Raw genomic sequence first — 72,089 nt, forward strand, 5'->3', positions numbered from 1 at the left:
TAAACACATGTATAGCAGAAGCTAATTTCCTGGAGCTTTACTTCAGGCGCTTTCACAGAATAACCAAATACCATCTCTTCCAGAATTCTCATAACTGTGACTGAATCATATCCTGGAGATACCTACTCAAGTGACTCATGTGATGTGCTTCTAATTCCTTCTTATCTGTGTTCCCTAGTTTCACATTTTTCCCATCACACACAACCTCTGGCCACTTTTAAAATAAATACAGACTACTAATATGCTACTTCTGCTTCTCTTGTCTCTTAAAAATTTAAAATAGTTTAATTTAGGGTGATGAAGTGGTGGTATACTGGTTAATCTGCCTGTTGCCCATTTATGGGGTCATGAATCCCTGTAAATCCCCAGGACCCACACATCTGTAACCTGAGTACTGGTACACTGAGAGTGAGGAGAAAAGAAGATCTCATGGGCTTGGTGTGTCAGTTTCAATAATTTGGGGAATTTTAGGTTTAGTGACACACTGTCTCATAAAATAAATGGAGAGTAATTAAGGAAGACACCTGATGCTATCTCCTTCTATGTATGTGATTGTACATATGTGTGCACTTGTATACATATGCAAATACTTAACACACACACACACACACACACATCTACAAATAGAGTATTAGACCAAAAATAAAATCTTAGATTTAGAACATGAAACACTAATCATGAAAGGTGCTAAATATGCACAGGACATTAAGGCGTCATCTCTCCATGCCTGTGATTTGGGAATACTACACCGGGGCAAATCCCTTGAACTAAGAACTATCCTTTAGAATCAAATACATCACTTTTATTTAAATTAGTATGGGTTGACACTTGCCAGGCAGGTTGCCTGCAGACCTCTTCATTCTTTGCTCCCCGAGACCAAATCTCTCAGTCTATTCCCTAGCACTGCAACAAATATCAGCAGCAGTCTTCCCTCACCTGTGGCCACATCTCCTACATATCCATCTACTCCTAACTTCCCTCTTCCAACTTGTTGCCTTGTCCAAGACCCCAACTTCATCAGGAACATTCTGCTAACACAAAGGCAGTTCTTCCTATGCAAAAGTAGGCTGACCCACACATTTCCTAATTCACTTGAGATCCAATACCCCCATTCTCATCTCCATCTTTGCATCTGCAAGCTTGATCTGATGTCCTTTTTTACTCTCACTCCCATCCCCGACAGATCACTAAAACCTTTGCCTCCAACATTTCTTTTCCTATCTCATTCCAGTTACCCATATTCCAATAACAGATGGAACTCCCTGTGAACACACCAGCTTAACAGGTCAGACAAAGAGGCAATACACAGTTATCTCTGGAATTCTAGAGAGAAAACAGAAACCAAGAAACAAAACAAGCACATAACAAAGACAAATCTCCAAATCAGCACTTAGACCTTTTATCATCCCATACACAGATGTACAGACATCAGTGTAAAGACACAGCCAACAACAGCCAGACATTATGTTTCCACTAGAAACAGGATATCCTACCACAGCAGGACAAGAATTTTCCAAAATAGCTGACATACAAGAAAAAGACCTTATAATAGCTTTTGTGAATATGATAGTTGTGCTTAAAGAGGAAATGAATACAATTCTTAAAGAAGTCCATGAAAAAATAACCAGTGTAAATAAATAAATAAGACTGTTCATGACTTAAAATTGGAAATAGAATTAAAAAAGGAAACAAAAATGAAGGGATTCTGGAAATGAAAACTTAGAAATTCAAACAGAAATGATAGAGGCCATCTTCATCAACAGAATACAATAGATGAAAAAAATCTTGGGTGTTAAAGATATAAAAGAAGAAATGGATACACTGGTCAAAGGAAATGTTAAATTTAAAAAATTATTGGCATAAAACATTCAAGAAATTTGGGACACTATGAAAAGGGCAAACCTAAGAATAATAGGCATAAAAGAATGAAAAGAAACCAAGGTAAGGGGCACAGAAGATATTTTCAACAAAACCATAGAAGTTTACATGACCTAAAGCCAGAGATAACTATAAAGTTAGAAGTATATATATTGCTTAATCATTGTGAATGATGTTTTTGATGTGTTCTTTGTCTCGGTTTGTAGAATTTTTATTGGGTATTTTTCTGTCAATATTGATAAGCGAAACTTGCTTGAAGTTCTCTTTTATGGTTTGGTCTTCATGTAGTTTAGGTTTCAGAGTAACTGTGGCTTCATAGAATGAATTAGGTAGTGTTCCTTCTGTTTCTGTTTTGTGAAATAGTGTTAGCTCTTCTTTGAAGGTCTGGTAGAATCCTGCACTAAGACCATCTGTCTCTGGGCTTTTGTTGTTGTTGTTCATTTGTTTGTTTGCTTGTTTTCAGTTGTGAGGTTTTAAATGACTGCTTCTATTTCTTAGGGTACTGCTTTAATAGTTTACCTGGTTTTGGGTTTGGATTTTTAACTTTGTTTCATGGTGTCTGTCTAGAAAATAATCCATTTCATCCAGATTTTCCAATCTTGTCAACTATTGCTTTTTGTAGTAAGATGTGATTTTTTTTTTAATTTTCTCAGGTTGTCGTTATGTCTCCATTTTCATTTCTGAGTTTGTTAATTTGGATACTGTCTCTGTGCCATGTGAGGCTCCCAGGACTGAACTGTGGTGGTCGTACCTGAAATGAACAGTGGGGAGATGGAACCTTAAAAAACCACCTCAAGTATCTAGACAGGACCCCCAGAGGAGGGATAGGAACATCAATTCACCTTCAAAACTTTTGACTCAGAATTGTTCTTGCCTAAAAGAGATGCAGAGACAAAAATGGAGCAGAGATTGAAGGAGTGACCACCCAGTGACCAGCCCAACTTGGGATCCATCCCATGGGCATGAACCAAATTCTGTCATTATTATTGTTGCTATGCTGTGCTGGCAGACAGGAGCCTGGCATTGCTGTCCTCAGAGAGGTCCTACCATCCGCTGACTGAAACATGCAAATATTTAGAGCCAACCATTGGACTGAGGTCAGGCACCCCTATGGAAGAGTTAGGGGAAGGATTGAAGGAGCAGAAGAGGATGGCAATCCATAGTAATTCCAACAGTCTCAGCTAACCTGGACCCATGGGAGCACCCAGAATCTAAGCTACCAACCTGAGCATATGCAGGCTGGTCTGAGCCTCTGGCATATATGTAGCAGAGGCCTGACTCTGTTGCCTCAGTGGGAGAGAATGTGCCTAATCCTGTAGAGACTTGATGCCCAAGGGAATGCGAATGCCAGGGTACAGGTACCCTCTCAGTGTGCAAGGGAGGGAGCATCAGAAGGAAGGCAAAGAATAAAGCATGCAATTATCAATATATAATTGATATATACAAAGGCTATGGACACCCATATAAACACAATAAATAAATAATCTCATGTCAGCAAAAACAAAGAAGGGAAGCACATGCTCTCTCTCTCTCTCTCTCTCTCTCTCTCTCACACACACACACACACACACACACACACACACACACACACACATCCATCACCACTACCAATAAAATAACAGATATCAACATCACTGGGCACTCTCAATATCAACATTAACAGTTTCAATTCCCAAATAAAAGGGCACAGACTAAGATATTGGATGAAAAAATACAATTCACCTTTCTGCTCCATCCAAAAACTTACCCAAACCTCAAAGGTACATATTACCTCAGAGTAAAGGGTTGGAAAAGATAATTTAGGAAACTGGACCTAAAAAGAAAGGTGGTACAGCCATTTTATTATTTAAAAAAATAGACTTCAAATTATGACCAATCAAAAGATAAAGAGAACATGATACATATGCATCTAAAGAAAACATTGCAACAAGTTGCCATTTTAATTCTTAATATCTGTGCCCAAACACAAGACGACCCATGTTTGTAAATAAAACACTACTATAACTTAAACCACATATTTTCTTTCAACCTTTAGGAGTGGGAGAACTCAGTACCCACCTTTCATCAATGAACAGGTTATCCAGAGAAAAACAAAGCAACTGAATATTGGAGTTTGCATATATAATAAACTAACAGATATTTACAGAACACTTCACCAAAACACAAGATAATATTTCTTTTCCCTTATGGAACTTTCTCTAAAATTGACCACATATTCATATATACCATAAACCTCAACAGGTACAAGGATATTGAATTAAATTCTTGCATCCTATCAGACTATCACAGATTATGTCTGGATATCACCAACAAGAGACAACTTAAGAATTTATTAAAGCTGATTGAAAATTATATACTGAATGTAAAATGGGTCAGGCAAAAAATAAATAAATTAAAGACTTTCCAAAATCCATTGCAAATGAATAGATAACATAACAAAACTTATGGGACACAATGAAAGCAGTGCTTTGGAAAGTTCAATACATTAAGAACCTACATTAAAAAGAAAAGGAGAGATTTCTTATTAGCAATTTAACAACACACCTGAAAACCTCTGGAACAACAACAACAACAACAACAACAACAACAACAAAAAAGTAATCACACCCAATAGAAGTAAATAGCAAAAAAAAAAAAAATCAAACTGAGGACTGAAGTTAATATAATATAAAAAAATAGAGCAATACAGAGTATCATTAAACTTAAACCTTTGTTTGTTTGTTTGTTTGTTTGTTTGAGGAAAGCAACAGGATAGCCAAAGCCTAAATTATCCTGATGAAAAGGCAGAGAGAGAATGTCCACATTAACAATATCAGATAGAGATGAGCTGCTTAACCAAAACAATGAGGAAATTCTGAGAGTCACAGGGACATGTATTCTACTAAATTAGAAAATCTTAAAGAAATGGATGACTTTTGATAGATGCCACTTAAATAACAATTAAAATAGATCTATAACTCCTATTGAAATAGAAGTAGTTATTAAACTTTTCCCATCCATTCCCCATTGTCAGATGGTTTAACAGATAATTCTTCTAGACTTTTAAAGAAGAACTAACAGTAATACTATTCAAATTATTCCAAAAATAAAAACTTTAGGAACATTGCTGAATTCATTTTGAGGCCACAGTTACGCTAATAACAAAACTGCATAAGCCTCAAAAATAAAAATTACAGAGCAATTATCCTTATGACATACATGCACTAATACTCAAAAAATACTTGCAAACCAAATCCAAGGACAAAGATCATCTACTATTATCAAGTAGATCTTGTCCCAAAGATGTAGGGATGGAGAAAAACTAAAAAAGAGTTGCACTAAATCTTCAATAAATGGTGCTGGTAAAATTGTATAACTGCATATAGAAGAATTCTAGTACATCCATATTTATTACTCTGCACAAAAGTTTACTTCCAAGTGAATTAGTGATGTCAGCATAAAACCAGATATACTGAAAAGAAGAGTAAGTAGGAAATAGCTTTGGATGCATTGTTACAGGGGATGACTTTCTGAAAAGAATTTCTGATAGGTACAAAAGTGGCAGCAGATGGGGAGGGGTTTGAAGCTTAGGGAGATAATGCAGGAAGAGATGGCTGGAAAGGAGGGAAGCCTTTGGGAGGAGATTTGAAAGCATAATGGCAGTAGAAACTTCTTGGAACTTATAAAGGTAATATTATTGAGGATTTCTAATAATGACTCACAATTGGAGTGGCAATTTTCCATCTCTTATAGCCAGGAAAGGTTTGCAGTGGCCAGACCAGGCTGCATTCAGTTGAGTTGTTGGCCAAGGAGTTGGGAGAGGTGCCATGGAAATTCCCAAAACCAAGATGTTGCTAAGACAAAAAATTCTCATCTGACAGTACAGCCCCGTGGTGGAGGGCAAAACTCATACAACTCATTGGAGATGGAAAAGTTGAGCTGGCTATGTGTAGTCCCAACTGCTATATTCTAGTCTCTTTGGTGTTTGAAGATTCTCTGCAGACTACCAAAAAAGAAACATGAGCACCAACCCAGTCATAAGACCTTTGATGTGTAGTTTGTCCTGTCTGCATAATCTGCTAGGCCAATAGCATCACAGAACTTATGGGAGTAGCCAACAAATGTCTGAACTGCTGTAAGACCCACTCTAAAATTGCAACCCACTCGATACTGCATGGGAAACTAAGAACCAGAAACTAAATAACCCAGAGTTCTGGGATAAAAAACATGACTGGTTTAAAAAGATAAAAAGTCATAAAATGATTCCTATCACATTACTGCTGTACTCATAAATCACTGCCTTATCCAGTCATCATCAGAGAGGGTTCATCTGGCAACAGATGGGAACAAATGCAGAGATCCACAGACAGACGTTATGTGGAGAGTGCCTAAATGGGACTTCTCCATCAAGTCCCTTGCCTCTCTGACCCCAGAGCAGAAAAGGATGCTGCAGAAAAGATCCTGAGAGTCAGAAGAGATGGAGCACACCAGGAGAAAAAGGCCCTCTGAATAACTAAGCAAGGCACGTATGAGTTCACAGAGACTGAAGCAGTGGGGCCTACATGGGTCTGTAACAGTTTCTGCACATATTGTATATTTTATATATATATATATATATATATATTATATATATATATAAATAGATATAGATATAGATGTAGATGTAGATGTAGATGTAGATGTAGATGTAGCTATAGATATAGATATAGATATAGATATATTATGTATATATAATATCTATTATATATTTTATAGGACATCTGACTGTGAAAACGAGTGGATCTCTGATTCCTGTGCCTGCCCTTGAAATTTGTTTCCTTCTGTTGGGATGCTGTGTCCAACTTTGATATGATAGATATGATACTTTTGTTTCAACTTACAATATTTTATTTTGTAATATTTGTTTGTTATCACTTATAAGCCTATTTTCTCTTTGTTTTTTTTTTATTTTGGTTTTGATTCTGTACTTTTTTTAATGAGAGAAAAGAAGTGGATACTGAGACGGGAGGAAATGAATTCAGAGGAGAAACTACAATTAGGATATATTGTATAAGAAAAGAATCTATTTTGAATGAAAGAAAAAAGTAAAGAATAAGTAAATATGGCTTATTTGTGATTTCTTCAAGTTTTGAAAGGTTCTTAATATCTTCAGGAAACAGTGTGACTTCTTCTTCTTTGGGACAAATCAGTACCTAATATGTTCTTTACATTCCAACTGCAATTGCATGCAGTATTTCTGAGATGAATATCTTACTGAAAATTCTGCAAATGAAAGGCAGAGAGTGATTTCACCTTTGCTGTATCATAAAATATCACAGACTGAATGGAGAAATAAATGAACCAGATTTGAAAAATTGGGTGAGTATTAGGGTTTTGTTGGCTTCTTTTCCCTTTAGGTTTTTTCCTTGTGAGAAATGTATTCCTGGATGCTAATTCTACAGGTAGCCCTCACCAAGATCTATATTTATAATCTCAGCATTACTATAAAAAGGTCAAAAGTTTTAAAGACCAGAGCGTAACACAGAGATGCCCCTGCCTCTCACATCCTGTCTCCGTCTGTTTGTACTTAGGCTAGTACAATTTGCTATCAAGTGTTCCTTCTAAGTGTTTTGTTGTTGCTGGTTTTTTGTTTATTTGGTTGCTTGGTTGGTTGGTTTCCTGTATAAATCTTCAAGATGAAAAACAACTTCACAGTTCTTTGTCAATCACTAGATCTCATCTCAACCATGCTCTTGACAAGTTTTAGTATAACACATTCAAAGTGTCCTCACTAGGCTGTCAACTAATACTAATAAAAAGAACATTTAAATCCTATCTGACCTCTACCAAATATTACATTTAATTTATTTTAAGGCCAATTGTATACATTAAAAACAGTGCCTCCTAAAATTCCTTTTCACCAGTGATGGTGATACAAGAGATTAGTGATTTATTATCTTAAGGTGTCTTATGATAAACCTCGGAGAGAGTATACAGCCTTAATGTACAAGCATAATCAACTATAATGAGACGCTTTTTTCTTTCCCTTTTCTTTTCTCTGTTTATTCATCGACCTTCTTTCCTCCCTTCTTCCATCTTTTTTTTCTTAGATGTTTTGAGTTAAATCACCTGTTGCTAAGATTCAAGCACTGGTTTGGGCTGGGTGTTTCTAATATGGGAATAACTGGTGGCAAGGCCTGGCCTTTTAAATGCAATATTTCCAAGAGTCTTTCAACTCAGAATCTCACCACAATAAAGTATGCAAATGAGAAGACAAACCACCTTAATGGGCATGTGCACACATACAGCTTGGAAAGGAAATGCAATATTGTTTTTCACAAACCTTTGATGAAATAAATGCTTAATTACTGATAGATTGGGATTAGAGAAATATTATTGAAATAAACCATTGGATGTTAATGTTTAAATTTTTTATTAACTATTTAATAGAGTCTAGAAAGGAAGAATAGATAATTTGTTGTATAATTACCCAATAACACTGAAGATTCAGTGTAATGAAACATGTTAGTATATCTCAAGGGGCTTATACTTGTGTGGAGAAAATGGTTTTATTATCTATGCTATGATTTCTTTTTCATTTAAAAATCACCATTATTTCCTGTAATCTTTCAATCAATGTGTATTGTGTCAAAATATGCAAATGAAAATAATATAGAAGCATAAGCACTTTCATTGAAATAATTATCATAGCTTAACACAATCTCAATCCATAGGGCTTACTTGTTTTACATTATAAACTATAAATATATAAAGTTATTTACACTTTTCAGTCCATTCATTGTCTCTAATTATTGCTTAGTGCAATAGTAAGAATGATTATATTTAATGTGGCTGTTTATTAAATTTGTATTATCTCCTTTTTTTAACTATAAGAATGTGTTCTTTTAGACCCGCTGGGAAAATTTCACCCAGATAATAGTTGCAGTAATACATAGAGTATTAACATACTTAGCTATAATCCACTTGTGCCTACCTAGGAGAAGTGTCCCTTGAGGGTAAAAGTCACAGCGTGGAGGGAGGATCTTTATTCACTTCTCTTGTAGGGGTACTGGTTCTGAAAGTGTAACCAACCATATGCAGTTGCAATCTTCACATGGCATTCTAAGCGTCCAAGAACAGGTAATTGGTGGCAGGCTCTTCCACCTTTTTCCCTGACACATTTTGCCTTTACAGAACAAATAATTGTCCTAGGCATGCCTTTGCTTTTCTGTGAGCTTTCTTCTGGAGCTTTCCTATAGATCATTATATTAGAGTGAGTCTTACCCAGTCTGTAGGTTTCTTTGCAGTGAAAGATGCTAAACAGCAACCAAATGCCTAGGAGATTAACATATTTTGCCTCATGTATCAGGACCCAGAAGCAGCTGGTCTTTTAGACTGGTATAACTGTTCATTAAACACACAGATATGACACCAGCTGCTAGACACACATATGTATATGGTACAATATGTAAACATACCACCAACATGATTTGCTATTTTCCTGATACTTTGTATATTTTTTTCAGGAGCAATGACACAGAATGAGGGAGAGTCTTTCATAGATACACCTCCAATAGCAATTTTGTATTGTTGTTGAGAGTTTGGAACCTAGTAGTGATCATCAGTTAACAAATTGAGGATTCTGGCACAGCAGTGTGGAAGGCAGAGGGAGAGTACCATGTGAGTTATATAGACTCCCTCTCTCTCTCTCTCTCTCTCTCTCTCTCTCTATATATATATATATATATATATATATATATATATGCTTAGAAAGGAAATGCAATCTATATCTATATCTATATCTATATCTAATCTATATCTATACCTATATCTATACCTATATCTATACCTATATCTATATCATCTACATCTATCTATATCTTTCCCTATCTCTACCTATCTATTTATCTATCTCTGTCTGTCTGTCTATCTATAATGCAGGAACAAACTGCTTATAATCATATTGCAATAACAAATAGCCATGAGACCTCTGATGTTACTGGGAATAAAACTCAGGCTGCTTTATTAAGAAATGAGCCAGGCTATCTCACATACTAGCAGCCAAAGGCTGTTAGGCAAGTAATTAAAATGGTGAGTCCTAGATGCTACCAGCTGCTTGAGATCTTCTTACTGACCTGAGCTTCTATGTCTAAGACATGCTCTGAACCAACATGGGGCAAGGAGCAGTAACATGTCATAGGATGCGGAGGTCTAGATCCAGGCTGCCTGGATCCCTAACTGTTCAGTTAGCTTTTCTGTGCATCAGTTTTGTTAAAGCCCTTTAAAACAGGGATAACAATGTATCTTACCTTGAAAAATTGTACTCATTTCACATGAGTTGAAGTAGAAAGGACATAGAATTAAATTATTATGAAATATTCTTTTAGTTTATAACGGCTCCCTCCAAGTGTGTATTATTACAATCCCTCATGTTTATATTTTCATATATTTATGTAATTCCATAAGCTGACTTTTCTCTTTACCCAAAAGAGGGTTTGGTGGTGTCATATAACTTAGGCAAGATTGTTGACTATAGTTGGTTCTGAGCAAAGTTACCGATTATTCCAGGTTTGAAGTCATACTTAGACAAAGATAATGAGAGCTCTCCTCCCTGTAGGGAAGTGGATCAGCAGTAATAACATTCATGGCCAAATGTTAGAACTGTTTATTTTGTGTAATGAAACAATTTTGGAGTCATAATTTTAAATCAAGTGTGTCTATTGATTTTAAGTGATCAAATATTGTATTTTTGTGGAAAGTTTACCTTTTTATTTTAACCATGATATTCCATTCTAGTTCTGTTTTGGTGAATAGAATGGATATTTCCATTCTGAGGGTCTTGGTCAGCGCAAGGAAGCCAGTTTATACTGAGAGTCTTTTCCCTCGTCCTCAGAGAGAGTAGCATCCTGACCTGGTTTTGGATACTTGGTTATCCTTACTCAGAACAGTAGCTCATTTGGATCTAATATATCCAAACCATTTATAAGCTTTCCTTCAGAGCAGCTAGCTTTTTCTCACTACTCTTCCTAGTCACTATCATATAGGGACAGGAATAATTAATAAAACTCATCAGCATCTCAAGACTAGGCATACTCAAACTCTCCATGGATGTGTGTGTGAGTTAAAATAGTGCAAGAAGTAGTAAGTCCCTGATAAGTGAGTAAGAAATGCTATTGCAGAAGTTACAGAAAAGAGACCTGTATTTTCTCTCAATAAAAGCAATCAAACAACAAACAAACCTGCAAGACATGGTAGCACTATTTCTTTTACTCTAGCACTCAGGAGGTAGAGGCAGGCCAATTTCTGTGAGTTCAAGGCAAGCCTGGTCTATAAATCAAGTTCTTGGCATGCCAACAAGGACTATGCAGTGAGATCCAGCCTCATACAATAAAACACCAGTGAATCCTGTTGTTTCTTCACCAAATAACAGATCTAAGGAAATAAGTTAAGGAAACAATGAAAGTTTTGAAAGAACATTTAAACCATTGTTACAACCACTGGTAACAATGGAAGCCGAGTAAGGAAATTCTGGAGGGAAGACATGAGAGGTTCTAGATCAAGACATACCACATCTTTCTAAGGAGACATGAGAGATGGGTCCATTATGGATTTGGATGTAGGTTCAAAACTGCTCTTCTACAGAGGCCTTCTCTCTGAGTTAAGTAGGTACTTCCTGAGAAAGTAGACATCAGAAGAAAACATAAGTACAAAAAGAGATCAGGCAGATTGTTTTTAATTGAATGCAAATAATGTTTTTTTTTTTTTGGTGAATGGATAATCAGTTTGGCTGTGAGAAACTGCATATTTGATCTAATGAGAAATGACTTAGGTGTGCATAAATTGAGACTGACTCATGGTCCTTTGTCCTAAACATTGCATTTTCTAATGTACTGAGAAAACAGAAAAGCAGTCTTTTTCAACATCACAGGAGCAAGTCTCATATTAAGTGAAATTAATGAATTGTTGTATGTGGCAGACAAGTAATTCTGTTTATAAAGATAGACCATAGAATTTCCCAAATCCAAATCCACCAAAGTGTTTGACAATACCTGCACTGGTTGTTCCACAGCCTGAGTGACACATGTTTCAGAGAGACACTGTGACAATCAATCATCTCAGAAGGAAAAGGACAGCCATATTCCAATGTGGTCCAAAGCCTCCCTCATTTGTATGTGTTTGGGAAAATTCTTAACCCTAGCCTTTGTAGCCATTCTGTTGCCTAGCTTCCTCCATAGACTGGCAATGGAATATGAAGGGAAGGCGCTCCATGCCAGTCATTGTCAGTCTAGATCAGAATTCTACATGTCTCCGTTGTGCCTCAAACCCACAGTGCACTGTGAGGTTTGACCAGTCTGTCTTATTTACTTTATTATTGTTGTGAAAAAACACAATGGCCAAGGCAACTTATAAAATAAAAGCATTTGATTTGGCTTATAGTTTCAGAGGCTTAGAGTATGTGATGGCGGAGCAAAGAAATAGCTGAGAGGTCCTATCTTCATATCTGGAAGTCTAGGTTTTCGGTGGTGAAGACAGGGTATGAGCCCCAATAACCATTTAGAAACATTTAGCATGATACATGTACATATACATACACACATACATATACTGACATATATATGTATGTATGTATATATCTATGTATTTATATATAATATATGTGTCAGTATATCAGTCTTAGTTGCTAATAATTTATATATATTCTTAGATGTTTCTGATAGTCTGTACCTGTTACAAAGCACAAAGCACAGGTTCTCTCTCTCTCTCTCTCTCTCTCTCTCTCTCTCTCTCTCTCTGACTGAAAATACTCGTTAAGCCACTCTATAACCCTTCTCTATTATCCTTATCTGATATTGAGTCAGGTGGTAATTTACCTCCTAGACCCTACATTTATTCTTTATAATCTGAGCTTTGGAAAATAGCTATTAGTTTTTTTTTCAAGAAAATGTGTTTATATTCATAATGCAGTATATAAATCTTATATGTTATTTTCTTACATTTTTCATCTGAAAGAAAATCTCAGGAAATTTCTGTTGGGATAAAAGGTTCATTTTTGATGAATACTCTATTTTTCCTAAATTGACTTTCATAAAGCTAATTTATTGATATTTAGTGTCCACAGTATTAGTTTGAGTGGGAATTTTAGTAAAGGTGGGCCAATCCCTGGATAATAAATGATAAGTAAATGAATTTGAACAACTTATTTACTGTCTTTAGGTTTTGATTTATTTTCCTGTGATGGGCAAATTTGATAGTCTCTTAAGGATATTATGGATATTAAATCTGTTGATCCATTTTAGGTCTTCCTTTCAACTTTTTTAAATAAACAAGACTAAATAAATATTAGTTATATTTATTATCTAGCAGTCACATAGAGAGCTTGAAAGGTATTTATACACAAATAAATGCTTAAGGAAAAATGTATATACCTGGGAAAAGTGTGTGTATGTTTTCAATATGTATATATATATATATATATGTGTGTGTGTGTGTGTGTGTGTGTGTATGTTTATGTATGCTTGCTTATAATTTGAATAAGTTATACATTTAATATTTCTGTGAAACAAACAAACAAGCAAATACCGTAATAAAGCTATACCATTTCTGGCTGTAAGATTAATATTGCTGTTCTTGTATAAATACAAGTTTATATAGAATTTAACCTATTTTTCATTATTTTAAAAGAACCCAGAGAACCAAATCACCCCATTAAAAAGTGGGGTATGGAAGTACACAAAGAATTTTCACATGAAGAGCTTCAGAGGGCTGAGAAACACCTTAAGAAATGTTCAACATCATTAATCATTAGGGAAATACAAATCAAAACAACCCTGAGATTTCACCTCACTCCAGTCAGAATGGCTAAGGTCAAAAACTCAGGAGACAGCAGGTGTTAGCGAGGATGTGGAAAAAGAGGAACACTCCTCCACTGCTGGTGGGATTGCAAGATGGTGCAACCACTTTGGAAATCAGTCTGGCGGTTCCTCAGAAAACTGGGCATGACACTTCCTAAGGACCCTGCTATACAACTCCTGGGCGTGTACTCAGAGGATTCTTCAGCATGCAATAAGGACACATGCTTCACTATGTTCATAGCAGACCTATTTGTAGTAGCAGAAGCTGGAAAGAACCCAGGTGTCCTTCAACGGAGGAATGGATACAAAAAATGTGGTATATTTACACAATGGAGTACTATTCAGCCATTAGAAACAATGAATTCATGAAATTCTTAGACAAATGGATGGAGCTGGAGAATATCATACTAAGTGAGGTAACCCAGTCTCAAAAGATCAATCATGGTATGCACTCACTGATAAGTGAATATAAGCCTAGAAACTTTGAATGCCCAAGACATAATCCACATATTAAATGATATCCAAAAAGAATGGAGGAGTGGCCCCTAGTTCTAGAAAGACTCAGTGCAAGAGTATAGGGTAATTCCAGAACAGGGAAGTGGGAAGGGGTAGATGGAGGAACAGGGGGAGGGAAGAGGGCTTATGGCACTTGCGGGGAGTGGGGACCCAGAAAAGGGGAAATCATTTGAAATTTAAATAAAAAAATATATCAATTATAAAGAAGAAAAAAAGAAAAGAAAAGATTCCATTTGCATGTTAAAATAGTTTTAGTGTTTGAGGAGTAAGTATACTTTCTTTGTTGCAGAAAGATAATTTAAGAGGCTCAACCAGTTCATTTCTAAGTAACTTACTATAACTTTCATATTTTCCACTTATTTCCTTTTTCATATCTCCCATGAACAGTTAATCATATAAAAATATTTGAAGAAAAATATGTGGAAATAGAGAGAATTTTTAAAGAAATCTATTGAAAGAGAATATGTCTTGATTGAACAAAGGATTTTCAATTTGTTAACTAATGCCTATTACACGCACATTCTCTGTTTTGTGTAATTAGAAAAGAGATATCCTGGAATCATGAATCCATTGAGCTTGTGTTTCATGGAAACCTGGGCTTAATCTTGGATTTTCTTTCTTTCTTTCTTTCTTTCTTTCTTTCTTTCTTTCTTTCTTTCTTTCTTTCTTTCTTTCTTTCTTTCTTCTTTCTTTCTTTCTGTTTGTCTTTCTTTTTGTCTTTCTTTCTTTTCTTTCCTTTCTTTCTTTCTTTCTTTCTTTTTTTTTTTTTTTTTTGATTTGTTTTTTTTTGAGACAGGGTTTCTCTGTGTAGCCCTGGCTGTCCTGGAACTCACTCTCTAGACCAGGCTGGCCTCGAACTCAGAAATCCACCGGCCTCTACCTCCCAGAGTGCTGGGATTACAGGCATGTGCCACCACCGCCCGGCCATCTTGGATTTTCTTCAAGTATTTCTTAACATAAGCACGTGCTTATCTCAAGCTATACATTGACCTGGAGGATAATTTTATTGCCTAACATTTATTGAGCATTCCCTCTTTCACAAGACAGTGTTCCTTGAGTTCTTTGAATTTAAAGTGCGTTTCCTTATTTAGCAATCCAAATATCCTTGAAAGAAGAGAAGTCAAAGTTTAAAGATTAATGTACAATTTTCTCAGGCCCACCTCAGCAGCCGTCATGCCACTGGATCCTGCTCTATGTTCACTATTAAGGATTGCTGGTTAAGGTTGTGAACAAATACTGGAGGGTTCTCCCCTGCTCTGTTTCCTTTGCCTTGAAGTGTAGACTCTAATATGCAGTTCTGTTTCAAGAAAGCACACACACACACACACACACACACACACACACACACACACACACACACAGAGAGAGAGAGAGAGAGAGAGAGAGAGAGAGAGAGAGAGAGAGAGAGAGAGAGAGAATAGACTTTGGCAGAACATTGTGTCATAACTCAGTGACCTGTTTTTATGTTCCATCACGCAGGTGAATCCTTCTGTGGCTGTTATATAAAGTGGGATATTACTATAACCCATGTTTGCATCAGAGGTGCCAGCTGTAGGCAATATTTTACTAATTGGATGTCTCTATCATCAGAACACTTGCTGAGCGCCTTCCTGATGTTGATACAGCGTGCCAAATTCATATGTAATTTTAAAGGGCTAGTCTCCCTACAGTTCCTAAAACCTAAAAATTTTGATTCATATTTTGAAAAACTTTTATGTGACACCAAATTAACTATGAAAAGTTGTAGGTGTTAGGTTCTGGTCCTTCGTCCCAGCCCCCATGCTCTAAGAAACAACACTCAGACTTAAAATATATTTACAAAGACATTGCCTATATAGCTAGGCTCTACTCTAATGATATTATACCTTAGGTATATTATTTTAGCCTACATTATGCCACTTGGCTAATTACATGCGCTCAGGTCCCATGCATCTGTCTCCTCACATATTCCTGGGTAGATCACTTATCTGGCTCTATCCCAGAATACTCTCTGCCTCCAAGGCTTTCTGTTTCATTTCCTACCTAAGCCATAGGCCATAGGCTTTTTAATTGGCAGGAAATACATCTATGCAATATACAAGATACTCTTCTACAGTTCCTTTTGTTAGTCCAATAAAAGGCTCCTTTTACTTTCAACTATAAATTACAATAACAATTATGAAAGAATTATGAAAACTGTAAGATACGATACACATTCACAATGTCTAATTAATAGTATTTGGCAACTGTAGTATTTGTCTGTCTATAGGAGTTAGCTTGATCTTATAACCAAACTGTAATATAAATTCACATTTATGCCATATGTAAGTATGGCATGCAATAATAAGTTATGAGAACTCACTCTATAGCCAACAAATTATTAGCCATGCAAGCTGAAGTCCTAACGAGACATTTTCCTAAGTCAGTTTTAGAGCTGTCACCAAGTAGAGATATCAGCAAAAACATCAACTGTTTTTTTGTTCTTGGTTTTTTGTTGTTTGCAGGCAAGATCTTCAGGGGACCACCCTTTATCAAATATGATTTTCATTATTTGGGGAGGAATCCAAAGTCTTTCCTTTGTTTCTGATAACACAAGCTAGAGCCTCTTGCTCAACATAACATGTCCTTTATCCAGCAGTCTTAAGTCACTAAAAGTATAAACTGATTTAATCCAGAAGCCCCTTTCCTATCTATGGCTGCTCTATTTTGACCTCTCTCTCAAAGATGATGTAGCAGACCAGTGTGACCATTGAACATATAATCATCTTCATTTTGATCATTTAAAAAAAATAGTAGTAGTATTTACTGAGACAGGGTTCCTGTGTACCCTGGGCTGACTTGGATTTGCTCTGTAGATTAGGCTGGTCTTGAACTCATGAAGAAGCTATTTGGCCCTGCCTTTGTCTCCCAAGTATTAGGATGCAAGACATGGTTTTATATAAATATTTATTTCTTTCTCCTTTCTTTGGATGTTATTATGCATATGAATTTATTTCTTACATATATTCCCTTTCTATATATAAATTTAAGATTGACGTGTATTTCTTTTTTAAATTACTAAAGACATTCCTAATTATTATTATTATTTTTTTTTTGAGGTCTTCTTTTTTTTTTTTTTATTTGATATAATTTATTTACATTTCAAATGATTTCCCCTTTTCTAGCCCCCCCCCCCACTCCCCGAAAGTCCCGTAAGCCCCCTTCTCTTCCCCTGTCCTCCCTCCCACCCCTTCCCAGTTCCCCGTTCTGGTTTTGCCAAATACTGTTTCACTGAGTCTTTCCAGAACCAGGGACCACTCCTGCTTTCTTCTTGTATCTCATTTGATGTGTGGATTATGTTTTGGGTATTCCAGTTTTCTAGGTTAATAACCACTTATTAGTGAGTGCATACCATGATTCACCTTTTGAGTCTGGGTTACCTCACTTAGTATGATGTTCTCTAGCTCCATCCATTTGCCTAAGAATTTCATGAATTCATTGTTTCTAATGGCTGAATAGTACTCCATTGTGTAGATATACCACATTTTTTGTATCCACTCTTCTGTTGAGGGATACCTGGGTTCTTTCCAGCATCTGGCAATTATAAATAGGGCTGCTATGAACATAGTAGAGCATGTATCCTTATTACATGGTGGGGAATCCTCTGGGTATATGCCCAGGAGTGGTATAGCAGGATCTTCTGGAAGTGAGGTGCCCAGTTTTCGGAGGAACCGCCAGACTGCTTTCCAGAGTGGTTGTACCAATTTGCAACCCCACCAGCAGTGGAGGAGTGTTCCTCTTTCTCCGCACCCTCTCCAACACCTGCTGTCTCCTGAATTTTTAATCTTAGCCATTCTGACTGGTGTAAGATGAAATCTTAGGGTTGTTTTGATTTGCATTTCCCTAATGACTAATGAAGTGGAGCATTTTTTAAGATGCTTCTCCGCCATCCGAAGTTCTTCAGGTGAGAATTCTTTGTTTAACTCTGTACCCCATTTTTTAATAGGGTTGTTCGGTTTTCTGGAGTCTAACTTCTTGAGTTCTTTATATATATTGGATATTAGCCCTCTATCTGATGTAGGATTGGTGAAGATCTTTTCCCAATTTGTTGGTTGCCGATCTGTCCTCTTGATGGTGTCCTTTGCCTTACAGAAACTCTGTAACCTTATGAGGTCCCATTTGTCAATTCTTGCTCTTAGAGCATACGCTATTGGTGTTCTGTTCAGAAACTTTCTCCCTGTACCGATGTCCTCAAGGGTCTTCCCCAGTTTCTTTTCTATTAGCTTCAGAGTGTCTGGCTTTATGTGGAGGTCCTTGATCCATTTGGATTTGAGCTTAGTACAAGGAGACAAGGATGGATCAATTCGCATTCTTCTGCATGCTGACCTCCAGTTGAACCAGCACCATTTGTTGAAAAGGCTATCTTTTTTCCATTGGATGTTTTCAGCCTCTTTGTCGAGGATCAAGTGGCCATAGGTGTGTGGGTTCATTTCTGGATCTTCAATCCTGTTCCATTGATCCTCCTGCCTGTCACTGTACCAATACCATGCAGTTTTTAACACTATTGCTCTGTAGTATTGCTTGAGGTCAGGGATACTGATTCCCCCAGATTTTCTTTTGTTGCTGAGAATAGTTTTAGCTATCCTGGGTTTTTTGTTGTTCCAGATGAATTTGATAATTGCTCTTTCTAACTCTGTGAAGAATTGAGTTGGGATTTTGATGGGTATTGCATTGAATCTGTATATTGCTTTAGGCAAAATGGCCATTTTAACTATATTGATTCTACCGATCCATGAGCATGGGAGGTTTTCCCATTTTTTGAGGTCTTCTTCCATTTCCTTCTTCAGAGTCTTGAAGTTCTTGTCATACAGATCTTTCGCATGTTTGGTAAGAGTCACCCCAAGATACTTTATACTGTTTGTGGCTATTGTGAAGGGGGTCATTTCCCTAATTTCTTTCTCAGCCTGCTTATCCTTTGAGTATAGGAAGGCCACTGATTTGCTTGAGTTGATTTTTTTTATTGATATATTTTTTATTTACATTGCAAATGATTTCCCCTTTTCTGGGCCCCCACTCCCCGCAGGTCCCATAAGCCCTCTTCCGTCACCCTATTCTTCTATCCACCCCATCCCACTTCCCTGTTCTGGAATTCCCCTATACTCTTGCACCGAGTCTTTCCAGGACCAGGGGCCACTCCTCCATTCTTTTTGGACATCATTTAATTTTTGGGTTATGTCCTGTGTATTCAAAGTTTCTAGGCTAATATCCACTTATCAGTGAGTGCATACCATGATTGATCTTTTGAGACTGGGTTACCTCACTTAGTATGATGTTCTCCAGCTCCATCCATTTGTCTAAAAATTTCATGAATTCATTGTTTCTAATGGCTGAATAGTACTCCATTGTGTAAATATACCACATTTTTTGTATCCATTCCTCCATTGAAAGACACCTAGGTTCTTTCCAGCTTCTGGCTACTACAAATAGGGCTGCTATGAACATAGTGGAGCATGTGTCCTTATTGCATGCTGAAGTATCCTCTGGATATATGCCCAGTAGTGGTATAACAGGGTCCTCAGGAAGTGACATTCCCAGTTTTCTGAGGAACCGCCAGACTGATTTCCAAAGTGGTTGCACCATCTTGCAATCCTCACCAACACCTGCTGTCTCCTGAGTTTTTGACCTTAGCCATTCTGACTGGTGTGAGGTGAAATCTCAGGATTGTTTTGATTTGCATTTCCCTAATGATTAATGATGTTGAACATTTATTTCTTAAGGTGTTTCTCAGCTCTCCAAAGTTCTTCATCTAAAATTTCTTGTTTAGCTCCGTACCCCACTTTTTAATGGGGTTATTTGGTTCTCTGGGTTCTACTTTCTTGAGTTTTTTGTATATATTAGATATTAGCCCTCTGTTGGATTTAGGGTTGGTGAAGATCCTTTCCCAGTCTGTTGTTTGACGTTTTGTTCTTTTGACAGTGTCCTTGGTCTTACAGGAACTTTGTAGTTTTATGAGGTCCCATTTGTCAATTCTTGATCTTAGAGCATAAGCTATTGGTATTCTATTCAGGAATTTTTCCCCTGTGCCCATGTCCTCCAGGGTCTTCCCCAGTTTCTTTTCGATTAGTTTCAGTGTGTCAGGTTTTATGTGGAGGTCCTTGATCAATTTGGAGTTGAGCTTGGTACAAGGAGATAAGAATGGATCGATGTGCATTCTTCTGCATGCTGACCTCCAATTGCACCAGCACCATTTGTTGAAAGACTATCTTTTTTCCACTGCATGCTTTCAGCTCCTTTGTCGAAGACCAAGTGACCATAGGTGTGTTGGTTCATTTCTGGGTCTTCAATCCTATTCCATTGATCTGCTTGCCTGATATTGTACCAGTACCATGTAGTTTTTATCACTATTGCTCTGTAGTAGAGTTTAAAGTCTGGGATATTGAATCCCCCTGAAGTTCTTTTACTGTTGAGAATAGTTTTAGCTATCCTGTGTTTTTTGTTATTCCAGATGAATTTGAGAATTGTTCTTTCTAGCTCTATGAAGAACTGGGTTGGGATTTTTATGGGAAAAGCATTGAATCTGTAGATTGCCTTTGGCAAGATGGCCATTTAACTATATTAATCCTGCCAATCTACGAGCATGGAAGATTTTTCCATTTTCTGAGATCTTCTTCGATTTCCTTCTTCAGAGATCTGAAGTTCTTGTCATATAGGTCTTTCACTTGTTTGGTTAGAGTCACCCCAAGATACTTTATGCTGTTTGTAGCTATTTTGAAGGAGGTCATTTCCCTAATTTCTTTCTCAGTCTGCTTATCCTTTGAATATATAAAGGCTACTGATTTGCTTGCGTTGATTTTGTAGCCAGCCACTTTGCTGAAGTTGTTTATCAGCTGTAGAAGTTCTCTAGTAGAGTTTTTAGGGTTGTTTAAGTATACGATCATATCATCTGCAAATAGTGATAGTTTGACTTCTTCCTTTCCAATTTGTATCCCTTTGACTTCCTTGTGTTGTCTAATTGCTCTCGCTAGGACTTCAAGATCTATATTTAAAAGATATGGAAATAGGGGGCAGCCTTGTCTAGCCCCTGATTTTAGTGGGATTGCTTCAAGTTTCTCTCCATTTAGTTTGATGTTGGCTACCAGTTTGCTGTATATTGCTTTTACTATGTTTAGATATGGGCCTTGAATTCCTGTCCTTTCCAAGATTTTCAGCATGAAAGGATGATGAATTTTGTCAAATGCCTTTTCAGCATCTAATGAAATGATCATGTGTTTTTTTTTCTTTGAGTTTGTTTATGTAGTGGATAGCATTTATGGATTTCCTTATATTGAACCATCCCTGCATCCCTGGGATGAAGCCTACTTGGTCATGCTGGATGATCATTTTGATGAATTTATTTAGTATTTTTGCATCGATATTCATAAGGGAAATTGGCCTGAAATTCTCTTTCTTAGTTGGATCTTTGTGTGGTTTTGGTATCAGCGTAATGGTGGCTTTGAAGAAGGAGTTGGGTAGTGTTTCTTCTGTTTCTATTTGGTGGAAAAGTTTGAAGAGTATTGGTGTTAAGTCTTCTTTGAAGGTCTGATAGAATTCTGCACTGAAACCATCTGGTCCTGCGCTTTTTTTGGTTGGAAGCCTATCTATGACCCCTTCTATTTCTTTAGGGGTTATGGGTCTGTTTAGATGGTCTATTTGATCCTGGTTTAATTTTGGTAATTGGTATCTGTCTAAGAAAATGTCCATTTCCTCCAGATTCTCTTGTTGTGTTGAGTACAGGTTTTTGTAGTAGCATCTGATGATTTTTTGAATTTCCTCAGTTTCTGTTGTAATATCTCTGTTTTATCTAATTTTGTTAATTTGGATACATTATCTCTGCCCTTTTGTTAGTCTGGCTACGGGTTTATCTATATTGTTGATTTTTTCAAAGAACCAGCTTTTGGTCTTGTTGATTCTTTGTATGGTTCTCTTGGTTTCTACTTGATTGATTTCAGCCATGAGTTTGATGATTTCCTGTCTTCTTCTCCTCCTGGGTGAATTAGCTTCTTCTTGTTCCAGGGTTTTCAGTTCCGTTAATCTTCTAGTGTAAGCTCTCTCAAATTTCTTTTTGGAGGCACTCAAAGCTATGAGTTTTCCTCTTAACACTGCTTTCATTGTGTCCCATAGATTTGTGTATGTTGTGCCTTCATTTTCATTACATTCTAAGAAATCTTTGATTTCTTTCTTTATTTCTTCCTTGACCAAGGTATCATTGAGTATTGTTCAGTTTCCATGTGTATGTGGGCTTTCTGTTGTTTTTACTGTTACTAAAGACCACTTTTACTCCATAGTGATCTGATAGGAGGCATGCGATTATTTCAATCTTCTTATATTTGTTGAGGTCTGTCTTGTGACCAACTATATGATCTATTTTGGAGAAGGTACTATGAGGTGCTGAGAAAAAGGTATATTCTTTTGCCTAAAAGTTCTATATATCTCTGTTAACTCCAATTGGTTCAAAGCTTCAATTAGTTTCATTGTCTCCCTGTTATTTTCTGTTTTCCTAATCGGTCCATTGGTGAAAGTGGAGTGTTGAAGTCACCCACAATTATTGTGTTAGGTGCAATGTGTACTTTGAGCTTTAGTAAAGTTTCTTTTATGAATGAGGGCGCCCTTGTATTTGGGGCATAGATGTTCAGGACTGAGAGTTCTTCTTGTTGGATTTTTCCTTTGACCAGCAAGTTGTGACCTTCCATGTCTCTTTTGATGAAAGTCAATTTTATCTGAAATTAGAATGGCAACTCCAGCTGGTTTCCTGGGACCATTTGCTTGTAGAATTGTCTTCCAGCCTTTTACTCTAAGGTAGTTTTTGTCTTTGACATTGAGGTATGTTTCCTGTATGCAGCAAAATGTAGGGTCCTGTTTACGTAACCAGTCTGTTAGTCTATGTCTTTTTATTGGGGAATTGAGTCCATTGATGTTAAGAGATATCAAGGAGTAGTGGTTATTGCTTCCTATCATTTTTGATTATAATTTTATACGTGTATGGTTTTCTTCTTGGGTTTGATGAAAGAAGCTTAATATCCTGCTCTTTCCAGGGTATAGTTTCCCTCGTTGTAATGATGCTTTCCCCCTATTATCCTTTGTAGGGCTGGGTTTGTAGAGAGATATTGTGTAAATTTGGTTTTGTCATGGAATATCTTGGTTTCTCCAAATATAGTAATTGAGAGTTTTGCTGGGTATAGTAGTCTCGGCTGGCATGTGTGTTCTCTTAGAGTCTGCATGAGCTCCGCCCAGGATCTTCTAGCTTTCATGGTCTCTGGTGAGAAATCTGGTGTAATTCTGATAGGTCTTCCTTTATATGTTACTTGCCCGTTTTCTCTAACTGCCCTAAGTATTCTTTCTTTGTTTAGAACATTTGGGGTTTTGATTATTATATGATAGGAGGTATTTCTGTTCTGGTCCAGTCTGTTTGGAGTTCTCTAGGCTTCTTGTATATTCATGGGCATCTCTCTCTTTAGGTTAGGGAAGTTTTCTTCCATAATTTTGTTGAAGATATTTGCTGGCCCTTTAAGTTGTAAATCTTCACTCTCATCAATGCCTATAATCCTTAGATTTGGCTTTCTCATTGTGTCCTGGTTTTCCTGGATATTTTGGGTTACAAGCTTTTTGCATTTTGCATTTTCTTTAACTGTTGTGTTCATGGTTTCTATGGTATCTTCAGCATCTGAGATTCTTTCTTCTATCTCTTGTATTATGTTGTTGATACTTGTGTCTATGGTCCCTGATTTCTTCCGAAGGTTTTCTATCTCCAAAGTTGTCTCCCTTTGTGCTTTCTTAGTTGTTTCTACTTCTGTTTTTAGATCCTGGAAATTTTTGCTCAGTTCTGTCATTTGCTTGTTTGTGTTTTCCTCTAATTCTTTAAGTGATTTTTATGTTTCCTCTTTCATGACTTCTGCCTGTTGATCAAGGTTCTCCGTATTTCTTTAAGTGATTTTTGCGTTTCCTCCTTATTGGCTTTTGTATTCTGATTTTCTTTCAATGATTTCTGTGTTTCCCTTGTAAGGGCTTCTAATTTTTGGTCCATTTTCTCCTTAATTTCTTTAAGTATGTCCTTCACGTGTTCCTGTACTAGCATCATGACCAGTGATTTTAAATCCAAATCTTGTTTTTCTGGTGTGTTAGGGTATCCAGGACTTCCTAATGTTGGAGAATTGGGTTCAGATGCTGCCATAATGCCTTGGTTTCTGTTAGTAACGTTCCTATGTTTGCTTTTAGCCATCTGGTTCTCCCAGGAGTTAGATGGTCTTATTGTCACTGGCTGGTGCTTCAACCTACTGTGGATCTTTAAGGTTATCTCTGCAACACTGGATGACTGCGTTTCTTGTGGCACAGATTACTGATATGCTGGCTTCCTCTTTTGTGCCTTTGGAGCCCTTCTCAGTCTTGCCTCAAGCAATGTTATACTTAGGTTGTCAAGGTCAACCAGGTGTTCTCTGTCTGCTCTATTATGGGGGGAAGAAGTTGTGGTGGGGTTCACTCCCTCTGTTGATTCTCACATAGGACACAGGTCCTGCGATAGACTGGCTTGCAGATGAACCACCTATGTGCTCAGTTCCTGAGTGCAGGCAAACCCCTGGTGGTTTGCACCACCAGAAATCTAAAGCTCAGGGTGATACAGTACCTAGTGATCCTTTTGTGTCCCGGCAGGCAGCAAGTATGGCTGCGCGGCTTCTCTCCTTCCACAGCTTCCTGGGCAGGACCTCCTAATTATTATTAAGCAAAAACCTATATAGTACTTTTAAGGGAAAAACTGTGTCATTTTGAATTTTAGACTGTTTGTAAGCAGCTTTATCTATTTGAAGAAGGTACTGCCCTGATTTTATTGTGTAGACCAGGCTGGTCTAGAATTCACAGAGATCTTCCTGTCTCTGTCTCCTGTGTCTGCTCTGTATTAGCTCAGAAGCTGTGTTGTGTGTGGCCATGTCATAGTCTTTTTATTTTATAGAGAGAGGACTTTAGTCTTTCTGCTTGACTTTGGCCAGAGCAGCCAACCTATGGTAACATTTCTGCACACCATGAACACTAAGCATTAATTCTCATTGAACAGGATTGGGACGACAAGCCATGACACACCTGAGAAAACTCGAAGTGGCTTATCCAACAGCTGTGATCTTCAAGAAATCTCCACGGGTTTTGCTGTTGGCTGGTGTAGCAGCCTGTGTATAACCCACAGCCTGGTTCTACCGTTAGGCCTTTGCTGTGCTCTGCCCTCTGAAGAAGCCCCAAGTTCTGCCTTCTGTATTTAAATTCAGTAGGGGCTTCATTAAAAAGCCACCTTCTGTACTATCTCTCTGTAGTTCCCGCTCCTTAGCTAGAAAATCTCTCAGCCGCTCATCTTGTACTGTTCTGGGATGTAGGGTTTATAATATTGTTCACTGTTTACAAGTAATGCTCTTTGACAGAGGCTCAGAACTCACAGGGATGGGGAAGGACTGCCTGCCTGGCAGACTTTGAATGATTCAGCAAAGTTCCAATCTTGCCCCTTTCCTTCATGACTATGTGAGAGTATTACAGGACTTTTCTGTGAATTCATCATACTCTCATAGAAATAGAACATATATAATAAAAGGTTGCCCATTGTACTACTTTGGAGAGTTATTTTAGTAGTCAAGAATGGATAGACATGAGTAGTGCTTACCACCAGAAGCATGAATATGAGGCAGCGGCTGCCTCTTTTGCAGTCAGGCAATCATAGTAATGAGAATGACCTCTTGGAAGACAATACTAGGGAGCAACAATAGAACTAGAGGGGCTGCCCTGCCCTACCACAACCCTCCTGGAACAAGTGCTTTCTCTCGCCATTGCATCTGATGATCAGGTGTACCCAAGTTGGTAAAAGATCACACACACAGATCCCACTCTACCTTTCAACAGTTTCAGCAGCCTAGCAGACGGCTACCTCAGAATAAGTCAAGAGAAGCTTACATAGAAAAAGGCTGTGTTATGACATTGGAGTAGACCTGAATCAAGCTTGGATTCCATGCCTGAATCAGTGGGCAGAAAATAGTGTCTGTGGGTCATAAAAAACAAACAGCAAACAAACAAAGAAACAAAGAAACAAACAATAAAGCTGGCAGCACTTTCTCTAGAATGTCTTCACTTCCTAAAGTTATTCTTATTTTCTCAGTTGTTATCCAGATTTATTTACTTTTATTTTCATTTCTCTCTCTCTCTCTCTCTCTCTCTCTCTCTCTCTCTCTCTCTCTCTCTCTCTCTCTGTGTGTGTGTGTGTTTGTATACATTTAACCTATCATGTGGGAATATTAAATCCTTTTGAACATAGTCATTCTGATGATATACTTTTGTTTCTTTTGATGATGGCAAAGAACAGATAGTTGCAAGAGCCTTTTTCTCACAGAATATTTCAAGACTAGAAATGAAAAGTGTGATTTTTGCTTTTGTTTTGCATTGTTTTTAAGAAACACATTTGAGAACTTTAGCTTTAGTCTTAGTATTTCAAATCACTTCTTTACATTTGATCCTGGAAGCTTAAGGATTTGAAAACTGGACAAACACTCCCAGTATCTAAACTGTGGATAAGTCATTTTGAATAATGCCAGCCAAATGAATGCACAAAGGACAGCTTATAAACATAATCTGGTCTGCAGAGGATGCTCTGTCCACTTGTTGAGCATGCTGAGAAAGCCCAAGGCTAGGTTTTCCATGCAACAGTGATTTGCACATTTTCCCACTGAGAACATGCCCGGTTCAACCTTTATCAATCTGTTTTGGAGAAACTCTTATTTGTGGGCTGTGTTTTGAAAAGAAAGCAGATATGCTCTGGGAATAAACACTTCAATATTCTGAACAAAGAATAATAGGCAGAAGTATTCTCCTATTAAGCCAGGCAGTACCTCCATCTGGCATTTATACAAGCATTTTTGGTCTAACTGACAGATTTGCCATTAGCTACTTTGGGAAAAGATGATTCATCATTTTGGAGACTTATTTCTCAATCATCAGTGAAAGACAGTGATCACTCTAAGTCATCACTTCTGTTCCTCCTGGTTCCAGCAATTCTGACTCTGAAGGAGGAATTGGTGTACGTGACAGACACAGACTCCTTTTCTCCCCCAAAGGTAGTATGAAGCCTACACATAACAAGATAAAACTTGACTGTGAATTTTGTTGTTAGAATCAATTCATCAGTACTGTTTTCATGATTATTTTGTTATTTTAAAATACTAATTTAATTTTGATAAAATACACAGAATTATACTTTATTACATTTTCAAATATATTTGTTGATTCCACACACACACACACACACACACACACACACACACACACACCACCCCATCCTTCTATGCACCCCTAGTTTTTTTCCCCCTTATACTTTTTCTTTGTTTAGGATTCTTCTCCAAGATTAGAACCTTCTGTCTAGGAAAGCTCATTAAGACACAGGATGATGTTTACTGGGCAGTAAAACAACAGGATGTTCTAAGCCTTAGGATCTAAGGTAAGGTGAAACATTCCATCTTACAGATAAGCTTCTTCAGCTCAGGAAATAAATAATAGAATGGCTTTAGGGAACAGTGATATTATCTGGATACACTAGACCCCACCTTCCCCAGGTTTACATGAGGTATAAGCACTCTTGACAGAGAATCTCAGGCAAGTTGGAGTTTTCAAACAGAGATCAGACAAGCTACCTAGAAGAGTCTAAGTCCAGGTGAGATGACAAGAAGAAACAGAAATCAGCCTAGAAGAAGCAAACTACACAGACTGTCTGAAAAAGGAATAGGTCAATCAATCTAACCCAAAGGACATCCTCCAGGAGAGAGAGAGAGAGAGAGAGAGAGAGAGAGAGAGAGAGAGAGAGAGAGAGAGAGAGAGAGAGAGAGAGAGAGAGAGAGAGTCTTTCCTAGCATAAACTGAAATCTCCCAGAAAACTTAAAACCCACATTTTGGTTTAAGATACTGAAACTCATTGACTGATTATGTATCATCTGTGATTGTGGAATTTAAGTCCAATGTCTAATTACAATTTGTCTTGCACTATCTTTGGTCCTCATAATAGAGTCTTTCTTTGTTTACCTCTGTGTTTGACCTAATATCCTTGTAACTAACATTTGGGATGTATCAGTTTAACAAAATATTACAATTCCCTAACTGAAAGGCTAAGAGTAGCCTCAGGTATTATCAGAAACATATGGTAGAGATTTCTCTGATTTGTTCTCATCTATGTACCTAATGTTTGCAAAGTGCTTAAGTTTATAAGTTTCTTTCGTCTATTACTTTAAAAACTTCTTAGAAATCAGTACATGGAATTTTGAGTAAACTAAATTTGTGCTTCTGGGGAATTTGGCCCTAGAGTGAACTATTTCTTATTCCATTAAGGTAAGAGATGTGTTCCCAGATTGCTATCTCTGACTTAAAGAGAAATAATGTGACTCAGCAGTATCTATGTCTTACGGCAGATTTCCCCACTTTGTTGAGACCACCTATCTGATGCTTCTACCCATGTACTTCAAAGGTTCTTCGATTTATCATTTGATTTCATCCTAGTTCTATAAGAATTTAGTGAGCCCTTTTCTGTGATGCATTCTTCTATTTGCAGTAACCTGAATCCTTGTTTTTAGCCTATAGTGACTTATATTTGCCTCTGGAAGAAGCTCTCTCCTATAATCTTTGAGGTGAGAGTCATGATTTTTATATCTACAGAAGAAAAATTGATATTTATAGCTAGCTTAAACTATCTAATACAACCTTAATTTAAATGTTTTAAATACTTAAAAACATTCTCTGACAAGGAAAAAAATAGGTGGGCCAATTAAAATCATTTCAATTAATTTTTCAAACAAGTTTTCTTTGAGATTTCATTAAGATATAACCCAAGTGGGTATTCTAATGTTTGGGCATTGTAGGCAATTCATTTATATTTAGCATTCATTTGCTTAAATATTCATTAGGGATAGTTTTGTATGTAAAATAGGACAAAGTATTATCTTCCTTACTACCAAATTCCTGGAGAAAAACAAAAATTCAGTCACTTGTTCTCATTTTGATTATGCAATTTCATTAAAACAATATCTACTTAGAGCCAAGATTTTGTCAGGGGATGGTTTGAGTCATAGTGCAAGGCCACAGATCTCCATCAGTAACCAATAATTACATAATATTGTTACTTAGATGGGGATTGGTAGCCTCAATACTGAAAAAGGGGGAAGAAAAAATAGTATATGAGCTATTGTTTGTCATTTGTAGGCCTTAATTCCTAGGTGACTGAAGTCCTATTTACAAAGTCTCTTCCTACACCTGTTTCATACAAGGTCCCAAGTATGTCTTCTTGTAGGAGTTTCAGTGCTTCAGGGTTCCCATTGTAGTTATTGATCAACCTGGGGTTTATTTTTTTTTTGTGGGGTGAAAGATATTGGCTTAATTTCATTCTTGTATGGTGGCATATATTTACCTACTTATGAAAGATGCTTTCTGTCCCCAAGTATATATTTTCAGTATCAAATAGCAGATGGCTGTAGCTTCATATATATTTATTTGAATCTTCCATTTTGTTTCATTGATATAAACACCTGTCTTGGTACCAGTAGCATAGGATTTTATCATCATAGTTCAATAATATAGCTTGAAAATATGTAATGGTAAATCCTTCAGCATTATACATTTTGTTCAAGGTGGCTTTGGTTATCTATCCAGAGTCCTTTCTCATCCTATATGGATTTAAGGTTTATTCTATCTGTGAAGAATATCAAGGGTATTTTCATTAGGAATGCACCAAATTGGAGATTATTTTCATTTGAATAATTATTTTATTTTCACAGTACTAATTCAATTAGAATGGAGGTCTTCCTCTAGTGTCTTCCACAATCTTTATCATTGTAGGGCTCTTCCCTTTTCTTGCTAGATTTATTTTTTGATAGTTTACTTATTTCTTTTTTAAAGACTATTGTGGGTGCTAGTGTTTCCATAATCTTTTTCTCAGTGTGTTTGATAGTGGTATATAAAAGAGCGACTGATTTTATTAATTGATTTTCAAATCTTGAGACATTACTGAAAGTGGTGATCATTTCTAAATCCTTTCTGGTAGAAAGATTTGGAACCTCAGACATGTGGCATTACAACTTCTGCAAAAACAGATGATCTGACCTCTTCTGCTTGTATCACGTTGATATTGATTTCCTTCTTTTGCCTAAGTCCCTGCAACCTTCCTAATGCAATGACCCTTTCATACAGATACTCAAATTGTAGTGACCCTCCAGTCAGACTTGCTATTTCATAACTGTAATTTTACTACTTCTATGAATTATAAAGTAAATATCTGTTATACAGGATATCTGATATATGACTCCCAAAAGAGTTGAGACCCACAGGTTGAGGACTAACGTCTAAAGTGCTCTAGCAGAGGGCTCAAAGATTAAACTGAAAGAGACATAAACTGCCCTATCTTTTCCTAATTTCAACACAGTTCTTTAAGCTTTTGCCATTGAGGAGAATGCTGGCTGTGGGTGTGTCACATGTAACCTTTATAATGTTAAACAATGTTCCTTCCAGTCCTTTTCTCTAGGATTTTATTCATGAATGCATGTTGGATTTTGTCAAAGGTCTTTTCTGAATCTTTTGAGAGGACTCGTGTGCCTTTTCTTTTTAAGTTCATTTACATGATTTATTGTATTTATTGATATATGTGTATAGAAACATCTCTGAATTTCTGAAGTAAAGTGTATTGAGCCATTCCTGCATCTCTGAAACAAAACCAACTTGATTATGGTGGATTTTCTTTTCTATATGCTTGACTTGGGTTTGCAAATATTTTATCGAGAATTTTTGCATCTACATTTATCAGAGATATTGGCCTATAGTTTTGTTGTTGTTGTATCATTAGAGTAATACTGGTTTTACAGAATAAGCTTGTGTGTGTTATTTCCTTTTCTCTTTTTTTTTTAAAGGGTTGACTGTAGATCATTGAAAATCTGGTAAAATTCTGCTGTGAATATATCTTTGCTTGGATTTATTTAGCTGAAATCCTTTTTATTACTGCTTTTATCTCTTCATTTGTCATGGGTCTGTTTATGTCATGGATATCTTCTTACTGTAACTTTGGTAGTTTGGATGAATTTTGAAAGTCCCTGTCTTCTAAACTGGCATGTCTTCACTATGAACTGTCCATACAGCCTCCCAAAAATTTAAAAATGAGTACAGAAAATTTCCGTGGAATAGAAGTGAATTTTTACCATCTATACATCTATATACCTCCTAAAGGATTATTTTCCATATTACACACAACTGTCAAAAACCATGACTCAAGATATTAAATAACTCATTTTAAAAATGGGCTACCAATATGAATACAGTGTTCTGAAAAGAAGAAACAAAAATGGATAAGAAATATGTTTATAAAATGTGTTTAATGTCCTTAGTTAGGAGTAAGGGAGAATAAAACATACATTAAAATTTCATTTTATCCACATTAGAATATTTAGGTTGGAGAAAACTACTGACAACAAACACCGCAGAACATGTGTGTGGTAGTTAAAACAGGTATAGATGCTGTGGAAATCAGTTTATAGGACTCACAAACAGCTAAAATTCAATCTACCATGTGATCTAGCTACGCTAGGCCTTAGTGCATGCTAAATGAACTTGATGTAGTATTCACTCACTACTTTGCTTAGACATACTCATTGCCTTATTTAATGCACAATAGCTACAAATAGAAACAACTTCATGTCTTTAAATGGATGAGTATATGAGGAGGATATGATACACACTGGTAAAGAAAAATGAGATAATCAATTCTGTAGGTGAATGGATAGAAATAAACAATATTGTACTAAATGAGAAAACTCAGAGCCAGACTCCAAACATTGCATTTTGTTTAACTTTGGATGCTAACTCTGAATCTTTAAATGAATATGTGACCTGGAATCAGCAAATGAAAACAGAATGTAAATAAGAGATCATAGAAAATCATTAAAGAAGAATAGAGTAGGACATTGTTACCGTGAAAGAGACACTGGGAAAATGAAGAAGGCACTCTAATTGGGGAGGCAGGAGAGAAGATAATAGAAACTGAGGGATAGGAGGAGAAATAACTAACACCATAAATGCTTGAAAATGTAGGAAATTAGATATGAGAATATATATAAACCCATTATACTGTCTAGCAAAATGCCCAGGCTTTGGAATTGTCAGTCAAAGGAGTTGAACAAAACTCCCACAACTGTACCCGCCCCACCAAATGTAGTTGATTGTTAATGTCATTTTCTCCCAGAATTTAAAATAAAACCCTATTGAGGATACCATACAATTCAGAAATGTGACCTGGAGGAATATGTAAAGGAAATCTGGAAGCCTTTTCCTCTGATAATTAGCTCTCACAGCATTTAAATGTGCTAAGTAAATTACATAAGGAAAAAAACAATCAATTGTCCTATGCAATTTTAAAGCTCATAGACTACAACAATGAGAAGTCAGTGTATCCTCAGTGGTAAATTAGTGTGACTTACATATTGAGTGTAAACATCAGCATCAGCTATTTAATTAGACTTAAGCTCTGCTCCATAGGAGGCAATTCATACCTGTTACTATAAACACAGACAACTATCCAAAAAATATATGAATATTTTAAAGACTTATTTATTTTATATTTTATTTATGATTACTGTGACTGTCTTCAGATATACCAGAAGAGGGCATCAGATCCCATTACAGATGGTTTTGAGCCACCATATGGTTGCTGGGAGTTGAACTCAGAACTTCTAGAAGAGGGGTCAGTGCTCTTAACCACTGAGCCATCTTTACAGCCCCAGTGTCTTCTGTATTTGATAGGGATGCTGAATTCATGAAATCTCAACATCATAGTCATCTAAATTTACAAAGACACTTATAATGACAACACAAATTGACATACAAAGCGTATTAGGAAAAACATCACAGACCCTGTTCCTAAATGAAAAAACTACAGCCAATTAATGATTGCTAAGAGAGATCATATTAGTTTACTACAGGGATGAGCTCCCTTATAGGTATCCACTTCCAACTAGATATACAAATATACACATATAGGCATGAGCTACACCAAATGAATGGACTCAGGAGGATACACAGACACATAGACACACAGACACACACACACGTGCAGACACAGACACACATACACAAACATATAAATTATTTTTACATATTATCATTTTTATGTTTGTAAATATATTATATAATGTATAATAAATCTTTATATGTTTATATACAGATATAATATACATTATTTATATTATATATAATTATATTTATAAAAATATGTATGTGTGTGTATATATATAAATTAAAGAAAAGGTAATGATTTTAAGAGGGGGAATTGAATAGTGTAGGGAGAGGGGAAGAAAAATTAAATAAACAGTCAAAATAAAAGATACAATTGCTGGCCGCTATTTGCAAAAGGAAGCCAGGCAGCTCCACAGCTTTCTGCGCAGGGTCCACCAGGAGAGAGTGATCTCCCAGCAGCACTTTCACTTCTGAGCATTGCGGTGAGGTCACCACCTTCTCTCTGGAGGGGAATACCTGGGAACACACAAGGCAGATGATCAGTGGAGCACCGGGACAGAAGTCTTCAGGCCGCCATTTGCACTAGGGAGCCAGGAAGCTCCATAGCCTTCTGTGCACAGACCCTAACAGAAGCAAGTTGGTCTCACAGGAGTATGTACACAGGCTTAGAGACCCATAGGAGGGACAAGCTCCAGCCAGAGACAGCAAGACCAACTAACACCAGAGATAACCAGATGGCAAAAGGTAAGCTCAAGAACCCTACCAACAGAAACCAAGGCTACTTGGCAACAACAGAACCCAGTTCTCCCACCACAGCAAGTCCCGGGTACGACAATAGACTAGAAGAACAGGAGTTCAATTTAAAAACATGTCTCATTATGCTGACAGAGGACTTCAAGAAGGACATAAATAACTCCCTTAAAGAAATACAGGAGAACATGGGTCAACAGGAAGAAGCCCTTAAAGAGGAAACACAAAAATCCCTTAAAGAATTACAGAAACCACAAACAATCAAGTGAAGGAACTGAACAGTCCAGGATCAAAAAGTGGAAGTAGAAACAATGAAGAAATCACAAAGGGAGACAACCTTGAATATAGAAAACCTTGGAAAGAAATCAGGAGACATAGATGCAAGCATCAACAACAGAATACAAGAAACTGAAGAAAGAATCTCAGGTGCTGAAGATAGCATAGAAAACATGGACTCAACAATCAAAGAAAATGCAAAAAGAAAAAAGCTTATAACCCAAAACATCCAGGTAATCCAGGACTGAATGAGAAGACCAAATCTAAGGATTATAGGTATAGATGCAAGTGAAGATTTACAACTTAAAGGGACAGTAAATATCTTTAACAAAATTGTAGAAGAAAATATTCCTAGCCTAAAAAAAGAGATGCCCATAAACATACAAGAAACCTGCAGAACTCCAAGCAGACTGGACAAGAACAGAAAAGTCCTCCTAGCACATAATAACCAAAACACCAAATGCACTAAACAAAGAAAGAATATTAAAAGCAGTAATGGAAAAAAGTCAAGTAACACATAAAGGCAGACCTATCAGAATTATACAAGACTTCTCACCAGAGACAATGAAAGCTAGAACATCCTGGGCAGATCTCATGCAAAACCTAAGAGAACACAAATGCTAGCCCAAACTATTATACCCAGCAAAACTCTCAATCACCATAGATGGAGAAACCAAGATATTCCATGATAAAACCAAATTTACACAATATCTTCTCACTAATCCAGCCATACAAATGATAACAAATGGAAAAACATCAAAATGAGGGAAACTACACCCAAGAAAAAGCAAGAAAGTAATTTTCTTCCAACAAACTCAAAAGAAGATAACCACACAAACATAAAAATAACATCAAAAATAACAGGAAGCAACAATCACTATTCTCTAACATCTCTTAACATCCAAGGACTCAATTCCCCAATAAAAGGACATAGACTAGCAGAAATATTTTTCATGTAATTATTCAATTTTATCAGAAAATATTTGTAATTCCTCTTTCAATTAATTTAGTAATATTTTTACATCTACCATTTGATCTGAATTATTTTCCATATTATTTTCAATTTTAACAGGTTTTCTGTATATTTTTTGAATTTTATCAGAAATATTTTTCATGTAAACCTTCAACTTTATCAGAAAATGTTTATAATTCCACTTTCAGTCGACTTAGATATACTTTTATGCCTGCCATTATTCTATCTATATAAAATTTTCCATGATAATCTTCAATTTTAATGTTTCTCTACATTTTTCTACAATTTTAACAGCAATATTTTCCACGTAAATCTTCAGTTCTATCGTAAAATATTTCTACTTCCCTTTCAATTAATTTAGCAATGTTTTTATTTCTACCACTTTTCTCTAATTTTCCATGAAAATTGTCAAATTTAATGTGTTTTTCTATTTATCTCTTCTATTTTATCAGAAACATTTTCCATGTAAATCTCCATTTTTATCATAAAATGATTTTCTTTATTCAATAAAATTCCAATGCTTTTCAAAAACAGATAAAACTTTCCAAGTTAAATTATAATGCATGTATATAATGCTTAGTACTCAAATAATAATGTTTAATCTATCTAAAGTCTTAAACATCTTTTAAATGTTAGTCAATAAACAATAATTGCATGCTTTAGAGGTCGAATAAGATATGTGTAAATGAAAAACATTGGAACGTTAGACTTCTGATAACTTAACACTCACCAGGAAAAAAAGCCTTATTTCACTGTGAGCAGATGCATAATCTTTTGTATCTGCTCACAGTAAAATAAGACTAATAAACTGTGTAAAAAGACTAGAAATATACAATTCATGGACACTAGAAAATATCATTCTAAGCAAAGGTAACCCAGACCCAAAAGGACATGCGTGTTACATACTCACTGATAAGTGAATATCAGCCAAAAAGTACTGAACACCCATGATACAACTCACAGACTATATGAACTTTAACAAGAAGGAAGACCAAATCAGGATACTTTAATCCCACTTAGAAGAGGGGAACAAAACAATCCCTAGAGACAGAGGAAGCGAGGAATCTAGGAGGGAGGGTAGAGAGAGAGGGGGAAAGGAGGCAGGATAGAATTTGGGGGAGACAAGAGAGAAGCCCATAGGGCTAGGAGAATGAACAGTAATATGCAGCTTCAGGGAGTGGGAGATAGAGGGAACCTATAGAGAGGTCTAGAGATGGGATATGAAAGGCTCCCAGGACTCAGTAGGGATAACCTTGGCTGAAATGCCCAAGAGTGAGAAGATGGAACTTGAAGAGAACACTTCCAATAGATAGACATGGACCCCAGTGGAGGGATGTAGCCACACACCCATCTTCAATATTTAGAATTGTTCCTGTCTAAAGGAAATGCAGGGGCAAATCTGGACCAGAGACTGAAAGAATGGCTGACCAGTGTCCATCCCAACTTGAGGTCCATCCCATGTGTTGGCACCAAACTGTGACACTATTACTAATGTCATGCTGTGCTCAGAGACAGTAGCCTAGCATGACTTTTCTCTGAGAAGCTCTAACAACAACTGACTGAGACAGATGCAGATACAACCAGCCATTTGACTGAGGTCTGTGTCTTAGTCAGGGTGTTTATTCCTATACAAAGCATTACAAACAAGAAGCAAGTTGGGAAGGAAAGGGTTTATTCAGCTTACACTTCCACACAACTGTTCATCACCAAAGGAAGTCAGGACTGGAACTCAAGCAGGTCTGGAAGCAGGAGTTGATGCAGAGGCCATGGAGGGATGTTACTGTCTTGCTTGCTCTGGCTTGTTCATCTTGCTTTCTTATAGAATCCAAGACTACCAGCCAAGGGATGGCACTATTGACAATGGGGAATTCCTCTTTGATCACTAACTGAGAAAATGTCTTCCAGCTGATCTGATGGGGGCATTTCCTTGACTGATGCTCCTTTGTGATGACTCCAGCTTATGTCAAGTTGACACACAAAACCAGCCAGTACAGTCAGGGACCCCTATGGAAGAGTTAGGGGAAGGAGTGAAGGAGATGTAGGGGATGGCAATCCTATAGGAACGATAAGAGCATCAACTAACCAGGACCCTTCAGAGCTCCCAGAGAATAAGCAGCCAATCAAAGAGGATTCATGGGCTGGTCTGTAGCTCCCAGTACATGTAGCCAAGTAACTGCTTTGTCTGATGCAGGAGATCATGTGCCTAATCCTGTAGAGACTTGATTCCCCGGCGAAGGGAAAGTTTGGGGGCTGAGTGGGGGTAGTTGGGTATATGCACGGATTATGTGGGTGAATGGGTAAGCACCCTCTCAGAGGTAAAGGGAAGGGGGTGAAGAAAGGTCCTCTGGGAGGGGGGACCAGGAAGGTGCAACACTTGGTATGTAAATAAATAAAATAATTCAATAAACCGAAAACAAAAATGGAAACAACACCTTATCACAAAACCGATCCTTCAAGAAACTATGATAGAAATAAAATTATTCCCAGATTCACATGAAATTGAAACAACATATCTGAACCCATGGGATACATGGCCAACAGTCATAATAGGAAGGTTTATAGCTCTAAATGTTTCTAAAAATAAATCAGAGGGATCTCAAGTAAATAGTAAAAAATGCTATAACAACTCTCTACAAATCAAAGAAGTCAACCCCAAATCAGGAGGTAAACAAATATTACAAGCAAGGAATAAAATAATAAAATGGGAACAAACAAGAAAATGAATACAAAGAATCCATGAAATAATAATTGACTCTTTGAAAAGGTAGATGAACAGCCACTTAGATAAGCTAACCAAAAGATCTTATGTTAATATTAATATAAAACAGAGTTTAACTCCTAAAATCCCACAGTCTATAAAAAGTCAAACTCATATCTGTAGGCAATTACTAAACAACTCAACCCAACCAACCAACCAACCAACCAACCAACCAACCAACCAACCAACCTTTTCTTTTATGAGCAGCAAGCACAAATTTACAAACAATTCAAAGCAAAACTCAATCTGGGAATATAACTATAACAGTGTACAATATTTGTAATTTGCTAAAGAGGTTCTGAACTTCTAAGGGCTTGGGTAAACACCTTTCTATCCCGGCCATCCAGAGCATAGGCAGCTTATCTCCTAGCTCAGGTTGGCTATACTCCACCCCTGCTGCTCTCCTTGATAGTGGTCCCATGCTCCTGGCATCACCAATATGCTGGGTTCTCCACTACAGATGAGTACAACATGAAGTTCATCTTCACTAGGTGCATCGCCTGGCTTCTCTTGAAGACGTCTCTGACCCTGTTAACAGTAGCCAGCCTAGAGTACTCTCTGAGACTCATCATTTCTGTACCAGTATCATATGGAAAACTCTTACTTTTTGCCAACGCCAACTGCCAGTTTGATGTGTACCCTTGGTCTTTTGTTAATAACTGCTTCTGTGTGCTGACCCTGAGCTATCTTTTCTTCACTCTGAAATTTCATATCCCAGGCCTTTATCCTCTTCATTTCCTTTGGCATTATAAAAACTGGGACAAAATGGCACACTAAGCTCTAAGTACTAGATATTTGGAACACTTTTGCTATCATGGGCACAAAACAATACAATTAAGTTCAGTCCAACAATATATCACAGCAAGATATTAATTTCTGATGCCATTTGATTTCTGCCACAGTGATAAACTGCTTGACTAAAAGCATATTTAAGGAGGGAAGGAATTGTTTTTCAGAGTGCTATCATCCAGGGAAGGCAAGGCAGGAACTCGAGGCAGAGACCTAGAGAAGGGACATGAAACAATAGCCACAGCAGAGAATGTGATCACAGATTCCTTCCAGGACCTTGTTCAGCTGCATTTTTCCCCATTTAATTTAAATTTACTATATTATATGTCATTTTTGCCTCACCGTGTCCCTTGTCCAGCTCCTCCCATATTCCCCTGAATCTCTCTGTTTTCAAATTCATCACCCCTTCTTTAAAATGTGTGTGTGTGTGTGTGTGTGTGTGTGTGTGTGTGTCCATGTAAACTCCTGAGTCCCTTTGGATTTGTTTATATGTACATGTGTTTACAGTTGACCACAGAGCATTAGATAATGTATCAGGGAATCTTTTCCTGGAGAAAACTAAGTCTTCCTCTCTCAGGAGCTATTGATTGCCTGTCACTTACCTTTCTTATACATTCCAGGCCACATGCCCAAGGATGCTATGCCCTTTTACATACATAAATTAACAATCAGGAAAATTTCTCTCTGACATATCATTAGTCAGTCTGACTGATGGAGATTCTGCTTCAATTGAGGTTTCCTCCTCACAGGTACATCAAGTTGACAACACAACTATCCAGGTCAGTGTGTTAGAGAGAGAGAGAGAGAAAGACAAAGACAGACAGACAGACAGAAAGGCAGAGACACAGAGACACAGAGGCATAGAGACAGAGACAGACAGAGACAGACAGAGGGCAGAGACAGACAGAGACAGAGACAACAAATGACAAATGTTTGAGAGGTATAAGTGAGATGTAGAAAAGGGGGATTAAAGTAGTATGTGATAAAGACATACAGTATACGTGTAGAAAATTGTTTAAAATTAAAAATATTATAAATTAGATGAATGTTTAGGATAAATTTAGAAATCTAGCTTTATAAGGTTCATAATCCAGAAGAAATAAAATACTATTTAGAAACATATATGAGGACATAATTTATGGGATGATTTTACAAAGTATTAGTCTAAAACAGTATTTGAAAATTTTCTGTATTTTGTTGAAATCTGTATACATTGATATGGCTAGTGCTTCTCTTTATTTACATTTTTCAAACACATGAACTTTGAACTACACATCTACATAATATATAGTTTTGAATATAAATGTAAACTATTAAGTTTAAAAGTTAAAATGAATGAAAATAATGAAAAATTAATTTGTGAAATAATTATAGAGGAGCCATTTTCCTAAGAACTTGATTTTCTAATAGGGAGGTGATAGATCTATTTGCTGCCATTGGAACATGACTGCAGTTAATCTAGTAATTATTAGTTGTATTTAAAAGACTTTGTGATTTTGTTAAGCATGTGGAAATGAATCTAGGCTACTTTTGTGGCTAAACCTTTCATAATACTCCAAGGAGAGCATCACACTTGCAGAGACATTTAAAAATGAAACAAAAGTTATAGAGCAAAATTACCTACTCCTTGCAAATAAAAGAAAAAAGCTCTGCACAGGTAAAATTTAATAAAAGGCAAGCTTAAGCCAATAATGAAAGCATATAGAATTCTCTCAGAGTCTTTAAGTGTTTTGGAAGGTTTAGGTACAATTGTGGTAAAATAAACAGGGAAGACTAAAGGAACATGAGAATGGAAGGAGACTCTTTTCCTCACACTCTGATAGAAGCTATTTTCAATCTGAGAATAAAGAAATGCATTATGATTTCCAATATTCCTTGTGAAGTGGCCCCACAAAGACAAAGCTGCTATTACATAGAGGTGCTCTTAAATAAACAAACGAATATATAAACTAACTGTGTATCATGCTTAAGGCCGAATCAATAGACTTCCTCCTTTCCCATCTGGAAACCTACAATTTCTCAGGAAAGTATATTTATAGAAAAAAGGAAATGTTGTAACACTATAAAACTCTTAATTTGCATCATGTCCTATTAGAGAAAAATCCACAGCACCTCTAATGCCATACTTCCATTGAATACAAATTTGATAAAGGTCTTTGAAAGCTACTGAGATGTGACTTAAGAACTACCAGAATCATATCTATGGCTACTGTGAGACTCATTGAGAAGCTGACTCAAAGACAGGTCTTATTCTTCTGCTGAACTTTTCTCCTTCAAAAAACCCCTATGCTTAAAACTGTGCAGAACTACCTGTTCGTAGTGTATAGAATATCATTGTGGCTCATGTTGAAATTGATTTTTTAATTATATATATTTCTTTATTTGCATTTCAAATCTTATCCCCTTTCTTGGTTTCCCCTCCAAAATCTCCCTATCCCATCCCCCTCCCCCTGCTCACCAACCCACCAACTCCCACTTCCTTGTGCTGGCATTCCACTACACTGGGGCACTGATCAGGACTAAGAGCCTCTTATCCCTTTGATATTCAACAAGGCCATCTTCTGCTATACATGCAGCTGGAGCCATGAGTCCCTCCATATGTACTCTTTGGTTGAAGTTCTTTTCTGTTGCAAAGAAATTACCCTTGTTGGGCATGGGAGTTTGAAAAGAAGTCTTCAGGATGCTGCATGGGGCAGCATGGAACTGTGGCTCTAGGCTCACACTCCATTGTCTATGACAAGTGGGGAAATCAGAACATTTCCTGTTGACATTTACAATAGACTCCTGTATGACCACTATAACCACTGAGAATTAGAGGGTGTACCTTGTCCTTGAAGAGATCTCCTCTCTCTCTTGAAAATCCTTGAGAAGCCAAGGTGGCCAATGGGAATCTGGAAGACTCAGCTTAGAAAAATTCATATTAGGCATATATAGAGGGCCACTGACTCTCTTTAGAACACTGCTTCCTGCAAGTGTCCTACGCCAGCTATCCTGTGGAATAATGCTGGTCATACAAAGACAATCCAAACTAAGCAAATGGACACAGTGTTTCTGTGTTTTATCCCATGGAACCACTGCCTCTGTGGAAAGCAGTAATGTAAAGGAACACTCTGGAGGGAGGATGTGGTCTTAGAACAACCAGATGCACCAAGACCTTCAAGTAGCCTTGATGTATTTCCACATTCCTGGTAGACTCTACTGTTGAAATTGTTGTCCCATGGCATTCAGTATTTTAGTTTTACATCTCTGGATACCTCTGCTTCTATTATTTCAATATCTTTCTTTTTTCTTGAAAACTGCTTGCACACCCATAATATTCATTGGTCCTTTAGCTATCAACACGATTGCCATAGTGCAGCTACATTGTATGTGTCACAATACCCAGCATCCTGTTTTTTAATCAAGGGAGTAAAAGTTACAGAGAGAAAGAAAGAAAAGTAAACTCAAAACAGATTAATGGATCAAGGATCAAATAACTTATTTAAGTGTACCTAAATAGGTTATTTTTACCATGGAGTATGGTTTCCTAGGCTATTACAATTATAGCTGAAGATATCATGATTCAGGAATTCCAGTACATAATCTTTCTTCAGTATTTGCCCTGGTTGGGTTATTTCCTTACATGACACAAGCTAGAGATATTTTGGTAGAATACACTCAACTGAGGAAATGCATCATGAAACAGGTGAGTCTTTCAGGCATGTCAATGATTGATGCGGAAGAAAGCCCACTGTGGGTGGTACCAGCCCTGGACAGGTGATCCTGGGTTGTACAAAAATGCAGGCTGATCCTATAATGTGGAGCAATCCTGAAAGTACAATTTCTTCATGGTTTTTTTCTTCTGAACTGAACTTGAGTTCCTATTCTTCTCTCAGTGATGGAGTGTGACCAAAGAATTGTAAGATGAACCAAAGCATTTCTCCCAAGTTACCTTGGGTCATGGTGTTTTATCACAGCAATAGAAACCCTAACTAAGACACTCTATTTCTAAATATAATATTTTTAAAAGAAGTATGCTAGCTACAAAATTTCAGGAAAAAGTACAGGAAACTACTGTGAATAAGTTTTAAGAGGAAAATCAAATGTATTCATACAGAGATGAATCCAAATCTAAATTATATGACTTTATATGTGATACTCCAGTATCAAGACTTTACCTAATCCTTAATATGCCATTGTATTTTACAAGTCACACTCTCCATGAAGACTGTTCTCCTGCTCTTAGTGAATTACATATTTTTTCCTGTAATAACATACTACATGTTCATTACATTAATTAATATGTTAGCTTAGGTCTAACATAGTCTTAATTTCTGCTTTGAGGCTAGGAAACTGATCTAAGTGTCTCTTAAACTAATTGTTGGAATTTAACAAAGGGAAGGTACTAGCATGCAGTCATGTTTAAAAAATATATATATTTACAGATGTGTCTTATATATTTATATGGAAGTTCATGTACAGATGAGTATGTGCCTGTGGAGGCCAGTAGAGTTCTAGGTTTCCTGGAAGCAGTAGTTATTCATGGTTCTGAGCCACCCAATATTGATTTTGAAAAACCAACTTTGGTCCTTTAGAGGAAAAGTAAGAGCTTTTAAGAGCTGAGACAATTTTGTGTCCCTTTAAAAATATTTTATTGGTATATTTTAATCATACTCAAGAATGGGTTTCCTTTTGATGTTTCAGATGTGCTTACAATGTACGTGGAACATATTCATGACCTAATCTCTCTGTCTCTCTGTCTCTCTGTCTCTCTGTCTCTCTATCTCTGTCTCTGTCTCTCTCTTTCTCTCTCTCTCCCTGTGAATCCTTCTTGGATACTGAACTCCCAGCAATGGTACTGTCTCTTTGCATGTATAGCATATGTAAATCTCTCTTCTGAGGCTACAGTGTCTTTGTTTTGACTCTTTTATAGGCCTACAATGATAGATTCTCATGATCACTGGGTCTCTAACTATCTAGCCATCCATTGCACCTCCTTATAAATTACTACTTTTATTTTGTGACTGCATTTGACTATTCTAACTAGAATTATATTTACTTTTAGATTGCTGACAAATAGGTCATTTTCTCAATTGTATTTAGAGGCAATAGTTCACTTTAAATGTCCCTAACTTGATTGCAGCAGAAAAGGTGTCTCATCAATTATTCAGTAGTCACATAGTAATACTCAACATTCACTGGATATGTGCCATGTTCCACAGGCTGTTCTAAGCAAGCCACATGGATTTAATTCACTTTTTGTTGAATATCTACATTTGGTAAATAGATACTATTATAATTCTTAACTTTCAAAGAGGATTACAAAAACATAAAGAGACTTAATAGCTTGACAATTCTAGTAAGCACAGCAGATGCCAGAGTGAGGCCATTTCAAATAAATTTCTTAATGTGCTGTATCATTTCCAAAACAGTTTTCTGATGTGTTAGCAAGAAGTTTCACCACTCTAAATTTCTGCCAGTGCTAACAAAACAGAACTTACAGTACTGTTCTCTGTATTCCAGCAATCAAGCCTGGAAAAGACAGGTACTGGACAGATAGCTGGGGGTATGATAAGGTTGCCATAGAAATACTACAGAATTTTCAAAACTTGGATTGTTTTATATTTTTGTACTAATATTACTATGCACTCTTGGGTACTAAAAAGAAAGAGAAAGTAAATTTTAATACTGATGTGCCTGTGCATCAAGTTAACCAGGCATCAATTGTGCTGGTTGTTTTTAGTCAATTTGACAGAAATTTATATCTATATCTGTATCTGTATCTGTATCTGTATCTGTATCTGTATCTGTATCTATCTGTATCTGTATCTGTACCGGTACCGGTATGGTACCTGTACTTGTATCTGTACCTATACCTGTACCTGGATATGGATTTGGATCTGGATCTGGATCTCTATCTCTATCTCTATCTCTAGCTCTATCTCTATCTCTATCTCTATATCTCTATATCTCTATATCTCTATATCTCTATATCTCTATATCTCTATCTCTATCTCTATAGCTTTCGCTATCCTAGCTATCCTATCGCTATATCATCTATATCTATACCTATATCTAATCTATCTATCATCTATATATCTATGTATCTATGTATCTATGTATCTATGTATCTATCTATCTATCTATCTATCTATCTATCTATCTCTATTTATATATATTTGAGAAGAGGGAATCTCAAATCTCAGTTGAGGAATTTTCTCCATTTTGTTATCCTGTAGGTAAAACTGTAGGACATTTTCTTGATTAATGATTGATGGTTGAGAACCCAGTTTACAATGGAAAATGAAACCCTAAACCAAGTAGTGCTGAATTACATGAGTAAACAAATTGAGCAAAATATGGAGAGGAATTCAAGTCATCAGCAACCCTTCAATGCCTCTGCTTCAGTTCTGCTCTGCAACTTCTTTCACTGAATTTCTGTCCTCACTTCCCTTAAAAGATGAACTGTAAGATGAATTAAACTCTTTCCTCCATAAGACAATTTTTGGTCAATAGAAAACAAACATTCCCCATGTTCTGCGAAGTCTCTAGGATATACTTACTCAATATTAATGGAAATGAATAAAAATGTATGTTTATATATTGTAAAACTTTTATGATATCACAATTTATATAAAAATCAAAGGGGCTAAAGCTCATCAAGGGTGAAACATTTTTAAAAAATTAACTGAGTTTTTCAGTATTAGATTATAAAAAAAGAGTATGCTTCCTATGAACAAAGTGCTGTAGAGAAGTCTTGGTTCTCCCTTTATACATAGTGAGTTTTATTCTATATTATGATTTAAACAGGCACAATTAAAAGAAACAACAATATTTCTTTGAAATTTTCAGAACTGCTTTATTGTGGAAAAGTATAATGATACAAAATTTGAAAATTATACAGAAAAATCTATATACCAATTATTGTAAAATTAATATTTTAATATATATTCTTTGGGAGAAAGTTTTCATCTCTCCTATTGCTTATTATATTTTATTAATTTTTGTATACTAGTTTTTCCGGGATGAATACTTGGAATTTAACTACTTCTACATACTTTTAATTAACCAGTTTTAAACATTTGTATAAAATTGATATAGTATAAAGGCACCTATTTGATAAACAGTAAGAAATAAATTTAAGGTATAACATTGTCAACATCCTCTAAAATTCCTCCAGGATCTTCTCATTTAATTCTTACTTCTTTTTTTTTGATATAATTTTTTATTTACATTTCAAATGATTTCCCCTTTTCTAGCCCCCCACTCCCCGAAAGTCCCATAAGCCCCTTTCTCTTCCCCTGTCCTCCCACCCACCCCTTCCCAATTCCCCGTTCTGGTTTGGCTGAATACTGCTTCACTGAGCCTTTACAGAACAAGGGGCCACTCCTCCTTCCTTCTTGTACCTCATTTGATGTGTGGATTATGTTTTGGGTATTCCAGTTTTCTAGGTTAATATCCACTTATTATTGAGTGCATACCATGATTCACCTTTTGAGTCTGGGTTACCTCACTTAGTATGATGTTCTCTAGCTCCATCCATTTGCCTAAGAATTTCATGAATTCATTGTTTCTAATAGCTGAATAGTACTCCATGGTGTAGATATACCACATTTTGTGCATCCACTCGTCTGCTGAGGGATACCTGGGTTCTTTCCAGCATCTGACAATTATAAATAGGGCTGCTATGAACATAGTAGAGCATGTATCCTTATTACATGGTGGGGAATCCTCTGGGTATATGCCCAGGAGTGGTATAGCAGGATCTTCTGGAAGTGAGGTGCCCAGTTTTCAGAGGAAGCGCCAGACTGATTTCCAGAGTGGTTGTACCAATTTGCAACCCCACCAACAGTGGAGGAGTGTTCCTCTTTCTCCACACCCTCTCCAACACCTGCTGTCTCCTGAATTTTTAATCTTAGCCATTCTGACTGGTGTAAGGTGAAATCTCAGGGTTGTTTTGATTTGCATTTCCCTAATGACTAATGAAGTTGAGCATTTTTTTATGATGCTTCTCTGCCATCCGAAGTTCTTCAGGTGAGAATTCTTTGTTTAACTCTGTACCCCATTTTTTAATAGGGTTGTTTGGTTTTCTGGAGTCTAACTTCTTGAGTTCTTTATATATATTGGATATTAGCCCTCTATCTGATGTAGGATTGGTGAAGATCTTTTCCCAATTTGTTGGTTGCCGATTTGTCTTTTTGATGGTGTCCTTTGCCTTACAGAAACTTTGCAATTTTATGAGGTCCCATTTGTCAATTATTGATCTTAGAGCATATGCTATTGGTGTTCTGTTCATAAACTTTCTCCCTGTACTGATGTCCTCAAGGGTCTTCCCCAGTTTCTTTTCTATTAGCTTCAGAGTGTCTGCCTTTATGTGGAGGTATCAAACTAAATGGAGAGAAACTTGAAGCAATTCCACTGAAATCAGGGACCAAACAAGGCTGCCCCCTTTCTCCTTATCTTTTCAATATTGTACTTGAAGTACTAGCTCGGGCAATTCGACAACATAAGGAAGTCAAAGGGATACAAATCGGAAAGGAAGAAGTCAAACTATCATTATTTGCAGACGACATGATAGTCTACCTAAGTGACCCAAAAAACTGCACTAGAGAGCTCCTACAGCTGATAAACAACTTCAGCAAAGTTTCAGGTTATAAAATCAACTCAAGCAAATCAGTGGCCTTCCTATACTCAAAGGATAAGCAGGCTGAGAAAGAAATTAGGGAAATGACCCCCTTCACAATAGCCACAAACAGTATAAAGTATCTTCGGGTGACTCTTACCAAACATGTGAAAGATCTGTATGACAAGAACTTCAAGACTCTGAAGAAGGAAATGAAAGAAGACCTCAAAAAATGGGAAAACCTCCCATGCTCATTGATCGGTAGAATCAATATAGTTAAAATGGCCATTTTGCCAAAAGCAATATACAGATTCAATGCAATACCCATCAAAATCCCAACTCAATTCTTCACAGAGTTAGAAAGAGCAATTATCAAATTCATCTGGAACAACAAAAAACCCAGGATAGCTAAAACTATTCTCAGCAACAAAAGAAAGTCTGGGGGAATCAGTATCCCTGATCTCAAGCAATACTACAGAGCAATAGTGTTAAAAATTGCATGGTATTGGTACAGTGACAGGCAGGAGGATCAATGGAACAGGATTGAAGGTCCAGAAATGAACCCACACACCTATGGCCACTTGATCCTCGACAAAGAGGCTGAAAACATCCAATGGAAAAAAGATAGCCTTTTCAACAAATGGTGCTGGTTCAACTGGGGCTTAGCATGCAGAAGAATGCGAATTGATCCATCCTTGTCTCCTTGTACTAAGCTCAAATCCAAGTGGATCAAGGACCTCCACATAAAGCCAGACACTCTGAAGCTAATAATTCTTACTTCTATTCACTGCAAAATGTAAATAACTTCTTTCCTTTCGAAAATAGTTGAGGCTGTTCTAGACCTGTCCAGATAATCATAGCCAGTATTTACATAAGAGGGAGTTAATTGCTCTTCGTTAAGTTCTTAACTAAGTTCATTTGTTCTTGCATGTTACCCAAGCTTTCAATGTTATTTTTTATTTTTCTATGTGTGTATGTGGGAGGGATGCTATTTGTTTCTTATTTATCTGGTTTGTAGTGAATATCAGTAGATTCTTACATTTAAATAGTTGCCTTTATCCAACAATAATAACTACTAAATTAATATATTGATTATGTCAATATCTTAAATCTTTAATATAGTAAAATAATTTTACTAAAGTTTAATTTTCCAAAGTTGAATTCTAATTAGAAAACATAAAGACATTATAAATTTTATATCCACAAATTATATATACAAGGAAAATGTCTCAATGAAATTAGAATTATATAGGCCATCACCACACTTAATATCATACTCAGTATGGAATGCTGAAATTGTTTTCACAAAAGCATGAGTGCCCACGATTATCAACACCATCAATTCTAACATAGATATTCTAGGCTTAGATATTACCCATGAAAAATAAATAAAACCGTGCAAATAAAGGAAGTCATTACATTATCTTTGCATACATATGTTACTCTTTTATATGCTGATCTCTAAATACAGCATAGAAAACATCAAAGTAATTGATGAATTTGATAACTCTGTAAGATGTAAAAGCCAATGCACAAATATCATTAACATCACTTAAAAAAATTAAACTACCCAAAAAGAAATTTAAACAATCCTATTTGTGAAAGTTTAATATACATATATGTGAATAATTTAAATCAAAGAAGTAAAAGCATAATACATGGAAAACTATAAAGTATTTATAAAAAAAATTGAAGAAGAAAAACATTTTAAATAGATATCTTAAGTACATTCATTGGAAGACTCTATATCATTAAAATAACTATGCTACCCCACTCCATAGAGTTTTAATGCAGTCTCTATCAAAATTACGATATTTTTAACAACAATAAAAACGAAAGTTTAAAACAAAGGGATCCAAATGTCAATCTCTGAGGAAAGAACAAGGAAATACAATAAGCTAGAGCTATCCTACTCTTGCATTTGAAATCTGCATAAAGTTAGAGTAAGAGAAATAATATTGCTATAACTTGTGGGGAAGTGTTTTTACTTTCAAAAGCACTATCTGATTCAGAAACCATACTACGATGCTTTGAATAAACATGGTTCTCATAAGTCAATATGTTTGAATGTTTGGTCTCTGGTTTGCAGAAGACTTTAGGGAGGATTAGGAGACATTGCCTTGTTATAGGAGGTGTGTTACTTTAAAATTTCCAAAGCCCATGCCAGACTCAGTGTCTCTCTCTCTCTCTCTCTTTCTCTCTCTTTCTCTCTCTCTCTCTCTCTCTCTCTCTCTCTCTCTCTCTCTCTCTCTCTCTCTCTCTCTCTCTCTCTCTCTTTTCCTGTTGTTTGCAGATCAGGATGTAAAACTCTCAGCTTCTGCTCTAGCACCATGCCTGTTTGCCTTCTGAACTGTTGATTTTGGTGCAACCTTTTCAAACTGTAAGTAAGCCCCCAATAGAATGCCTTCTTTATAAGAGTTGCCTTGGTCATGGCATCTCTTCATAGTAATAGAACAGTGCCTAAAACACCTACTAATGAGTTTACATATAAAGGTAGGGAAATTATTATTCTCCAGAGATATTTCTATTAGTGATACTGCAGAATTGTTCACAAAAGTGTAGATAGCGACTCATCCTAAAGCTCAACCATTGAATAATTGATATTAAAAATATACATATCTTATGTATAACAATGATACCTTGACATTTTTGAAAATGTGGATGAAGTTGGAGGACATTACATTAAATGACATGAACTGAAAATATAGGACAAATATCAAATGATTTGACATATGACAAAAAATAACTCACAGAAGCAAAAAAGAAAAGTATCTATAGGAGATCAGATGTAAAATCACATTTGTGAAGAATAGTATGAATGTACTTAACAGTGACTATATTCATATAATATATATTTGAAAATGATGAGGATAGTACATTTTAAGTGGTCTCATTACATATACATATAAACACACAGACAAAGCATCTGAGATAATGAATGCTTAATTAGTGTAATCATTCCATATGTATATCCATATTACTAACTTATGTTGTACCTTATAAATACAATTTCATCCATTAAAACAACTATATTTTCCCTTAATCTAAAAACATAATGAAGATTAATTATAATCATGTAAATAACCTCTGATATCAATATATCAGAATAAACATTAAGGCAGAACAGAAGAGTAAGTCAGATTGCTTCTATCTCAAACATCTCTGCCATAGATATCTACATCTTCTATGGTCATATGTAATCTCTCTGACTTGATTCATCTTAGTTGCATGAAATGATGATAATAAATTTGTTATTTGGAAGAGTTTACCTTTAAACACATTAGTTTAATAGTGTTGACTCAATGATCATATGACATGTGGTGCCAATGTAGCAATGTCACATTATACTTTTTGTTTTATTAGATCAACTAGGTATGGTAGAATATGCTTATAAATTAATCTTTTTAGGATATGAAAACAAAAGTGGAGACAAGAGGTTCATAAGTTCAGGACCAATGAATCACTGACCCAGAGCAAATAGTTGTGAATGTAGCTCAGGGGCAGAGAGCTTCCCTCACATATGCAAAGCCATGATTTTGGACCTCAGCAACACAAAAATGGAGGATTAATGGTAAAAGTAGATCCATAATGTAAAATGACTCATAAACAAGAAGACTATAATGCAACCACTTCTAAAGTCAGATCACTGTGTATGCAAGTCACAAGAGTAGATGTTTTGGGCATATTAGAAAGTCAGGTAAGATCAAGCACTGGGTTATTAAAATAAACATACTCAAGGGTAACTGAAAAGTCATGTCACTCTATAGACATAACTTTCAATGGTAAGAAAATTATTAACATTATTGATTTGTTCATTTTTACTACATGGAAATGCTTTGAAAATAGAAATATACAGCCAGACAAAGAATGTTTAAAAAGATAAATGCATCATTTAAATAGAGGATCAAGACCAGGTATAAAACAGCGATGTGGGAGAGTACATATGTGTTGTAGTCTCCATGACAAATGAAAGGGCTTTTGTATGATTAAAGATTTCTGAACCATTGAACTCTCAGAAGCCTTTTCATCACAGTCCCAGGAGGAAATAAAAGAGTAAACTGTCATCTTTTTTTGGCAGAAGATCTTCACATTATACTTAATTGAAGATAACTGTCATCTTTGACATTTCTCTCTAGTGATTTGGAGCCTGGGGGATAAAATCAGGAAGACCACAGAGGAACTGTAATGAAGAATGAGCTTCAGATATGACATTAGCTTGGTTCAATAGTAGATAACACAACCCAAAATATTAGTGTAAAAACTTGACTGTGTCCCTGCTTTTGTATTTTAATATAAATTATAAATATATAGAGCTTATGAGGCCTCAGCTTTATTTGACCCCCCCCCCATTATCATTTACACAGAAAAGAGGTAGCACTGTAGCTACACAATGTTCCCTGACTGAGTAGAGTATCATTTTCTAGGCATCTGGTCAGAGCCGTCCTTATAGACTTGATATCATGTGTCTCTCCATTCATTCTTTACAACTTTCACATTGCCAATAACCAGTTTGGCATCAATTATGTGGGTAAACCAAGGCATGCAGCCTATGGAGGTCATTGCTTAGAGCTATTGACAGGGCTTGGTATAGATACAGTTGGGGGATGCTACCTATAGCAGCCAGTGATTAGACAAATTACTCAGCAGGCTTTTCCCTGATGAGATAAAGCTTAATTTTCTGGGGCTGGTACTCCCTGTGGAAAACTCTGAACTCTTTTAACAGCTTGGGGCTAGCAAGAAAGGCATTGAGTGGGTGAAGCAAAAGGCAGACTTCAACAACTTCATACATACAAATACATACATTTACAATTACATACATACATATTTGCATACAGTGTCAGAGACAGAAACATATACATCTACACATTGAATAGTTAGAGCAAAGCTCCAAAAAGCAGGCTTCAAGCATTTTACAGATACACATATGTACATATACACATGTGTACATATACATATATAATTGGTGGATGAATGGAACAAGTTTCCAACAAGTGGGCTCCAAACATTTCACACATATACATACACACTTGCAGGGTGAAAGTAACGATGTTCCAACATGCTTCCAAATAAACTTTATATATGTACATAGATATATGTAGTTGGTGGATGGAAGGAACAACTGACTTTATTCTCTCTCTCATAGCTTATATATCCTAGCAAAATCTTTCAAGCAGTATAAAATTACAATGTGATTACATTTTAGTTTTCTTCTAGTGAATGGCTATGAAAGAACAGGGTGTTCCCTAATACCTTTATAAGCAATAACATTACACAGTAGAGGTAAAAAAAATCAAATTATTCCCAAGAATTTTTGTATATTTGTAACTAAGCAACTTGTTAGAGATTAATAAAGTGTAAGGAAGCTAGCAAGATAGTTTTCTCAGTCAGTTTCTCTTGTTGACAGGCAGCGATTTGCTGTTAGAAAGAATTAATTCTTTTATTGTTTACCTTTAAATGTAATCTTATAAGAATCTTAAAATAATCATAAATATAAACTTTTATATAAAATCAGTCATATTACCTTAAATCCTCAGAATGCATATCTACTCACCAGCAATTCTTATTAAATAATACCGAGAATTTGAAGACAAATATTGGTAAAAGAAATCAATCATCACGATTCCACCATTAGTGAGAGTCACATCACACAGTGTCCCAGTGCTGCCATTTTGCTCGTTCCCTGACCATAAAAGGCCCTTAGCTTAATTAATGAGAACATGCCTTTTTGAACTTCAAATTGTTCCCTAAGATTTTTCTACATCAAAGTCAGTAGCAAAATCATCTTAACCTAACTTCACTAACATTTTTATGTTTCCAAATATCCTTTAAGAGTGGTGATTATAGTTGACAATCCACATCTCTAAATTCTTTCCTAGGGTAGTGATTGAATCATTAATTTGTTCCAGCAGCAATACCTTAAAGAGATCAAGTACTATTATTGTGATTTCCAGAAATACTGTCTAGTAAGGTGCTGGAAGTCTCCTTAGAGTTTATACAATTCTTAGATCAAGAGAGAAGTGAGGTCAGCAAGCAGTAGAGAACTCCACAACAGCATGAAGTTTGGGATACTAAGCCTCAGGGTCATGCCTCAACTGAGCTTCATGATCTTGGCTGTTAACTGATGGGCTACATGCATTCCATGAGTTCTAAAGCTATTTGTTGTACATCCTGCATGGCCCTCTGCATCACAAGACTGAAATAAAGGCTCTTGCTAGGGGAATCAGATCACCTTCTATATAAGTACATAGTGTTATGTATCTGTTTTGCCTAAATAGTAAGTTAAGTTTGGACAAATTTCTATGATGTGCTTTGCTGTGATAGTAGGTCCACACTCCTAGATTATACTTGAATTGAAATATATTTCATACTAGATAAGTCATCTTTCATTATGGTCATTTTAAAATGAAATAAGTTGGTACTTATCACAAGTAACACATCTTGGTAGACAGCTTCTTGCAGTGACTGATCCACAATTAGGAACACAGGACTGGTCTTTTACATTCTCATTTCCTGCTATCCTGACTCATCCCCTTTTCACGTCTCATTATTTTCAGGTGAGTATAATGCAATTACTTCAATTCCACCCCCACACATTCCAATAAACATAGACAGAAGAGGAAAACATATCCAGACTTCTGATACAGGTAGCTTGGACACCTCTGCTTAGACAACTAATACAATTGGACTGCTGCTATCCAGGTTTAAATGAATACCTCTCTATGTGGGTTGTATTACATGTGTGGAATGCATAGTTTCTTGTTACTTAAAAAAGTATTTCAATTTGCTTAACAGTGATGAGTTTTGGGATCAGCAATGGGCGGGGAATCTTCTGTGGCAGGAGCTTGTGCTCTTAGAAATAGAATTTGCATTTTCCTTGGAACTATGACAAAAGAAATGAATCACAAAGCATCCTTGATTAAAGGGATGGATGAGCACGGATGCTGCACCTGCTCTTTCCTCAGTCGCCCTCAACAACTTTCTTACCTATTCTACTGGAGACTGTGAGTGTCGACAGTTTTCAGTTTCTCCTTCATCTAAGCCTGTTCTTTTAAATATTAGTATGCTCTTTTTAATGACTATTTTCAAACATTTCATTAAATTCCGGTGGCTAAAATATTTAAATGTAGTAACTGTAGAAAAAATGAGTATCTATGAAAAAGAATTAATTACGAAATGACACAAGCTGAGGTATACTTAACAAAATATTCCTATTATAGTTGAGGTATATAAGTTATATCTCATATGATATCTCATGCCAAGAAATTTTCTATACACAGATGTTTGTCTTTACACTGTTGGTTAAGCTCGAGGTGTTGAGGTGTTATGAAATTGCTGTTATAAATTTTAATTTATGGACAATTTTGAGAAACAAAGTTTTAGTACTTTTACTTCTAATTACTTAATTTGCATATCATTTCCATTCTTGTTTCAACAACTGTCATGAGTTATACTAAAAATGACAAGATGGAAGATAAAAAGGATCATTTGGCCTGAGAATCAACTGGGTAGTGTTAAATATGTGAGCAAGAGTCTATGGGAAGCAAGCACTTATAGACTAGGTTCTTCTGTCATTTGGATAAAATCAAAGTGGGATTTATCCACCTCTGAAATCATTGAATGTTTTCATTTGTTAGCTCAAGTGGGATCAGAAAAAGAAATATATATGGATGTGCTTGTAATGCATACTAGATCCTATGTTTGCTTACTTAAATTGTTTCCACTCTTTGGTCATTGATTTTAAGCCCTCAAGACAGTAAGTGTTTATTAAGTGTTCATCAGATAGGATCAGTTCAGGGAATAATAAAAACTACAGTAGAGTATCCTCAAATACAACAGGTTTAGTAGAAAAGAGTATAATATTTTATTATTTAATAATAGTATCATAGATAGTTACGGGAGTGGCGGTGGCAGCAGCAACAGCAGCAGCGGCTGGTCGAGAGGAAGGGCCATCAGCAGTAGAACCAAGCTGACAGGGTCCAGGCAGACCCTGTGCCCACAACCACTGGCTATCGCTGGCCAGCCGGGCTGCAAACAGCAGAGGATTTAAGGCGCCTTTCACCACACAGAAGCCACATCAGAACTCTGCCTCCCGCCAGTCAGTTACAAGGCCTCAATATTGGTTCTCAGACTCCAGAGAAATCAGACAGACTGAGGTACGCAAATACAACCCGAGACCAGCATCGAGGGGGGCTAAGGTTGGCCTGCACCCAGGCACTGAGCTGGTTGGGGGGCCACCGGTGTACAAACCCGGCCAGGAGGTTGTTTGCCTGGCCGGCACGCGTGCGGCTGCCATTTTACCTATAGAAAGCCAGAGAGTCCTAGCAGGCAAAACCAGCTAACAGGCTAACCCGAGGCTGACATAGCTGGGGTCTAAGACGGTCAGGCCTTGGACTGCCCCCAGGCCCTGGGCTGCTCGGTGGGCTATCTGTGTGCCAACCTGGCCAGGAGGTTGTTAGCCCAGCAGACACTCCCAGCACTCTTAGGGAGCGCACGCACACTGCCATCCTGGCCACCTGACAGACCCAATTTACACTCACAGCTGAGGGGAAATTTGCGCAGACATTGGCCTGCCAGGCTTTTGCCTAGACTCAGGGCCTGAGCAGCAAGGCTAGCCTTGTGTGCACCAACCCGGTTGGGAGTTCCGCTGGCCAGCAGAGTGATCAGCACTCAGAAAAGGTTCCTGCAGCATATACCCCTCAGCACTCCCTGAAGGAGCAAACGGGCACCATCTGGTTCACAGTCACAATCTGGGGCAAAACACACTGCAAAAGCACCCAAGAGGAGGACAGCACATCAGCAATCTGCAACAGGGGAAACCCTGCCATCCAGTGTTGCAGAAATAGCCCTAGAGCCTCTCAGGAGGCTGAAACACCAGCCAGAGACAAGACCAACTAGCTCCAGAGAACAAGATGGCAAAGGGCAAACACAGGAACGCTACTAACAGAAATCTAGGCAATATGGCAGCATCTGAACCAAACTCTCCAACATCAGCAAGTCCTGGTTATGCCAACACACCAGAGAAACAAAATTTGGATTTAAAATCACTGTTCATGATGCTGCTAGAAGAACACAAAAAGGACGTGAATGAATCTATTAAAGAAATACAGGGGAACATGAATAAGCTAGAAACCCGTATAATGCAAACACAAAAATCTCTTAAAGAAATGCAGGAGAATAAGGCCCAAGAGATAGAAGCCAATAAAGAAGAAAGCCAAAAATGACTTAAAGAAATGCAGGAGAACTTGAGTCAGCAGGCAGAAGTCATGAAAGAGGAAACACAAAAATCTCTTAAAGAATTACAGGAAAACACAAACAAACAAATGATGGAACTGAGCAAAACCATCCTGGATCTAAAAACAGAAGTAGAAACAACTAGGAAATCACAAAGGGAGACAACTTTGGAGATAGAAAACCTTGAGAAGTAATCAGGGGCCATAGATGCAAATATAAACAACAGAATACAAGAGATGGAAGAAAGAATCTCAGATGCTGAAGATACCATAGAAACCATTGACACAACTATCAAAGAAAATGAAAAATGCAAAAAGCTTGTATCCCAGAACATCCAGGAAATCCAGAATACAATGAGAAGAACAAACCTAAGGATTATAGGTATAGATGAGAGTGAAGATTTACAACTGAAAGGGCCAGCAAATATCTTCAACAAAATTATGGAAGAAAACTTCCCTAACTTAAAGAGAGAGATGCCTATGAATATATAAGAAGCCTACAGAACTCCAAACAGACTGGACCTGAGCATAAATACCTCCTATCACATAATAATCAAGACCCCAAATGCACTAAACAAAGAAAGAATATTAAAAACAGTAAGAGAAAAAGGCCAAGTAACATATAAAGGAAGACCTACCAGAATCACACCAGACTTCTCACCAGAGACCATGAAAGCTAGAAGATCCTGGGCAGATCTCATGCAGACTCTAAAAGAACACAAATGTCAGCCAAGATTACTATACCCAGCAAAACTCTCATTCACCATAGATGGAGAAACCAAGATATTCCATGACAAAACCAAATTTACACAATATCTTTCCACAAACCCAGCTCTGCAAAGAATAATAGGAGGAAAACTCCAATACAAGGAGGGAAACTACACCCTGGAAAAAGCAAGATAGTTACCTTCCTTCATCAAACCCAAAATAAGATAACCACTCAAATATAAAAAGAACATCAAAAATGACAGGAAGTAATAATCACTATTCCTTAATATCTCTTAACATCAATGGTCTCAATTCCCCAGTAAGAAGACATAGACTAACAGACTGGATAAGGAAACAGGACCCAACAATTTGCTGCATACAGGAGACACACCTCAGTGTCAAAGATAAAAAATACCTTAGAGTAAAAGGCTGGAAGACAGTCTTTTTTTTTTTGTTTTGTTTTGTTTTTATTATTTGATATAATTTATTTACATTTCAAATGATTTCCCCTTTTCTAGCCCCCCCACTCCCCGAAAGTCCCGCAAGCCCCCTTCTCTTCCCCTGTCCTCCCACCCACCCCTTCCCACTTCCCCGTTCTGGTTTTGCTGAATACTGTTTCACTGAGTCTTTCCAGAACCAGGGGCCACTCCTCCTTTCTTCTTGTACCTCATTTGATGTGTGGATTATGTTTTGGGTATTCCAGTTTTCTAGGTTAATATCCACTTATTAGTGAGTGCATACCATGATTCACCTTTTGAGTCTGGGTTACCTCACTTAGTATGATATTCTCTAGCTCCATCCATTTGCCTAAGAATTTCATGAATTCATTGTTTCTAATGGCTGAATAGTACTCCATTGTGTAGATATACCACATTTTTTGCATCCACTCTTCTGTTGAGGGATACCTGGGTTCTTTCCAGCATCTGGCAATTACAAATAGGGCTGCTATGAACATAGTAGAACATGTATCCTTATTACATGGTGGGGAATCTTCTGGGTATATGCCCAGGAGTGGTATAGCAGGATCTTCTGGAAGTAAGGTGCCCAGTTTCTGGAAGACAGTCTTACAAGCTAATGGTCACAGCAAACGAGCAGGAGTAGCCATTCTAATATCAGATAAAATTGACTTTCAACCTAAAGTCATCAAAAGAGACACTGAGGGACACTTCTTGCTGGTCAAAGGAAAAATCCACCAAGAAGAACTTTCAATTCTGAACATCTATGCGCCAAATGCAAGGGCACCCTCATTCGTAAAAGAAACTTTACTAAAGCTCAAAATACACATTGCACCTAACACAATAATTGTGGGGGACTTCAACACTCCACTCTCCTCAATGGACCGTTCGGAAAAACAGAAACTAAACAGAGACACAGTAAAACTAATTGAAGCTTTGGACCAATTGGATTTGACTGATATTTATAGAACATTTCACCCTAAAGCAAAAGAATATACCTTTTTCTCAGCACCTCATGGTTCCTTCTCCAAAATCGACCATATAATTGGTCACAAGACAGACCTAAACAAATATAAGAAGATCAAACTAATCCCATGCCTCTTATCAGATCACTATGGAGTAAGAGTGGTTTTCAATAGCAACAAAAACAACAGAAAGCCCACATACACATGGAGGCTGAACAATACTCTACTCAATGACACCTTGGAGAAAGAAGAAATAAGGAAAGAAATCAGAGACTTTTTAGAATTTAATGAAAATGAAGGCACAGCAAACCCAAATCTTTGGGACACAATGAAAGCAGTGCTAAGAGGAAAACTCATAGGCCTGAGTGCCTCCAAAACGAAAATGGAGACAGCATACATTACCAGCTTAATGACACACCTGAAAGCCCTGGAACAAAAAGAAGCCAATTCACCCAGGAGGAGTAGAAGACAGGAAATCATCAAACTCAGGGCTGAAATCAATCAATTGGAAACAAAGAGAACCATACAAAGAATCAATGAATCCAGGAGCTGGTTCTTTGAGAAAATCAACAAGATAGATAAACCCTTAGCCAGACTGACCAAAGGGCACAGAGAAAGTATCCAAATGAACAAACTTAGAAATGAAAAGGGGGATATAACAACGGAAACTGAGGAAAGCCAAAAAATCATCAGATGCTACTACAAGAGCCTATACTCAACACAACTGGAGAATCTGGAGGAAATGGTCAATTTCCTATACAGATACCAAATACCAACATTAAATCAGGACCAAATAGATCATCTAAACAGTCCCATAATGCCTAATGAAATAGAAGGAGTCATAGAAAGTCTTCCAACCAAAAAAAAAAAAAAAAAAAAAAAAAAAAAAAAGCACAGGACCAGATGGTTTCAGTGCAGAATTCTATCAGACCTTCAAAGAAGACTTAACACCAATACTCTTCAAACTATTCCACAAAATAGAAACAGAAGGAACACTAACCAATTCCTTCTACGAAGCCACAATTACACTGATAGCAAAACCACACAAAGGTCCAACAAAGAAAGAGAACTTCAGGCCAATTTCCCTTATGAACATCGATGCAAAAATACTCAATAAAATTCTTGCCAACCAAATCCAAGAACACATCAAAATGATCATCCACCATGATCAAGTAGGCTTTATCCCAGGAATTCAGGGTTGTTTTAATATATGGAAATCCATCAATGCAATCCACTACATAAACAAACTCAAAGAAAAAAACCACATGGTCATTTCATTGGATGCTGAAAAGGCATTTGACAAAATTCAGCATCCTTTCATGCTTAAAGTCTTGGAAATAACAGGAATTCAAGGCCCATAGTAAACTTAGTAAAAGCAATATACAGCAAACCGGTAGGCAGCCTCAAACTAAATGGAGAGGAACTTGAAGCAAACCCACTAAAATCAGAGACTAGACAGGGCTGCCCCCTTTCTCTATATCTTTTCAATATTGTATTTGAGGTAGTAGCTCAGGCAATTCGACAACATAAGGAGGTCAAAGGATACAAATTGGAAAGGAAGAAGTCAAACTATCATTATTTGCAGATGACATGATAGTCTACCTAAGTGACCCAAAAAACTCCACTAGAGAACTCCTACAGCTGATAAACAACTTCAGCAAAGTAGCAGGTTATAAAATCAACTCAAGCAAATCAGTGGCCTTCCTATACTCAAATTATAAGCAGGATGAGAAAGAATTTAGGGAAATGACCCCCTTCACAATAGCCACAAACAGTATAAAGTATCTTGGGGTTATTCTTACCCAACATGTGAAAGACCGGTATGACAAGAACTTCAAGACTCTGAAGAAGGAAATGGAAGAAGACCTCAAAAAATGGGAAAACCTCCCATGCTCAAGGATCGGTAGAATCAATATAGTTAAAATGGCCATTTTGCCAAAAGCAATATACAGATTCAATGCAATACCCATCAAAATCCCACCTCAATTCTTCACAGATTTAGAAAGAGCAATTATCAAATTCATCTGGAATATCAAAATACCTAGGATAGCTAAATCTATTCTCAGCATCAAAAGAAATGCTGGGGGAATCAGTATCCCTGACCTCAAGCAATACTACAGAGCAATAGTGTTCAAAACTGCATGGTATTGGTACAGTGACAGGCAGGAGGATCAATGGAACAGGATTGAAGATCCAGAAATGAACCCATACACCTGTGGCCACTTGATCCTCGACAAAGGGGCTGAAAACATCCAATGGAAAAATGCCTTTTCAACAAATGGTGCTGGTTCAACTGGAGGTCAGCATGCAGAAGAATGCAAATTGATCCATCCTTGTATCCTTGTACCAAGCTCAAATCCAAATGGATCAAGGACCTCCACATAAAGCCAGACACTCTGAAGCTAATAGAAAAGAAAGTGGGAAGACCCTTGAGGATATCGGTACAGGGAGAATGTTTCTGAACAGAACACCAATAGCGTATGCTCTAAGATCAAAAATTGACAAATGGGACCTCATAAAATTACAAAGTTTCTGTACAGCCAAGGACACCATCAAAAGGACAAATCGGCAACCAACAAATTGGGATTCCCCACCATGTAATAAGGATACATGCTCTACTATGTTTATCGCAGACCTATTTATAATTGCCAGATGCTGGAAAGAACCCAGGTATCCCTCAACAGAAGAGTGGATGCAAAAAATGTGGTATATCTACACAATGGAGTACTATTCAGCCATTAGAAACAATGAATTCATGAAATTCTTAGGCAAATGGATGGAGCTAGAGAACATCATACTAATGAGGTAACGCAGACTCAAAAGGTGAATCATGGTATGCACTCACTAATAAGTGGATATTAACCTAGAAAATTGGAATACCCAAAACATAATCCACACATCAAATGAGGTACAAGAAGTAAGGAGGAGTGGTCCCTTGTTCTGGAAAGACTCAGTGAAGCAGTATTTGGCAAAACCAGAACGCGGAATTGGGAAGGGGTGGGTGGGAGGACAGGGGGAGAGAAGGGAGCTTATGGGGCTTTCGGGGAGTGGGGGGCTAGAAAGGGGGAAATCATTTGAAATGTAAATAAAAAATATATCGAATAAAAACAAAAGAACACATTCCTCATTAACAACAACAAAAAAATAATAGTATCATATATGTGAGTTTGCTAAGAAGACGGCAAGTTCTAGTGACAGAGAAACCAAAGCTCCGATGTGCTGTTATGTCCTAGACCTTACTGTATTTCTTCCCTGGAAAACAACAGGGGAAACTGTAAAAGATAAGTTATTAAGTGGTTCTTTTTTTTCATGAAGAAAGTGAGGAAGTATGCACACCATGTTTGCGAACATTCTATGCAGAAAAAAAACCCCACATGGTCCAACACAAACCCAGGAGACTAAAAATATAAGATTTTATTATCTACTCAGGAGGCAAACACTTCTAAGACCACAAGCATTTGGACTGATGAACTTAGAAATGAGCTAGGAAAGCATATGTATTCTGAGTCAAGCAAAGGTGCAGACATAGGCGTGTCATTATTGTCTACAAGTCAGCCAGCTTGGACATTGTTAGAAATTTGATCGCTGAAGATGGAATAATTGATTCTCAATGGCATACTCATCCCTATTGTTGGAACCTGTGAGAATATTTTTTCCATAAGGGAAATTTAGCTTGCAGATATGAATAGGTGATTAAATTAATCTTAAAATAGTGAGGTTGTTTCTGGATTATCACTGGCATGTGTTGTCTAGAGCCATGAGTTAATGGAAATGAAGAAGGCAAATAGAGTAAGAAAAATAGAAGATATGACAGCCAAAGAATGTGTAGGAGACATTCAAAGCAGAGAGATCAAACTTTTTGACTGTGAAAAAAGGAAGGAGTCTTGAGCTGAGATTAATGGGCACATTATATCACCCAGGGGATGGCCAAAGCTATGTACCAACAGAACATGAATATTTATGTAGTCCTCCAAATATGAGTGACTAAAGTCTCCTTCTAGCTTGGAACAGCAAGGAAGAAGTTATCCCTTGGACTTTCAATGATCCAGAGTCTACAAGAAGCACAACTGTTCTTCAATAACAACTATATTGAATTTCTCACTTGCAAAGAAACAATACAATAAAACCAACTTGTTTTAAGATGTCTGGAATGTCGCTGAATTGTTTACGTCTGTTTTAGGAAATGAACAGCACATTCTATTAGTAACACATATCTATGATGTGTTGTGAGCGAGATCAAAGTCCAGGCTTTTATAACTGACAAACCAGTATTCAAACATTCTGCAAGACTGTCAGCCTTTATTTTCTCTCTTCATTCCAACTAACCAGTATTTAAATGACTACAGTCCCAGAAAGAGATATAACTTTAACAACCTTTTTACAGTAAGTTTACATTTTATGTCTACTTTGACGCTGTGTGTGAAAATTCCTAAGAATATAAAAGACAGATCCAAAGAAAAAAATTCAATTGGAGTTGAACCTCATTTATGATGAAATGTTTATAAGAAAACTATGTGGGACAGAGAATATTATTTCTGTTTATTTTTGTTAATTAATTAAGTTATTTACTCTAAATCCCACTCACAGCTGCCCCTCTGTCCTCTCCCTCACTTTTCTCTCTCCTTCTCAAAGAAGGGAAGGCTTCCCATGGATATCAACACACCTTGTCTTATCAAGTTGCCATAGGACTAGGTGCATCTTTTCCTATTGAGCCTAGACAAGAGAACCCAATTTGGGGAAGGGCCCAAAAGCAATCAACTAACACAGCCCCTGCTCCAGCTGTTAGAGGCCCCACATGAAGAGCAAGATGCTTTTTATTCTTACTATATAACTGTATTTTCTTTCCCGTGAGATAGTCCAAAATGGTGAAAATTTCCTGGAAGCTTGTAACAGGGGGAGGAATCACAAATATCAGTCTTCAACTGAAAATATGAAGCAGGACAAGCAAACTGAATATGAAACAAAGCTCTGAATGCTCACAACCCTCTCTCAGAGACATACTTTCTCCAGCAGAGGTTTACCACCTCAAAATTATACAATATACTTTTGGTCAAATTTTAGAATGATATTATTCTCCAGAAATAAACATTCAAAATGACTAAATGCCTAAGAAATGGACAAATAGGAGCTGCTCATGATTTTGTTTAGTTTATTCATTTCTTTTTTAATAATTCATTTAATTATTTACTTACTATTTGTATATCTGTTCATTCAGTCATTCAGTCATTCAGTCAGCCAGTCAATGTTTGGTCACACCAAACACATTTCAAAGATTTTCTTAATATGTCTGTCTCCTAAGAATGTCAGATATTGTATTCATAAAGTCTCATTAACATGGCTACCTAAATAGAAGATAAACAAGGACAACAATAGAAATGGTAACATGGATCATGAGAAATCTCAAAAGGCTTCAACCCTACACAAGAAACTATAACCAACTATGGAATGATGAGAGGGAGGGAAAACTTCCCCGGAGAAGAGCACAATAATCACTTATCTAATACCAAATTGTCAGGACTGAAATCATATCTGTAAGTAACATTACACATACTGAGTAGGTTGTATTTATGTATTTAAGATTATATATATATATATATATATATATATATATGGCTAGGCATATGGAACAACAGTTAATAAAAGAGGGGCCATGAATTTCTTTTTTTTTTATTCGATATAATTTATTTACATTTCAAATGATTTCCCCTTTTCTAGCCCCCCCACTCCCCGAAAGTCCCGCAAACCCCCTTCTCTTCCCCTGTCCTCCCACCCACCCCTTCCCACTTCCCCGTTCTGGTTTTGCTGAATACTGTTTCACTGAGTCTTTCCAGAACCAGGGGCCACTCCTCCTTTCTTCTTGTACCTCATTTGATGTGTGGATTATGTTTTGGGTATTCCAGTTTTCTAGGTTAATATCCACTTATTAGTGAGTGCATACCATGATTCACCTTTTGAGTCTGGGTTATCTCACTTAGTATGATATTCTCTAGCTCCATCCATTTGCCTAAGAATTTCATAAATTCATTGTTTCTAATGGCTGAATAGTACTCCATTGTGTAGATATACCACATTTTTTGCATCCACTCTTCTGTTGAGGGATACCTGGGTTCTTTCCAGCATCTGGCAATTACAAATAGGGCTGCTATGAACATAGTAGAACATGTATCCTTATTACATGGTGGGGAGTCTTCTGGGTATATGCCCAGGAGTGGTATAGCAGGATCTTCTGGAAGTGAGGTGCCCAGTTTTCGGAGGAACCGCCAGACTGATTTCCAGAGTGGTTCTACCAATTTGCAACCCCACCAGCAGTGGAGGAGTGTTCCTCTTTCTCCACACCCTCTCCAACACCTGCTGTCTCCTGAATTTTTAATCTTAGCCATTCTGACTGGTGTAAGATGAAATCTTAGGGTTGTTTTGATTTGCATTTCCCTAATGACTAATGAAGTTGAGCATTTTTTAAGATGCTTCTCCGCCATCCGAAGTTTTTCAGGTGAGAATTCTTTGTTTAACTCTGTACCCCATTTTTAATAGGGTTGTTTGGTTTTCTGGAGTCTAACTTCTTGAGTTCTTTATATATATTGGATATTAGCCCTCTATCTGATGTAGGATTGGTGAAGATCTTTTCCCAATTTGTTGGTTGCCGATTTGTCCTCTTGATGGTGTCCTTTGCCTTACAGAAACTTTGTAATTTTATGAGGTCCCATTTGTCAATTCTTGCTCTTAGAGCATACGCTATTGGTGTTCTGTTCAGAAACTTTCTCCCTGTACCGATGTCCTCAAGGGTCTTCCCCAATTTCTTTTCTATTAGCTTCAGAGTGTCTGGCTTTATGTGGAGGTCCTTGATCCATTTGGATTTGAGCTTAGTACAAGGAGACAAGGATGGATCAATTCGCATTCTTCTGCATGCTGACCTCCAGTTGAACCAGCACCATTTGTTGAAAAGGCTATCTTTTTTCCATTGGATATTTTCAGCCTCTTTGTCGAGGATCAAGTGGCCATAGGTGTGTGGGTTCATTTCTGGATGTTCAATCCTGTTCCATTGATCCTCCTGCCTGTCACTGTACCAATACCATGCAGTTTTTAACACTATTGCTCTGTAGTATTGCTTGAGGTCAGGGATACTGATTCCCCCAGATTTTCTTTTGTTGCTGAGAATAGTTTTAGCTATCCTGGTTTTTTTGTTGTTCCAGATGAATTTGATAATTGCTCTTTCTAACTCTGTGAAGAATTGAGTTGGGATTTTGATGGGTATTGCATTGAATCTGTATAGTGCTTTAGGCAAAATGGCCATTTTAACTATATTGATTCTACCGATCCATGAGCATGGGAGGTTTTCCCATTTTTTGAGGTCTTCTTCCATTTCCTTCTTCAGAGTCTTGAAGTTCTTGTCATACAGATCTTTCACATGTTTGGTAAGAGTCACCCCAAGATACTTTATACTGTTTGTGGCTATTGTGAAGGGGGTCATTTCCCTAATTTCTTTCTCAGCCTGCTTATCCTTTGAGTATAGGAAGGCCACTGATTTGCTTGAGTTGATTTTATAACCTGCCACTTTGCTGAAGTTGTTTATCAGCTGTAGGAGCTCTCTAGTGGAGTTCTTTGGGTCACTTAGGTAGACGATCATGTCGTCTGCAAATAATGATAGTTTGACTTCTTCCTTTCCAATTTGTATCCCTTTGATCTCCTTATGTTGTCGAATTGCCCGAGCTAGTACCTCAAGTACAATATTGAAAAGATAAGGAGAAAGGGGGCAGCCTTGTCTGGTCCCTGATTTCAGTGGGATTGCTTCAAGTTTCTCTCCATTTAGTTTGATGCTGGCTACCGGTTTGCTGTATATTGCTTTTACTATGTTTAGGTATGGGCCTTGAATTCCTGTTCTCTCCAAGACTTTAAGCATGAAGGGATGCTGAATTTTGTCAAATGCTTTTTCAGCATCCAATGAAATGACCATGTGGTTTTGTTCTTTGAGTTTGTTTATGTAGTGGATTGTATTGATGGATTTCCGTATATTGAACCAACCCTGCATTCCCGGGATAAAGGCTACTTGATCATGGTGGATGATCGTTTTGATGTGTTCTTGGATTCGGTTGGCAAGAATTTTATTGAGTATTTTTGCATCGATGTTCATAAGGGAAATTGGTCTGAAGTTCTCTTTCTTTGTTGGATCTTTGTGTGGCTTTGGTATCAGCGTAATTGTGGCTTCGTAGAAGGAATTGGGTAGTGTTCCTTCTGTTTCTATTTTGTGGAATAGTTTGAAGAGTATTGGTGTTAACTCTTCTTTGAAGGTCTGGTAGAATTCTGCACTGAAGCCATCTGGTCCTGTGCTTTTTTTGGTTGGAAGACTTTCTATGACTCCTTCTATTTCTTTAGGCATTATGGGACTGTTTAGATGGTCTAGTTGGTCCTGATTTAATTTTGGTATTTGGTATCTGTCAAGGAAATTGTCCATTTCCTCCAGATTCTCCAGTTGTGTTGAGTATAGGCTCTTGTAGTAGGATCTGATGATTTTTTGGATTTCCTCAGTTTCCCTTGTTATATCTCCCTTTTCATTTCTAAGTTTGTTAATTTGGATACTTTCTCTGTGCCCTTTGGTCATTCTGGCTAAGGGTTTATCTATCTTGTTGATTTTCTCAAAGAACCAGCTCCTGGTATTGTTGATTTTTTGTATGGTTCTCTTTGTTTCTACTTGATTGATTTCGGCCCTGAGTTTGATGATTTCCTGCCTTCTACTCCTCCTGGGCGAAATAGCTTCTTTTTGTTCTAAGGCTTTCAGGTGTGTCATTAAGCTGGTAATGTATGCTCTCTCCATTTTCTTTTTGGAGGCACTCAGGGCTATGAGTTTTCCTCTTAGCACTGCTTTCATTGTGTCCCATAGGTTTGGGTATGTTGTGTTTTCATTTTCATTGTGTTCTAAAAAGTCTTTAATTTCTTTCTTTATTTCTTCCTTGACCAAGGTATCATTGAGTAGAGTATTGTTCAGTTTCCACGTGTATGTGGGCTTTCTGTTGTTTCTGTTGCTATTGAAGACCACTTTTACTCCATAGTGATCAGATAGGAGGCATGGGATTAGTTCGATCTTCTTATATTTGTTGAGGTCTGTCTTGTGACCAATTATATGGTCGATTTTGGAGAAGGTACCATGAGGTGCTGAGAAAAAGGTATATTCTTATGTTTTAGGATAGAATGTTCTATATATATATCTGTTAAATCTAATTGATCCAAAGTTTCAATTAGTTTCATTGTGTCCCTGTTTAGTTTCTGTTTTCCTGATCGGTCCATTGAGGAAAGTGCAGTGTTGAAGTCACCCACAATTATTGTGTTAGGTGCAATGTGTGCTTTTAGTTTTAATAAAGTTTCTTTTATGAAAGAGGGTGCCCTTGCATTTGGTGCATAGATGTTCAGGATTGACAGTTCTTCTTTTTGTATTTTTCCTTTGACCAGCAAGAAGTGTCCCTCAGGGTCTCTTTTGATGACTTTGGGTTGAAAGTCAATTTTATCTGATATTAAAATGGCTACTCCAGCTTGTTTCCTGAGACCATTTGCTTGTAAAATTGTCTTCCAGCCTTTTACTCTAAGGTAGTGTTTGTCTTTGACCCTGAGGTGTGTTTCCTGTAAGCAGCAAAATGTAGGGTCCTGTTTACGTATCCATTCAGTTAGTCTGTGTCTTTTTATTGGGGCATTAAGTCCATTGATGTTAAGAGATATTAAGGAATAGTGATTGTTACTTCCTCTCATTTTTGACGTTATTTTTTAAATTTTAATGCTTAACTTCTTTTGGGTTTGATGAAAGGTTACTATCTTGCTTTTTCCAGGGTGAAGTTTCCCTCCTTGTATTGGTGTTGTCCTCTATTATCCTTTTTAGGGCCGGGTTTGTGGATAGATATTGGGTAAACTTGGTTTTGTCATGAAATATCTTAGTTTCTCCATCTATGGTGATTGAGAGTTTTGCTGGATATAGTAGTTTTGGTTGGCATTTGTGTTCTCTTAGAGTCTGCATGAGATCTGCCCAGGACCTTCTAGCCTTCATAGTCTCAGGTGAAAAGTCTGCTGTGAGTCTGATAGGTCTTCCTTTATATGTTACTTGGCCTTTTTCTCTTACTGCCTTTAGTATTCTTTCTTTGTTTAGAACATTTGGTGTTTTGATTATTATGTGACGGGAAGTATTTCTGCTCTGGTCCAGTTTGTTTGGAGTTCTGTAGGCTTCTTGTATATTCATGGGCATCTCTCTCTTTAGGTTAGGGAAGTTTTCTTCCATAATTTTATTGAAGATGTTTGCTGGCCCTTTAAGTTGTAAATCTTCACTCTCATCTATGCCTATAATCCTTAGGTTTGGTCTTCTCATTGTGTCCTGGATTTCCTGGATATTTTGGGTTACAAGCTTTTTGCATTTTGCATTTTCTTTAACTGTTGAGTCCATGGTTTCTATGGAATCTTCAGCATCTGAGATTCTTTCTTCTATCTCTTGTATTCTGTTGTTGATATTTGCATCTCTGTCCCCTGATTTCTTCCCAAGGCTTTCTATCTCCAAAGTTGTCTCCCTTTGAGTTTTCTTAGTTGTTTCTACTTCTGATTTTAGATCCTGGATGGTTTTGCTTAGCTCCTTCACTTGCATGTTTGTGTTTTCCTGTAATTCTTTAAGAGATTTTTGTGTTTCCTCTTTCATGAGCTCAGCCTGTTGACCAAAGTTCTCCTGTATTTCTTTAAGAGATTTTTGTGTTTCGTCTTTCATGACCTCAGCCTGTTGAGCAAAGTTCTCCTGTATTTCTTTAAGTGTTTTTTGCATTTCCTCCTTGTTGGCTTTTGTATTCTCCTGGATTTCTTTCAATGATTTTTGTGTTTCCCTTGCAAGGGCTTCTAACTTTTGATCCATTTTCTCCTGAATTTCTTTATGTATGACCTTCATGTGTTCCTGTACCAGCATCATGACCAGTGATTTTAAATCCAAATCTTGTTTTACTGGTGTGCTGGGGTATCCAGGACACGTTGGTAGAGGAGAATTGGGTTCAGATGTTGCCATATTGCCTTGATTTCTGTTAGTGACGTTCCTGCGTTTGCCTTTTGCCATCTAGTTCTCACTGGTGTTAGTTTATCTTGTCAGTGCTGGACTCACCAGTGCAAGCTGCCCCTTCCCAGTTGGCCTCTGGTGCACAGCTTACCTCCTGCACTGCTTGTAGACAGTGTGCTGCTGCCCAGGCTGTTCTGATCCCAAAGCAGGCACCCGAAGGCTCCCGCTGGGGCCCACTGGATTCACTGGAGCACACTGACTTCTCCCAGCTGGCCGCCCGGAAGCCCAGCTAGCCACTTGCAGGACTTGGAGATGTAATGCTGCCGCCCAGACTGATCTGGATCCGGAAGCGGAGAGAGTAGAGCTAAGGGCTTCTGCCTGAGGCCTTGCCCCAGATTGTGTCTGTGGAGCAGATGGAGCCCGTGTGCACTCCCAGGGAGTGCAGACGGTGTATGCTACTGTGACCTCCCCTGTGTTCCGCTCACTCCGCTGGGCAGCCGATCCGCCAACTGGGCTGTCGCACACAAGGTTAGCCTGGCCGCCCAGTCCCTGAGTCCAGGCAAAAGCCTGGGAGGCCAAGGTCCGAGCAAAGTTCCCCTAGGGCTATGACTGTTAATTGGGTCTGCCAGGTGACTCGGATGGCGGGCGTGCGCGCCTGCGCTCCCTGAAAGCTCCGGGAGAGTCTGCTTTGCTAACAATCACCTGGGCGGGTTGACTCACAGATGGCCCACCAAGCCGCCCAGTTCTTGGGGTCAGTCCTGTGCCTTTTGGGGCCTGGACCCCCGCTTTGTTAGCCTTAGGCTATGCCTGTTACAGGTCTGCCCGCCTGAGCTCTCTGTCGTCCTGCAGGCAAAATGGCGGCGGCGTGCTCGCAGGCCTGTGCAAAAAAAAAACCTCCTGCCTGGGTTGGCACCCCGATGGCCCCCCGACCCGCCCAGGGCCTGGGTGCAGGCCAACGCCCGTCGGGCTCAGACCACCGCGGTGTTGGCCTCGGATTATGTTTGTGTACCTCAGTCCGATCCGTGGAGTACGGAACCAAGATGGATGCCTCTCCTGACTGGTGGGAGGCCGAGTTCTGAAGTGGCCTCGGAGCAGGAAAGGCACCGCACAACTGCAGCTGCTTGCTGCCCGGCTGGTCAGTGAAGGTCAGTGGTCGTGGGCGCAGGGCCTAACTGGTCCCTGTGACGCCTTGGTTCCACTGCTGATGGCCCTTCAGCTGGAGCAGCCACTGCTGCCGCAGCCGCCGCCGCCGCTGAAAACTGGTCCATGAATTTCAAAGAGAGCAAGGAAGTATACATGGGAGGCATTGGAGAGAGGAAAGGGAAGGGGATAATGATATAATTATATTATATAATATATTATATTATAACCTCTCAAGCCAAAAGAAGGGAATACAAAAACAAACAACATGAAAAATAGCTTTTGAGAAACAAAATAAAAATGCATTAATAAAATAAGTATATAAAGAAACCCTTAGTAAGTTAAATGAGAAAAGTAGAAACTACAATAGAAATTCCAAGCATGGAAGACTGAATGAGGAAAGTCATTATGGCAGGCATGGGAACAGCTTGGAAAACTGAGATCAGAGGGACCATTGCTTCTTGACCTGGTGCTGATTCATAAGGTGGTACAAGGATTTCAAAAAAGCCCTTGCTGGTGACTACCATGGGCTATAGGAGCAAAGCAGGTGTTTCTCAGGAAAATGAGGAAAAATCACTGGAAAAGTTCATGCTGGCAGACCTCTGATAAAAAGCAATAGGCATTCTATAAATTTTCTTCCAAAATGTCTGTTCATCATACATATGTCATGCTCTCATCCTTGTGAGCCACTGAGGACAACAGGCCACCTGTCCCATTCAGCCTCCATCTCTACTAACAACAAAAGTTACATCTTCTGCCAATGTCTTCAGCTGATGTATTAAGCATGAAGGCTAACATAAATCTTTAGACTTGAGCATAATGCTGTGTTTTATTTCAAACTATGCTGTTTGGAATCCTAGTAAGGTTAATCTCATCCGATGGTAGCACTGATGCTCCAGCCGCCCGCTCATCCACTTGTTCCTTACTCTCCTTTCTATGCCATTTGTATTCCCTTGGGTGACACTTTAAATATTTTTATTCAGAGACAAGGCTGGCTCAGGGACTGCAAGCATTTGCTGTTCTCCCAGAGGACCAGAATTCAGGTCCCAGCACCTACATTAGATAGTTTGTAGCCCTCTGTGGCTCAAGCTTTCTAGAAGTTCTCTCTCTCTTTTCTCTCTCGCCCTCTACCTCTGCCTCTCCCTCTCTTTCTCTCCCTCCTTCTCTCTCTCTCCCTCCCTCCCCTTCTCTCTCCCTCTCCCCCCCTCTCTCTCTCACACACACAATTTAATACAGTACAA

This window comes from Apodemus sylvaticus, chromosome 18 (genome assembly GCF_947179515.1).
Source record: "Apodemus sylvaticus chromosome 18, mApoSyl1.1, whole genome shotgun sequence".
Lineage (NCBI taxonomy): Eukaryota > Metazoa > Chordata > Mammalia > Rodentia > Muridae > Apodemus > Apodemus sylvaticus.